This window comes from Panicum virgatum, chromosome 6K (assembly GCF_016808335.1).
Source record: "Panicum virgatum strain AP13 chromosome 6K, P.virgatum_v5, whole genome shotgun sequence".
NCBI classification, from domain to species: Eukaryota; Viridiplantae; Streptophyta; class Magnoliopsida; order Poales; family Poaceae; genus Panicum; species Panicum virgatum.
The window spans coordinates 3,678,356-3,733,162 of NC_053141.1; the positions used below are offsets into that span (position 1 = coordinate 3,678,356).

The 54,807-nt window shown below is 44.5% G+C and overlaps 5 protein-coding genes and 1 long non-coding RNA gene across 7 annotated transcripts; 4 read left to right on the plus strand and 2 right to left on the minus strand.

Annotated features, from left to right (window-relative positions):
• Positions 1–1,493: 1,493 nt before the first annotated feature.
• LOC120711294 lies at positions 1,494–3,031 on the minus strand. Its single transcript, XM_039996759.1, has one exon. The coding sequence runs from the start codon at positions 2,515–2,517 to the stop codon at positions 1,831–1,833; it is 687 nt and encodes a 228-aa protein (XP_039852693.1). The 5' UTR covers positions 2,518–3,031; the 3' UTR covers positions 1,494–1,830.
• Positions 3,032–10,667: 7,636 nt separating this feature from the next.
• On the plus strand, positions 10,668–13,857 carry LOC120711295 (kelch repeat-containing protein At3g27220-like). Its single transcript, XM_039996761.1, has 7 exons — positions 10,668–10,996; positions 11,105–11,293; positions 11,757–11,986; positions 12,457–12,627; positions 12,853–12,958; positions 13,228–13,434; positions 13,529–13,857. Exons 1-7 carry the CDS (start codon positions 10,844–10,846, stop codon positions 13,691–13,693), a joined length of 1,221 nt encoding a protein of 406 aa, XP_039852695.1. The 5' UTR covers positions 10,668–10,843; the 3' UTR covers positions 13,694–13,857.
• Positions 13,858–18,162: 4,305 nt separating this feature from the next.
• LOC120713863 lies at positions 18,163–19,075 on the plus strand. The gene is made up of 2 exons (XR_005691300.1): positions 18,163–18,367; positions 18,649–19,075. It is a non-coding gene; the product is annotated as an uncharacterized LOC120713863 (long non-coding RNA).
• Positions 19,076–22,637: 3,562 nt separating this feature from the next.
• Positions 22,638–25,896, plus strand: LOC120711296. Its single transcript, XM_039996762.1, has 4 exons — positions 22,638–23,168; positions 24,325–24,756; positions 24,857–25,169; positions 25,372–25,896. The coding sequence occupies exons 1-4, from the start codon at positions 22,638–22,640 to the stop codon at positions 25,542–25,544; spliced, it is 1,449 nt and encodes a 482-aa protein (XP_039852696.1). The 3' UTR covers positions 25,545–25,896.
• A 420-nt stretch (positions 25,897–26,316) lies between these two features.
• LOC120711297 (actin-related protein 3-like) lies at positions 26,317–38,922 on the minus strand. 2 transcript variants are annotated; one of them, XM_039996764.1, is made up of 10 exons: positions 38,488–38,922; positions 30,845–31,079; positions 30,504–30,758; positions 29,998–30,144; positions 29,031–29,123; positions 28,548–28,667; positions 27,380–27,490; positions 27,165–27,290; positions 26,930–27,022; positions 26,317–26,756 (listed from the first exon to the last, which is right to left on the minus strand). In XM_039996764.1, the coding sequence occupies exons 1-10, from the start codon at positions 38,526–38,528 to the stop codon at positions 26,676–26,678; spliced, it is 1,302 nt and encodes a 433-aa protein (XP_039852698.1). In that variant the 5' UTR covers positions 38,529–38,922; the 3' UTR covers positions 26,317–26,675. The 2 variants fall into 2 exon arrangements, with proteins under 2 accessions (XP_039852698.1, XP_039852697.1); XM_039996763.1 differs by lacking the exon at positions 38,488–38,922 and adding an exon at positions 31,942–32,381.
• Positions 38,923–40,160: 1,238 nt separating this feature from the next.
• Positions 40,161–45,377, plus strand: LOC120713864 (calcium-transporting ATPase 2, plasma membrane-type-like). The gene is made up of 6 exons (XM_039999840.1): positions 40,161–40,270; positions 42,761–42,815; positions 42,940–43,068; positions 44,157–44,325; positions 44,644–44,942; positions 45,058–45,377. Exons 2-6 carry the CDS (start codon positions 42,774–42,776, stop codon positions 45,304–45,306), a joined length of 888 nt encoding a protein of 295 aa, XP_039855774.1. The 5' UTR covers positions 40,161–40,270; positions 42,761–42,773; the 3' UTR covers positions 45,307–45,377.
• Positions 45,378–54,807: the final 9,430 nt, after the last annotated feature.

Sequence of the window (54,807 nt, forward strand, 5' to 3'; positions counted from 1 at the left end):
TAATTCTACGCAACAAGAACTAGCATAAGGTTGAAACACGACTGCACGAAAACAACATGATATTCGTAGATGATAAGCGATAAAGCACAATAGATCTACTAAAAGCCATGCTACGAACATCAGGATAACTAGCATTACTCGCCATCAAAAATACTTCAGTACGAGTAATGCCAAGGTAAAAGCAAGAACAATGCTGCCCTGATCGCAAGAAGCGATCAGGGCAGCATGGCGCTTATTTGGATGAAACCCTAGAATTAGGGGCGGCGATGTGCCGAGAATTGTTGATTGCGAGACGTGATGACGTTCTTCTTTCATGAATAACATAGGGTACATATTTATAGTTCGGAGACTTGGGAAACAATATAACCCTATCTTGTCCCGATCGGACTCTATCTCTAACCTTGAACAAAATCTAAAGATTCATGGCCCATGTGGCCCAAATGCTCACGCAGGAGCCGATTTACAAGCCTTCTTAATCTTCTGCTTTAAATCCATCTTGCTTTCGGCCTATAAATTAACTCTGTTAATTTATGGCGATAACAGTACTCTAAAGGCTCGTAGTTAGGAAAGTATGCTGACTTCATCGTTCGTACCTGCCGAGCTTGTCTTCTCCCGAAGTTCGAGCCCTTCTCCCTCACCATTGGCGACAGCCTCTACTTCATGGCTGCGGTGATGAGCTCCTTGTGGTCAAGCACACGTCTGAACGTTGTGAGCTCGCCGTCAATGTCGACTATGCTATGTTAAGTTGTCTGCTCTATATAAGCCCTATTTGGTTTAGTAGCGATAGGTACTGTAGCTAACTTTGATCATTAATTGTGTGTATTAAATAAAGGCAGTTTACAAAACTAACTCCACAATCCCTGCGCTATTTCGCGAGACGAATATAATGAGACATTTAACCACACGATTAAAGGATGGTTACTATTGCCAATCATAAATTAATTAGGCTCATTAGATTTGTCGCGCAAAATTGTACCCATCTCTAAAAAAGTTTTACAAATAAACTTCGTTTAGTACTCCATGCACGCAAGATTCCTTTCCTAGCGCAAATTGCGCTAGGAAACCAGGCCAATATAGTAGAGCAATGCGATGCGATGCAGAGTTATCTCATTAGCTACAGGATTGGATTGGTTAATTTGATTTTGTTTATGTCTGGATTGTGTTCGTATCATCATAACACATGGAACCTGGCTCTATGCTGTGCCATATTATTATTATCATCAGTGTCGTCTATTCTGCTTTGTTTCATGTCTAGGCGTTGTGCTGCAAAATCTCATCAGACCGGTGTTTGATTTTGCATTGTGATTCTAGTCATCTTTCTCAAGTTAGGCAAGCATCAAGTTGAGTTTCCAGAATTGTTTCACAGGGTATTAAAGTTTCGAGATGATGCACGGCAATACCATGACAAGTTCTTAAAGTGTGTGACCATGAAGCTGGAGCAGAGCATGAGAGACTGTTGGCCTCCTTGGTTGCAGAGGCTAAAGAAGCGTATGAAGAAGCTCATAGGACCAGCTGAAATAATTGCATCTGGATATACATATACATATATTTACATCTTTTCTTTTCTTCTTCTGTGTTTCCTGGTGATGAACATCCAACCAAATGAATGCAACAAACCACTTATCTACAACGTGAAGAAAACCAACCTATAGCTCCCAACCAAAGACACACCATGATCATCTATCTAGCCTCCAAATACTCCTTTTTTTTTTCAAACCACAAATTTATCCAAACTGCTAGCCATTAACACCATTTGATCAATAATCCCCTACGCTAATGCTAATTTGCTAAGTAATAGTAATGATGGCGCGCAAAGCAAATAATGAGATGTCATAGGCCCCTGGCGAGCATGGCCTGGAACTCCTCGGCCGACCGCTGGCTCTGCAGCCGCATGTCCTCCTTGAACTTCCTGATGAAGAGCTCCGCCCTGAGGTCCACCTCCCCCATCCCCTTCACCACCCCGAGCACGCCGCCTCCCCGCCCGGGGCTCCTCAGCAGCACGTTCCTCATCGCGCCGCCAACAGCACCCGCAGCGGCGGCGGCGGCCGCCCGTGCCTGCTGCTTGCCGCTGCTGGCGTCGGCGGCGCCCACGCGCGCGGTGGGCTTGCCGCCTGCGGCACGAGCGGCGGCGGCGTGCGCGACGGGTGGTGCGGCGGTCAGCTTGGCGTCGTCGCTGGTGCTGGGCTCCACCGCCCGCACGGCGCGGAGGGCGGCCTTGGCTGGCTGCTGCTGGTGGCTGTAGAGCTCGTCGACGTAGACCGGCGCGAAGCTCCGGCGATGCTGGCGGTGGTGGCACCACCGGCCGCTCTGCGCGTGCACGGACGACGACGTCGCGCGCCGACGGCCGTCGATCCCCCTGATGGACCTCCGGATCCTCGACCCAACGGCCGCGGCGATGCCGGCGCACTTGGCGCGCCACCACCGCCACGGCCTCCTGCGGCCGCCGCCCGGCCGCCCCGAGGCCGAGCGGTAGTAGGCGCCCTTCGTCGTCGCCGGCACGCCGCCGAAGCAGGACATGGTCTCGTCCCTGGCTGTGTGAACTGAAGCTACCTGGTCTGCAGCGGCGAGATCGCGTGCGCCTTTATGCAGGAGACGATCGAGCGATCACTGGCAGCTGATGAGGCGGAGGGAGCTGAGGTGAGGTGGTTTGCTATTATAGCGGGTCGCCGGGTCGCCGGCGCTGGCGTGCGGATTACGGCCGCGTCTGGTTGGAGGCAGCTGGGGCCTGGGAGGGAGAGGGAAGTGGCTAGCTTTCGGCGGTTGGGGCCGGTAGGACTCACGCAACCTGGTTGACCGCGCCGCGCTTTCTCGTTGGCGGTTGGATCGCCACTCCACTCGCATCTCCTTCCGCTTCGCTTTGCTTTGGTTGCGTGCGTTGCAGCTGGCCAGCTGCTGCTTTTCTTGTTGTGAGGATGACGATGAAGCTGGGTTGGGGGGCTTGGGGCTAGCTTGTTTCCTTGGGAGGAGCGGCGGCCCCAGGAATCCCGGGCAGGGCCGCAGGGGAACGCGTTTCTGGCTGCGTAGTCCTGAATCTGAATCAGCTGCCTGCCTGTAAACGTGAGCCTGAATTGCTTCAGATTCAACTTTTCAAAAAAAAGAAAAGAAAAGAAATTACTTCGGGTTTGGAGTTTATACAAGTCTTTGGTCGATCGTATATATGACATGGGCGACAATGAGAGATGAAATGCCTAAAGTTGCCTCTAAAAAGCGAGATCGGAACGTAGTTGCATGCGACCGGCCTTGATCACCTGGAATGGGTTACCCGTACTAATAACTTGTTGATTCTAGTCATCTAGTGTTCGCTCTTTGGATCGCTCCCATATGCCGGTGTGCTACGGCTCCATGGTATCCCGTGCACATCTGTGCTAGATGTCTCTAGTCCAGTGGACAAAGTACCAAAAAGTCGGGCCATTTAGATGGAGCACGCTCAAAGAAATTAGACCACCGCCAGATTCCTTCATCCTTAGAGCAAGTATTATAAGCGGTGAAAAGCTAACTAAGTCGTCCAATATAAAAGAGAGAGAAAGTAGAAGAGCCAAGGAAGCGAGCGAGTTGCAAGACGCTGGTTCAAGCGGATGGCGTGCACTGAGCTGCAGCTGCCCCAGCATTCGCTAGACTCTTATTGGCTGCCGCTCACGGAGAGCATTAAAGGATGGCGGGATCCATCACCACCGCTCCTCCGTTTGTGTGAGCTGGTGTTTTCTTATCGCCGGCAGCCAGCAAAATCATAAACCTTGCTCTTGGAACAAGCACCCGAGCACCGACCTCCCGAGGGAAGAGGGCACCACCGTACCCGCCTGTCCTCCAAAGCAAAGGATATATACTTGCAGGGTCGTCCAGACTCTAGTGTAATCACTAAAAACTTTGCTTGGCACGCTCTCAGGTAACTCAGGCGGCCGGCCGGCCGGCCGGCGGGGCCGAGCGTTTCTTCGGCTTATGAACAAGCGCCTAGCGCAGCTTGCAGCCGGAAAGGTGTGGATTCGATTCTGTTGGTTGCTTAAAGACTAAGAGAATGAAAATGAGGAATATCTCAATCTCTTAGGAAAAGACACTATGGTTAATAAAGAAGACATCACCTTGGTTGGTGTATTCAGATCAATGTTCTTCTCATGGCTTTGAGAATGATAGTTCGAGTCAAGACAATGGTCAGTAAAAGATTTCTATATTCTGGTGAGCTGCCTACTGTTAGCAGAGCGACATAGAGGTAATGGACGAGTATTCACAGTGGATTTAAATCTGTTGAAGGCTATTAAGGGGGGAAAATGACAAATAAAGCTGTGATCTAACCCCAACCTCTTACCTCTCTAGGCATCACAACAATCCCATAGCTGAATTTCGCAGAAACTATGGCTGGAGCATTGGCATGAAATCACTCGCTCTTTAGAGACCCGTCCGCTGATGCCCCGTGTTAAAATAGAATCAGACATGATCTCAAAGAAAATATAAAAAGCACACTGCACAAAATAAATCCTACAGGCCTAAACCATAGGCATGCAACAAAACTACAACAGTATCATGCTGTCTGAAACAGCAAACCACCTCCTTAATACCACAAAGCAGTGAGCAAGCAATACATATAGAAACTAAATATAATACATAATAAACAAAAAAATTGTGCAAGATATCAACATAAAAAATGAAGTACCTACACTGTAAGAAAATGACTAAGCATAGTACAAAATACCAAAGTTCTAAATAGCCGGTTATAATCACCGCCATAGTCTATTATAGTTTTTGGGAGAGCAGGAAGTTAAGATATCTATATTTTAGCTGCAATAGGCTAAATTTCGCTATAGCCGCTAAATTAAGGGTTATTTTAGCTAGCTAAACCATATAATTAATATTTATTTATTGTTAGTTTAGTATTAAACTTCATCATTTACAAAACTTAATATTTCGCCAACGAAAGAATGAAGCATATGATGTACTTCAGAACATGAAATTTTCTTGATTTCATATTTATATGTAAAATAACTCATAGATTTATGCATGGTGTTGAAGTAGAAATGCATACTTGTGACTTGTGAAAAACTTCTAAAAGATTAGAAGATTAAACGCATGAACCATGTTTACCATGCTTCATGATTAAATTAGATATTTGTATGGTTAAATAAGCATGAGGAAATTTTTAGAGTTAGATATTTTGTAAAGAAGTATGTAGAAGATGAACATATGTCAAAACCATATAAACCTTGGAGTCCAATAAATAGGGTATTCTCCTTCCCTCTTGCCATACCATGACACAAGAGAATAAAGAATTGAGTTCTCATAGAGTATTACTGTCTAGGTGAAGGTCTTCTTGGTGTAATATGGGTAGAGTCGTCCACGGAAGAAGTGGTATTATACTACTTTGGTACCGCTTTCTCGAAAGTCGGTGTAAAAGTTAGAAGCACTGATTTCTCAATATATGTTATTTATAGAACCGCTAAATGGGTTAGCTAGGCTATAGATCGCTATATCCATTCTTAGCCTCTACAAACACAACCGCTAAATGTCTTAGCCCACTATTTTAAATATTAAAAAATACACTCATGGTTCCACAGGCCATTCACCTACAGTAATTTCAACTAAGAACAATACCAGAATTATTTGTTGACATCCTTGTTACCCGCTACCTATCAGGGCAGTTCATGTAACCCAAAGTCCCAAACATATCTGACAGAGAAAATTTGTAACTCAATGGACTAATATGCAGCTACTGCATAGTGCAAAACACAATGAAAACAACATCATAGAGGACATGTAGATGTCATATCACATATACTAAATACTATATGAGTTCCTTTATACTCACTGCCACCCACTAAATCTTCTGTTATATGGAGTATCAGATATACTACCACGACCAAAAACAAAATTGCTAGATTATATGTAGTCCGACGCTGTTGGCGCACGCCTAGTCTTGCCGAGGGAGACGATAATCGCGGCTCCTGAAAGCGTTGATGCGCTGGCATAACTCGAGGTCTTATCGATCGACAAGCCTGATGCGCCTGCGCGATCTGGACGATGGAACGGAGGCGGGGGTGGCGGAGGCCATCCTTTGCGAGTTCGAGGAGCTCATCGTAGATGACGCGCGCGCCCCCGTTTGAAGTCGTATCCCACAAAGAGCGCGTAGCTCAGGATACGGCGATCGTACCGGCGGAGGAGCTTGGGCGCGGGCCCATGGGTAGGCCACGTGTAAAGGCCGGCGAGCACGGCGATGTCGACGACTGTGAGGAGGCTGTCGCGACCACTACCTTCTTCAGGCACCGGCTGTTCTCCACCCTCCAACCACATCCCTCTGGCTGGAAGCGGAGTAGCTCCCCCGGGAGGAGGTGTGGCGAACCCATATCTTGCCGTTAACCACGCTGTGCCCCTCGCCGCGGGGGACAGCATGGACGGACTCCATTGCCTGCCGCAGCGAAGTCACCTCTATCGTCGGCACCGCCATCTACACCGCTCTCCGGATTCTCCCCGGACTAGCTTCGCAGTGGGTGGTGGCTGGTGGGTATGGCTGGGTGGGATTCAAAATTCGAACGCTAGTGGTTAGGGACTTGAGGTCCCTACCTTGAGGGTGGACAACGGCTATCCACACTGGTTCTCTTGTATTTACATCTTCTAAATAAAATTAATATTCTATCATAATCATCGAGATTCTCTTCTCTATATCAATTCCTTCGGCACCCATCATCTCCTATATCTCGTCATCTATACTAACTACCTTATATTTTATTCAACCATCCTAACTACCATCTCCTCTCTCCTCACTTTTTCCTTTTCTTTTATTTTTTCTATCTCCTCCATTATTTTCCCTTCTTTTTTTTCTTTTTTCTTTCTCTTTTTTCCATCTTTTTTTTTACGGAATTGCTAGCACCCAGATGTTTGATTCGGGCGCTAGCATTCGGATGGTGGGCAACAGTGGAAGAAGTAAAAAAATCCCGCCACAACATTGCAACATCAAGTCAAAATTTGCAACATCCAACTGAAACATTGCAACATTGCAACATATGTCCATTAACATAAAAACTTTGCAACTTGAGGTGAAACATTGCAACATTCTTTGAAAACATCGCAAAAATCACACAAAATCGTTGTTGAAACATCGTGAATCACTGCTGCAACATCAAAAGAAAATCACTGCAACATGCAAACAACTCGATCTCCTCCTCCCTGGGGCTCCTCGCAGGGAATCCATGGCCACGGGAGGTGCAGGTCATCGATTCGGCCGTCGGGGAGCTCGAGAGGAACAGCGGCCAGCGCGCCTTATCTCTAGTCCTGGGAGAGAGGTTGCTAGCTATAGGTCTCGCCCTGATTCAGACCCAACGGCCGCGCAACTCGCCCCGCCCCCGCCCTCGCTGCGGCGAAGCGGAGGAGATCGTCCCGGCGGCCGCTCCCGCGGCCCGGAGCTGACCTCCTGCAGCCGCCTGCGCCCGGCGTGGCGCAGGCAGGAGGGGTAGTGGGCACGCCATTCGCCATCGGCACAGGCGCAAGCAGCAGGGGATAGGGCACGCGGAGGAGCAAGAGGGGGCACATGCCAGCGGGTGAGCTTGCCCCGTGGAGGCGCCGCCCGAGAAGGTCGTCCGCAGCAGCCAGATGAGCAGCGGGGGTCAGCGCGAGAGTGGCGCGGCTCCAGGGGAGCGGCAGGAGGGAGGAGGGTGGGCTGCACGGCGAGGAACCGCAGTCGCCGACAAGGACGAGGAGCTCGCGCCAGGGGAGTGAGGGAGAGCGAGGTGGGGGGAAAATGAGTTGGGCAGCAGCCAGATGAGCAGTGGGGGCCAGCGCGAGAGTGGTGCGGCTCCAGGGGAGCGGCAGGAGGGAGGAGGGTGGGCCGCATAGTGAGGAGCCGCAGTCGCCGACAAGGACGAGGAGCTCGCGCCAGGGGAGTGAGGGAGAGCAAGGTGGGGAGAAAATGAGTGGGAGGGAGGTGCGTGGTTGAAACAGGGAATGAAAGAAGGGATAAGATTGGAGTGGCCGAGAGGATGAGAACTTCCGATTTTTTCACCTGTCGTCTCCCACCAAAATCTGCTTTAGGGAAAAAAAGAGGCTTAAAAAAGCACATCATGTAGTGTGCTTGAAATCCCAATGATCTGTTTGAGTTTGAATTTTAAAGATTGCTAGCCCCATGTGCCACGCGGCCTAATGATGTAGTTAGTCATGGATATTTAAAGGTTGCCAATCCTACTTCCACAGCCAATATGGTATTAACCAAAAAGAGAAACAAAAAGTTCAAGGGCAGTAACAAATATCCAGGCTTAAAATAGGTAGGGTGCCAATTGAGCGAGGAAGGACTCAAGGCCCAAGACCTCAGGCGGCCCACTCCAGCCCATTGAATCTGCAGTTTGGATACAGTCCTCACGCGAACTGTATGCACGTCTCTGCAGCACGCGAACAAATAGTTGTCGTTATGAATACAGGATTCCTAACGAACAGTCGAGCAATTTCCTGATTGCTTTGTCAATCGATTTTCTCTGTACGTCGCCGACTGACGCATGTTGGCCGCTGACGCTCACTACCACTAATTGGGCACGAGCGCCTGTAGCTATATGAATGTTGTTGTAGATCGGACACGGATTTCCTGTCCATCTTCCGGTAGAATTGAGGTTCCCCACCTTCGAAAATTTAAGATTCGTGCAAAACAATTGGGGCCATTGGATCTCTCCGAAACCTTACCCAGCTACTGAGCTGCCTCCTCCCTCCTCCTGCTTCCCGCCGTCACCCTCCTCCCGCTGCACGCCGTCGCCCACCTGTTGCACCGCCGCTGGTGCTCTGCCGCCGGTGCTGCTACATTGCGCTGTGCCGCCGGTGCTGCTACATTGCGCTGTGCCGCCCACCGCTGCTGCTGTCGCGTTGCGCCGCCCGTGGCCCCCACAGCCGTCGTGCCGCCTCCCTGCAGCCCCGCGCGTCGCCGTGGCCCCCACGCGCTGCCTCCCTGCGACCCCACGCTCTGGCCATCGTCGCACCTCCCCTCACGCGTTGGATGTCGCCGCTTCTCCCTGGCCTCTGCGCCGCCATTCCCCGCGGCCGTGAGCTCGCCAGAGAAGAACAAGCTGGTCAGACAAGGAACTCACATGAGAAGAAGCTTCAACATTTTGAATTTTATATTTCAACAATTCATGTTATCAATTTCAACATTTAATTTTTATAATTTCAACATTTCAAATGTCAAATGTTGAACATATTTTAAAAAATATTGAATGTATTCAATAATAATGTTTAATCTCTCGTATAAAGTTAATTGGGCCAAGTGACCTTTAAAGATGGATAGGAAGCCCTAGTAGGACGGCCCATTAGCATGTGGAGATAAGTCGGAATTCCTATCCATATTTTGGTAGACTTTAGCTTCCACTTCTTTCAATATTAGAGATTCGTGCAAACAACCACAACTCTTGGATCACGTCCAAACCCTAGGTTCCTCTTTCTCTTTCTCCTCCTCCCTCTCCCACCCGACTGTGCGCTGCCGCCACCGCTGGCCCACCGGTGAGCCACTGCTGCTGCCCTCGTCCCGCGTTGCGCCGCCACCGCCTCTGCCCGTTTGCTTTGTTGGTGAGATTCGAGTGATTTTTGTTTAGTTGTCAACCATGAAAGAAATAAAATGAACGTGGTTGCCTATCTTGACTCATCACGATTACAATTGGTTTAAACCATCGGTAATGCTATGCAACTAACGTCCGACAGCAGCGAAAAAAATCAGACGCTCTCATCTTCTCGGCCACTCCAACCTTATCCCTTCTCCCATCCTATGTTTCAACCACGTACCTCCCTCCGACTCATTTTCTCCCCACCTCGCTCTCCCTTGCTCCCCTGGCGTGAGCTCCTCGTCCTCGCCGGCGACCGCGGCTCCTCCTGCCACTCCTTCGGAGCCGCGCCACGCTCGCGTTGGTCCCTGTTGCTCATCTGGCTGCTGCGGACGACCTCCTCGGGCGGCGCCTCCACGGGGGGAGCTCATCCCGTCGGCATGAGCCCTCTCTTGCTCCTCTGCGTGCACAATCCCCTGCTGCTTGTGCCTGTGCCGGTGGCGAGCGGCGTGCCCACTGCTCCTCCTCCTCCTCCCCAGTGCCACACCATGCGCAGGAGGCTCTGGGGAGGTCAGCTCCGGGCCACGGGAGGGGCCGCCGAGAGGAGATCCTCCGCTTTGCCGCGGTGAGGGCGAGGGTGAGCTGCGCGGCCGGTGGGTATGCTTTGCCAGGGCGTGACCTGTAGCTAGCAGCCGCTCTCCCACGACTAGAGATGAGGCGAGCGCGCCGCTGCCCTTTCGAGCTCCCCGACGCCGAATCGACAATCCGCACCTTCCGCGGCCATGGATTCCCGACGAGGAGCCCAGGTGGAGGTCGAGTTGTTTGCATGTTGCAGTGATTTTCTTTTGATGTTGCAGTAGTGATTTGCGATGTTTCGTCGACGATTTTGTGTGAGTTTCGCAATGTTTTCGAAGAATGTTGTAATGTTTCACCTCAATGTTGCCAAGTTTTTATGTGAATGGTCGCATGTTGCAATGTTGGAATGTTTTAATGTTTCAGTTCAATGTTGTAAATTTTGACTTAATAATGTTGCAATGTTTGAACGTTGTAATGTTGCGGCGGAATTTTTTACTGCTTCAGTGTTAGCCTCACGGTGTGCTACCGTCCGAATCGGACGTCCGGACGCTAACAGTTCTCAATATAAAAATCCAGTGCTTGGCCCCCACTTGCCTGGTCCCCACGTGCGCCACCAAAACCGCGGACGCCGGAGCGGAGGCGGAGCTCAAACCGCGGCGGTTCCGCGCGGCCGCCCACCATCTCCGCCGCCCTTCGTCCATGCCGCCGCCGCCGACGCGTCGCCCTCTTTTCCTCGCCCCCGACGCCTCCCCCGCTCCTCGTCCGAACCTGCCATGGCCGCCTCCAGGCCCCTGCCGCTCCGCCTCGCCGTGCCGCTGGCCCTCGCCCTCCTGCTCGCGCTCGCCCTCGTCGCCGACTTCCTCCGGGCCTCCTCCCCCTCCTCCTCCTCTCGCCGCGTCTCCGCCCTCTCATCCTCCGCCAGAACGGTACCCGCGCCGCGCCGCCCGCATTGCCCTGACTGCCTGACACGAAGGCCATTTTCTGAAGAAATTTCGTGGTTCTAACCACCATTGTTGCTTCCCTCGCGAGTGCAGGCGAAGGGGAAGCGCGCCAAGGGCGTCGAGCGTGTGGCGAGGCACCTGAACGCGACGTACGCCGACCTTCCGGCGCCGCGCTGGGACTGGGAGGAGATGCCTGCGGCGCCCGTGCCACGCCTCGACGGGGCGGCCGTGCAGATTGGGGATCTCCTCTACGTCTTCGCTGGGTACGGGAGCCTCGATCACGTGAGCAACTCACCTTACAGCTTAGTTAATCTCGCATTGCTCCTAATTATGAAACCTTTCCTTTTTGGTATCTCTTGACCAACTCTTTCAGGCGGCACAGCGCAATGCTTGTTAAACTGAAAGGGCTGGCTGAGCTGTTAGCTTGTTGGTTGTGCTGGTAAAGGCTTATAATCGAAGTATAGGGGTAAATAATAACTCTATATAGCTGAACAAACTTGTGTCACATGAGCTTCATTGCTCAGCTGTTTTGTTTCAATTTTTCATATGTAGCATAGAGTTGGAGCATATGTCATTGCAAATTGATGAATGATGCATGTATCAACTGCTTTTAGCGTTCAGGATTTCAACAAGTGGGATCTGTATCGTTGTGTTGATGTGAGCAAGGGCAAGCATCTATTACTCAGCAAACATGATTATTATAGTGACAGTACCTGATATGTTGTCCTGCTCTTTGTGTTTTCAGGTTCATTCTCATGTGGATGTGTACAATTTCACTTCAAACACATGGACTGAAAGGTTTGACATGCCCAAGGAGATGGCACATTCGCATTTAGGAATGGTGTCAGATGGTAGATATGTTTACGCAGTTTCTGGACAATATGGGCCACAATGCCGTGCCTCAATAAACCGCAACTTTGTTCTAGACACACAGACAAAAAAGTGGAGTGAATTGCCTCCTTTACCATTGCCCAGGTACATATGGTTAAATTTACTAACCATAACCTGTTCAGAGTTATTGCATTGATGCTTATGTGCTTCCTATTTTATTGTTCTTTGCTTCTATCAGTAATTATGATCATAGACACCTTAGTTCAGAATTTTGGTTAACTCCATCAGCATTGCAAATCATGTCACGAATTTGAAGTCATTTGTTTTAATTTCGTTTCTAGTTTTACGTTGTGCTAATGTCTGAGCACTTTTAGATGCCTAAGAATCAAACTGTTGTATTGTGCCTGGAAATTAATATGCTAGCATGTCATGTGATGAGCCTAAACCTACAAAATGAGTGATACGGGATGCACATTGGATTCATGTATTTGTCAAAGGCCCTCTATCTACTACCAATCCATATTTTAAAACTCTACTGAGATGGTTCATTGCTTACATTCTGTATTGACCTAGCTGTTATTGGCACATAGGACTAAAAATGCAAAATCTTTCAGGTATGCACCGGCTACTCAGCTTTGGCGTGAGCGGCTCCATGTGATGGGTGGAGGCAAAGAAGACCGTCATGAACCTGGGTTGGAGCACTGGAGCCTTGCTGTCAAGGATGGCAAAGCACTGGAGAATGAGTGGCGAGCTGAAGTACCCATACCACGCGGTGGACCTCATAGGTATGTCGGAGTGTACTTGTGCCATTTGTATGCAATAGCCATATGGTAGGTGCCTCTTTTGATGTATGATTGTTGGTATTTAGTGCTTAGACGTTCATACTGTTCATCCTATGTAGTGGTTCCGGAATTGGCCCTTTTGAGGGATGATTGTTGGTGTCTCAGTAGCAATAATTTGGCATTTAGATGAACTATACTTTTTTATTTCTTAATTCAAGCTTTTTGCAGGGCATGTGTTGTAGCTAACGATAAACTATTCGTAATTGGTGGACAAGAAGGAGACTTCATGGCTAAACCAGGATCACCTATTTTTAAATGTGTACGGAGGCATGAGGTACGTACATGGTCCCTAATGAAGATTGTTCCTTCACCTCCGTTTTATTTTCTCATCATCAAGACCTGCACTGGACTATGTTGACTTGTTGAGAGAAACCTACTTTACGATGGTATCTTAATTATTTTTTCTTCATGATTTTCTTTAAACAAATAAGTTCCTGCAAACCTATACTTCCAATTTTTTAGTCCTGGTGTCCGAATTCTTCTATATTTGTGGCCATTTTGCTGCAGCTTCGTTCTTACAGATTCAAAATGGCACTCTTGCAGGTTGTGTATGGTGATGTGTATATGCTAGATGGTGGATCCAAGTGGAAGCAAGTGTCTCCAATGCCAAAGCCAGATTCCCACATTGAATTTGCATGGGTTGTTGTTAATAACTCCATAGTAGTTGTTGGTGGAACAACAGAGAAGCATCCTATCACCAAAAAGATGATTCTCGTTGGTGAAGTCTTCCGGTTTGATTTGGAAACAATGGTACGCTATGTCCAAATCATTTTCCTTGTGGATGTCATTTTATGAGTTCAATAGTGTTCTAAATGTATTAAAATTTGCTCTGCCATTCTTTCAGACATGGTCAGTCATTGGGCGCATGCCTTTCCGTATCAAGACAGCCTTAGCTGGTTATTGGCAGGGTTGGCTCTATTTTACTTCAGGGCAGCGAGATCGGGGGCCTGATAACCCGGGTCCAAAAAAAGTTGTTGGTAGTATGTGGAGAACAAGGCTACACCTTTGATGCTAGTAGTTATGACTTATGACAGGGATTTTCTGTACATTATAGATCTAAGTCTGTTTTTGTACTAACAACTAGAGGTCTCAAAGGCTCAGACAATTGCTCTTGTCCTGAATTTTGTGGTCTTCTAATTCATATTATCCATTTTGACTATATGTTTTAACTTACAGCAGTTGTAGGATATTTGCTTTCAAATCAGGCAATCAGCAGAGTACTGATAGCATAACTTTTTAAGTGTCTTTTCTAACAAAGGTTCTTGACTTCTGTAAGGATCACCGGGGTGTCCGACCCTAGAGGGGGAGGGGGTGAATAGGGTCGCTAATCGCTTTCTATCTTAGGGCTCAATCTATTTGCATAAGATAAATCTAACACGTCCTACACATGCTAGTTATGACTAAGATTTATCTATGCTACTCTCTACTTACCCCTAAAAAACTTGCAACCTATAGCCAATTCTAATCAAACTAACTAGGAAAGTAAAGGCACGCAAGATAAAGTAAATGCGAAAACGTAACAAGGTAAGTAAAGAGGTAAGTGCAAGAGGGATGCAAACTCCCGAGTAGACACGGTCATGTAACGTGGTTCGGCACAAACGCCTACCTTCTCTTTGTCATCACTTGAACCTAAAAGGCTGAGAATGGTCATCTTAACAATCATATTAGTCCAAGTGTTGTGTGTGTCATCAATCGCCAAAACATTATATTGAAATATGGCATGAGAAGCCATTTTCGCTACAATCTCCCCCTTTTTGGTGATTGATGACAACACAACCAAAGCAAGTAAGATGAATTGCAAGAATATGAAATTGATAACAATTTGAAAAGTTAGAAACTACTTAGCTTGCTTGGATGACATTTCAATGCTCATTTTAAAAGCCCTTGATACCAATTGTAGAAAAAAAATTGTAGAACAATGACTTGTGTGTGGTTTGAACCATATGAGCAATGAAAAAAAATTTGTACCTTAGTCCATGGGGATCATCAAATTGCACTTCTCCCCCACATTGACTAAGTACCTCCCCCTATCACCATGCATCCTTTTGCATTGCATTTTCCATTCCTCCCCTTGCTAATGGCATCATTTGCTTGCTTTTAGGGTACATTTCTCCCCCTTTGTCATCAAACACCTAAAAGCTTCATAACCACTAGCAACAAAGAGCATTAGTAGCAAAAGAAATTCACTAGTGATAGATAGTTATACCTAGCCATGCCTCCCTATATCATTTAACTCTTTAACATTTGAGAGTTATGGCTTGGTCTTCTTCCCTTGTCCAATCTTTCTTTATCAATTGATATCAATTGTAAGGTTCATTGCAATGTGCATCATCTTGATATCGAAAGATTGAGTGCATTACCATATGGACTAAGGGAGTGTGAATACAACAAATATCACTTTGAAAGCATGTTAGTCACAAAAACACAAGCTATAGAGTTAGCTCCCCCTAAATGTGTGCATTAGTGTTTGAATCACTTTAAACAAATGTATGCACTTGTAATTCACATAATGGGGATCAAACTCTACAACTTGAAAACATAACACCAAATGGATACTAAAAAAAGGATTTGATACCAATTGTAGACTTTGGTATTTTCTTTCGAAAATATGTGTCATGGAGAAGCAACGGTTTTCGCCCATGTAGGTTGCACTAGATAAGAAGTTAGTACTAAAACAACCTACCATATGAAATTTCTAGGAAAGCATGTCAAATGAAAGATACCAATTGTAAAGATAAGATCATGCAATCCTAGAGAGGCATTGAGCTACAATGATGCATGAAGGATTTCAAATGAAATTGAGATCATCCTTTTACCTTGCTCATTACCTCATATGTAGGGGAGGGAAATTTGGGTCACTAATCTTTAATCCACAACTTGGCTTTACTTCATTTTTGCATGATGCATTCCTACTCATGCATCCCAAACCTTGTCAAGCCTCCAAATTCCCCGTTACCGCTCTTGTCTTCTAAGTCTTTGGAACCCAAACCCTTTGGGAGCCATCCATGGTATGAATAATATCCTTGGGCACCCAAATAGGCCGGTTCCATCCATATGTTCTCCACCCCATGACATGAGCTACCACCTTGCCATTTTTCTTCTTTTCAAGTATGTAGTGATTGCTCTTTTGCTTGTTCTTGTGGGTGGGCTTGGTGTACATGTAGGACGCCTTCAAGTATGGAGATGAGTTTTTCTTGATCTTCTTAGCCTTCTTGTTCTTGTTCAAGTTCTTGGGCTTACCATTTTCTTTGCCCTTTGCTTGACCCTCTTTTTCCTTGCATTGGTAAGACTTGTGGCCTTCTTTGTGACACTTGAAGCAAGTCACGGTTTCTCCCTTCTCAAACTTCTTCATGCCCGCGGAGGTGTTATCTTGAGAAGGTTGGACTTGCTCTTGAGTATACTTTCCTTTGAGCCGCCTCAAGTCCTCCATTAGCCTTTCTACCTCTTGTTTAAGCTCATCATTTTCCTTAGCAATGAGATCATCACATGTTTCTACAATCACATTTTCATTACAAGGGGTTAGATCACAAGAGGTAAACACATCTACCTTGTCAATGGGAATAGCACAAGGAATATGGCAAGTAAAAGATTTATCCGATGATGATTCACTTTTAGATTCAAGACTCTCATATTTCATTTTAAGTTCTTTATGCTCATTGTCTAACAAATTGAATTTGTTTAGCAAGTTCTCATATCTTGAGACAAATGAAGCATGAAGTTTTTCTTTAGCCTTGAGAGTTTTCATTTCTTCATTTTGTTTAGTGAGATATTCTTGTTGATTATGGAGGAGTGTCATCATCTCACTAATTTCATCGGTTTCAACATCGGATTCATCATTGGAGGAGGAGTCATCACTTACATCGTTATTACCTAGTGCCATAAGACACATGGGTGGTGGTGATAATCTCCGAGGGCGATGGGTGGTGGAGCTCTTGGAATTTTTCTTGTGACTTGAGCTTTCACCACTTTTCTTGGGCTTGTAGATGGCGGAAAGAGCTTGAGGTTTTGATTTATTCTTTCTCTTTGTCATCTTCTCCATCCCAACCGCACTCCCTCTAATGAGTGTTTTGTACCCAAGCTCATAGAGCTCATGTACATGCTCGACAATCTTGCGGTGATGGTATAGCACGGCCCTTGGATATTCTTCATCACTTGAACTTGATTCATCATCACTATCTTCCTCATCTTCTTCTTGTTCACTTGAGCTTGATGAGTCTTGTCGCCTTGGTTGGTGCTTGCATGAGTGCTTGGCGGCGAGACTCTTTTTGCTTGAAGAAGAGGTGGACTCTTACTCTTTCTTCTTTGTCATTCACATACTATATTCATGGGCAATGATTTGATTGATGACTTGGTTGGGTGTAAGCTTGACCAAGTCTTCCTTTTGCAAGAGTGTGTTGATGATGTCATAATCGGGCTTGCGAAGGCTTCGGAGGATCTTGCGGTTAATTTCCTCATCTTTGACTTGATTAAGACCTAAGGCATTACTTTCATTGACAAGAGTATTTAATCGTGAGTACATGTCATGAGCATTTTCATTTTGAAGTTGCTTAAAGCTACTAAGCTCCTCGCCGAGAATATGATATTTTTGATTGGCAACATCCTTTTGTGCCCTCATGATTCTCGACAATTTGCTTTCATAGCTTATGAGCATTTTCATTAGCAAAAACACGATTAAACACACTATCACATAGAGAAGACAATAGAATTGATTTTGCAATGGCATCATATTGTCTCTCGGCCTTATTCTCATTTTTCATGCCTACTTCGGTGACACGCCAAACATCAAGCCCACGGGCTTGGAGATGTGCTTGCATAAGCACTTTCCACCGAGGAAAACCCGTGCCATCGAAAAACGGAGCTCTATCGGTACTCATCCCTTCCCCGGACATAATACTCGCTCGACGGTTAAGTCGACGGGTCTCCTACGAGCTTTCTCACAAATTTACCAATAGAATTGGCTAATCCTCGTAAGAGGTGTGAGACCAAGCTCTGATACCAATTGTAAGGATCACCGGGGTGTCCGACCCTAGAGGGGGAGGGGGTGAATAGAGTCGCTAATCGCTTTCTATCCTAGGGCTCAATCTATTTGCATAAGATAAACCTAACACGTCATACACATGCTAGTTATGACTAAGGTTTATCTATGCTACTCTCTACTTACCCCTAAAAGACTTGCAACCTATAGCCAATTCTAATCAAACTAACTAGGAAAGTAAAGGCACGCAAGATAAAATAAATACGGAAACGTAATAAGGTAAGTAAAGAGGTAAGTGCAAGAGGGATGCAAACTCCCGAGTAGGCACGGTCATGTAACGTGGTTCGGCACAAACGCCTACCTTTTCTTTGTCATCACTTGAACCTAAAAGCCTGAGAATGGTCATTTTAACAATCATATTAGTCCAAGTGTTGTGTGTGTCATCAATCGCCAAAACATTATATTGAAATATGACATGAGAGGTCATTTTCGCTACAACTTCCTGTAGGCTGTAGATATGCATCCGTTTCCATTTTCTGACAGCCAGGGGGCCCAGTTGCTCATCCCACTTTTTTATGCTAGCATGTCTCCTAATTTCTTGTTAATGTTGTCTACTTGTTTTGGTTCTCACGTCTGGAACTTGGAAGTTCAGAGATGCCTCCAAACAACCAGAAGAACTTTCTAAAGCAACCTTGCCCTCCAATGGATGTAAGCGACTATCAGACTTTGTGAAAAGATTATTCTTATTGGAAATTTTCAATGAAAAGTAATGGAATAAAGGAGAAACGCTGTATGCTGATGTATTCTTTTCCTAGCTGTGGCAGAGAGGATGGAAATATTTGATGCTTTGTATTTTTCCCCTTTGCCTTCTTCTATTTTGCTCCAGATGTATTCTCACAAATTGAGAACATGCCTCTGGCAAAATTGACCAGAATAATTGTTACCAATAATGATGATAATTTTTCTAACATTTTCTTCTCATGATGCAGATCCAGCCCAGCTTCAGCTGTTGGATGAGGACACGCCGGATGATGGCGACTCAGGTGACGTTTTCCCTTACCACAAATAAACTTTGCCGGCGTTTACAGGGGGCTGTCACGCTTAACAGTGACCAATCACGTCCATTTGGCCTCATCATCTTCTTTCGCACTAGTAAACCTTAAAGCTCTCGGCACCACCGTTAATGCCGACTAGGTAGCGGTGGATGCTGGGTGGATGACCGGCCGGCGATGAGGCATCGCTTTCGCCACCAGGCAAGATGCACGGTCACCAACTCAAATCCCACCGTAAATTCACGGGTATGTTTTCTTTTTTCCTCTTCTATTGAAAATTCAAATGAGCACGCCTAGTCTGAGAAAATGTTATGTGTGGCAGCGATAAGTTCTTTTTCTTTTTGGAATTTTATTTTGTTGAACATCTGTCTATTGTTAATTGTTTTTGTCGTACCATGGGATAATTCAACATGGCTCCAAGTACAGCTGAAATTGCCGACCAAATAATGTAGGTAAAGATTAGCCAGCTCTCCAACACAGAAAAACAAACTTGAGAGAGAGAAAATGTCTTCTATGCTGAAAAAGATCTTTTCCTTGGGAGGCTTAGCACCTCTAGTAAGCAACACCCTAATCATATAGTATGAATGTATGATGCTCACCAGCATGCCTAATGAATGTTTCCCTGAACTGCAGGCTGCTGCCAATTTTGGTCGGCGTCCAGCCGGCTGCCGAGCCACACCGGCTGCCGTGTGCGGTGAGCCGTTTGTGGCCATGGCTCCGGGATCGGTGGGCTATGAATGAGACGCCAAATGTATAGTTGCTCAAATGGGCCAGGCCCTACGGGCCAGCACTAGCACGGGCCGAAAAAGCGGCCTGAGAACGATTCGGCCCGTGACTGAGTGGGCTAGTGCCGGGCCCGTGCCAGGCGCCGTGCCATGCCTGGGCCGCATTCGCGGCACACGGCCCGAGCACAGGCACGGCCCGCTTAATGGGCCGGCACGGGAAGGCAAAAAATAGTCTGGTAAGACAGCCCATACAGCCCATGTAAACACACAAAAGTCAACATCTACTCCCACCTCCCTCCTCTATCCACTAGCAGCGCCTCCTCCCGTCCCCGCCTCCCTTACCGCCGCCACCGTCCCTGCCTCCGATCCCCGGTTGCCGCTGTTACCTTCGTCCCTGTGACGGAATTGCCAAATTAAACCTCTAATTAAGCGTAATGGCCGTCATTTGAACACATCGGGCGTATTAGCTTAACGGCTTAATTTGGCGATCCTTTCTCAACCCACGGCGGCTGAACTGGCCCAGGGCTGACAGAAACAAGTTTGGTGCTTCGTCGCATGGTTTGAAACAAATGACCGGAGATTAATTTAACTAGTGGATTAACACCTGAGTGTTAACTGCCTCCCCGGCCGCCGCTGTCGTCCCCGCCTTCCCGATCGCCGCCGCCGCCTCTCTGCCCACTGCTGCCGTGCTCTCGTGCCTAGGGGCACTGCACGCCAGGCCGGCGCCCTCCCAAATGTGCTCTGGATGTTCGTGCTGATTGTCTCCCGTTGTTTCTGTGTATGATCGCCATATATTGGCTTTGACCGGAGACTCTCCCTGCACGCAAGAGAATGAGCAGTGACCAGGATTGCCTGCTAAACATATGTTGTTTGGCGCTCTAGTTTTATTCTATCCTGAGGTTGCTTGTGGCTCCTTGGTATGTATTCTAGGGCCTATCCAAGCGATGAGAGAGAATGATATCTACCTGAGTACCTGACAAATTTGGTCTTACCTACGCTCTGTTCTGCTCGCTGGCAACCATCAGCCATTAGCCATCCAACAGTATTTTTCTCTCACATCAAATCACAGTACCAGCCACAGATAGCAGAACAGAGTGTTATTTGTAGGTTGACTGGCAATATTGCCCTTTTCATTTTTTAAAGTTAGAAAAATAATAATAGCGCCATGTCTCCATTGCCAATTAAATTAAAATCGACGTAGAAGTACCATGTACCTGCAGTGTTTTCTTATAAATCTACTAAAGCATTTGACAGCTCACAGCCGAGTGTTAAACAATATAGCTCCGTACTATACGGTATCCATCACGCGCATGTATAGTAACCGGCAGTACTGAGAATGACCACGTCTCATCTCACGTATGCTGCCCGTATCGACGTACTTGTCCCAAAATACTGCAAATTTCGTTTTTTTCTGAAAAAAGAAACAAAATTACCGCAACACTGCACCCATGAGTAGTAGTACTCATTCAGGATAATCATTTTTTTCTCCCCGCGGGAAATTAAATTGAATCGTAAGCATGGTTTCCTTTTCTTCACGGATATTCATAACTCCAAGTTACTTTCGGATGATCTCTGACTCTGATCTGCTTTCACAATCAGCTTTGCACCTGCCCGCGGCAGCTCCTCACACCCAGGGTTAAGTAAACCGACCGGTCCGGTCAAACCGGTGCGGTCCGGTAGCGGTTTACCGGACCGGTTTGATCGGAAACCGGTGGAACCGGTCAAATTCAAAATCAAATTCAAAATCGCATGTTCAATCGGTTCCGAACGGCTTACCAGTCGGTTTGATCGGTTTACCGGTCGGTTTGAGTGGTAACCGGTCAAATTCAAAAAAAAATTTCTTTTTTGGTTTAAATTCAAATGCCCGCAAAGTATACTAAATAAATGTTTATATAACATATTTTAGTCTAAATGAACCCTCCAATTCTCTTTTGTACTACTTTTACATTGTATTTGTATATTTTTGTATGCACGTTTTTTTTGTTTAACTTCAAATCCCCGCAAACTATACTAAATGAACGAATTTTTGAGAAAATTTGATACCATTAGATTCGTCGCACCTTGAAGTATTTTTAAGAATTTTTTGAGAATTTTTCATTTTTTTGAATTTAAATTTTAATTTTGAATTTGGGCCGATTTGGTACCGGCCCAAACCGGAACCAGACCGAACCGGTTTGACCGGACCGGTTCCCACCGGCTTGTTGAACCCTGCTCACACCTCAGCCAGCCATGTGGATCCTTCTCGCCTTCTCGGCTTCTCCCCCTCCCACGCGCGCTCTCCAGTGGAGCCGAGCCGCCTTATCCCCCGCCCGCGATCTCGCCATGTGTTCACCTGCTTCTCTGCCCCCACCGTCGCTAGGGATGAAAACGGTCGGGAAAACCCCTCAACCGTTCCCGCAACGGTATTTTTTGGTCGGGAACAGAAACGGGAACGGAAAAATCGGACGGGAAAACGAAATCGGTATTACGGGATATCGGGAACGGAATCAATCGGTCGGGAGCATGCCGATTACGATCGGGAATCGATAACTCAAAACGGAAAAATACATACAACCACTTCAAACATTTAACTCGATAAAATAATTACAACTATGCATAAATAACATGGAAACAAGACTCGTATAACTAAGAAACACAGGTAAAGTGAATCACGAATTCACAATTCACGTTGGAACACATGCAAACAACAATTCACGTTTCCAACACAGGTAATACAGCCGACTACGACAAATACGGGAATTCCCGCGGGAATTTTCCCGGCTGAAAACGGGAACCGTGAAAACGGTCGGGAAAACATCCCACCATTCCCGTTCCCGCCCATTTTCCCGTTTTGTTTTTCTATTTTCTCATTTTTTCAAAAAACAGTTTACGGTCGGTTTAAACAGTAAACGGAGCCGGTCGGGACAGGATTTTCCGTACCATTTTCAACCCTAACCGTCGCCCAAGCCCACGAGTCTCGGACAGAGCGGGCCCCGCCCATTCCCCAAGCACGCAAGCACAGATCCCTCGACCCACCTGGCACTCCACCCCACCCCACGGGAAGGCCCACTGATTCGTGGGACCCGGACGCCGTGGGTCCCAGGGATCGCGGGTATTAAAGGGCCCACTCCCTCTTGCCGACCCGTCGACCCTCCAACAGCCGGTGGTTTACCACTTCTGCCCCTCCGGCGAGCCCCGACCAGCTCCTTCCCGCCCGCTCCCATGGCCTCTCCCGGTGACGGCCTCGCCGGGACGCCTCCGCCGTCGACGTCGCCTCCTCCGCCCCCTCCGCCTGGCCCGCCTCCCCCGCCGCCGCCGTCCCCGTTCCCGGCGGGGAGCCCGAACCACCCGTCGGCGGCGATCTCGTCGCCGCTGCTGCAGCCCGACACGGGCGCGCCGCCGCTCTCGCGGTGGCTGCGCCGCCTGGAGGCGTTCCTCTCGGCGGCGGGGCTGGCGGCGTCGACCCGCCTCGGCGTGGCCGCCGCGGCCTCCGCGCTCGCCGTGCTGGGCCTCGCGCTGCCCGCCGCGGCCCTCGCGCTGTCCCCGTGCCGCGGCCGCCGCCTCGCCTGCGACGAGTTCGAGGTCGAGGCGTTCGAGGTCTGCGTGCTGCTCTCGCAGGCGGCCGCCGGGGCCGTCGCGCTCGCCTGCGTGTCGCGGAAGGTGGCCATGTACGGCATCCGCAAGTTCCTCTTCGTCGACCCGGACGTCGGGATGAAGATCCGGTTCCAGAAGGAGTACGTCGCCAAAATCCAGGTGATGTGCATGCCCCCTCACCCGCGTAGTCTCGCTCTTGTCTCGATTCCTCGGCGATCCTGCACTGAATTTCAATTTGGTATCATGGGAGTTTCTATTTGCAATTCGAATAATTGCACGCTAGCATTCGGTAGCAGTTGCTATTAATGGTTACTCCTGGTACTTCCGCTACTTCTACTTACTGCTGCTCTACTAGTGGATGATCAGCTGCCACCTTATCGAAATTTAATGCAATTTTGTGCCATTTTGAGTGCAAACTGTGCAATTCGAGGTGGAATCAGTGAATTCAGGTGGCATTTGATTCTGTCTCATCGGGCACACAAGTACTTTGGGGCTAGGTGTCGGTTTCAGCTTATGTTTTATATTTAGGAAGTTTGCGTGTTGCAGTCTCTAGCTGTTTCGACGGAGACCTCATATATGGATTGTTGATTGCCCCTTCAGAATTTGCGCTTCCATGTTTCGTTGACTTGTGGAGCCAGGGGCTGCCTATCCTTGAGGTTGAGGAGATAGATGTCAATTCATGATGCCATTGCCACGACCATTAGTCTGTGGTGCCTTGGATTCTTGGCGCCCTTCCTTACTGAAGGATGGATTCTTGGCTTTGTGCCTTTGTCCTTACTGAAGGACTAACCGAAGTGCTTTATTATTATTTCAGTTATTACACAACAGCATGTGTGCTTTGCATGTGCCTCCTCAACGTTGCCATGTGAATCATCGTTCAAAAAAATGTTGCCCTGTGAGTGGAGCTCATGTGCCCTGTGATACCTAGTCTCAGTCCACGTTTGTGCTGACATGTCGATTTGTCTTTGTTTACATGGAGATGCACGATTAGGGGTTAAGCAATGATTTGTGCTCTGGAAGACAGAACCTGTATTTCTTTGGCTTGTTTTCACCGTTTCCATTATAGGCAATTGATCAAAGTGCATAGACATGTTTCATGTGTTGTTAATGCTATGATTTTTTTTTGTCAAGTAAAGTACAAATTCCCATTTCCTGTCTACCAAGTGGTCTGACCAAGCTGCTCTTGCTCTTCCTAGATTACCTTGCAATTTCTAGTGAAAATTTAAATTGGAACGTTTCATATTTAATATGGTATCATCCTTCCTAAGAGCTTTGGTATATTTTCTGCTGACAAGTGTTGCAATATCTACCACAGGACTTCTTCCGCATACTTACATGGTGGATATTGCCGTGCTTTGTTGTGAAGGTCACTCGAGAACTCTTCCGCTTTCCCCACATCTACCAGGAGTCGGTCTGGAGAGCATGTGTTGTATTTTTTGCTTCCATCATGTCATGGATGTATTTGACAACAATAATACTGTCATCCTGTATGCTCTTCAACCTGGTTTGCAATCTGCAAGTTATCCACTTTGACGACTATGGAAAACTTCTAGAGCAAGATGCAGATCCTTTGGTCTATTTGAAAGAGCACCTGCAGCTCCGCCATAACCTCTCCAAGATCAGTCACAGGTTCCGCATGTTCCTCTTACTGCTCTTCCTTTCTGTTACAGCAAGCCAGTTTGCCATTCTTTTCAAGACAACAGCCTATAATGGTCCGATCAATTTCACCAATGGAGGTGACATAGCTGTAAGTATCACATGCTTCTGTTTTGACATTCAGTTGTATCCTCCATTTGTGTAATTTCTTGAAAAATTGGATCATGAATGGATTTCCTTTTACACTACAGGTTTCTTCAGTTGTTCAAGTTGTCGGTCTTGTCCTCTGTTTACACGCTGCTGCTAAGATCTCCCACAGAGCTCAGAACATCTCTTCAATAGCTAGTCGATGGCACGCATTAGCAACATGCTCTACTGATTCTAATTATGTGACCACCCCAAACAGTTCTGGGAACCTTGTGCCCTTTCCTGCACATCTGTTTCTGAGGGATTATTCAGAAAGTGATCTGGAGTCCCTGGAGACTGCCTCGCTACATGGCAATTCTGCTGGCACAGCGCAGTTGGCTTCGTACATGTCTTCATACCACAAGAGAGAATCACTTGGTAAGTAATCCAAAGCTTCCTCTGAGTCCGCATCGCATAGTATTTCTTCAAATGTTCAACATTATTGTTTGATGAGCACACTGCATATCCTACTCAATATGGCTTTGTTTATATATAGCCTATCTCAATACTACAATCTACAGATGCAGTTATTTTCTTCTCAGCAATTGTGCTTATGCTTTGTTTCTCTGCATAATTTCAGTGCTGTACCTGCTAGCGAATCCAGGCGGCATCACAATATTTGGCTGGATAGTCGACCGGGCATTCCTAAACACCATCCTGATGCTTGAGTTAACTCTTGTGCTCTTCGTGCTTAGCAAGACCGTTGTGATCCCGGGCAAAACACTCATGCACAGTTACATCGGGTTCCCATGATTACAAGGCCATCGCAATGCACGGATTCAAACATTCAGGGTCAGTTAAGAGGTCATGATTTTTTATGATGACACGTTGCCAGGGCTGCATGCCAGAGTGGGAGAAAATGGTAGCAATGGTGGCAAATTTGGTTTTTCTCAAGGCCCAGATCATATGCACATCACGCCACTCCAGGCATTTGGGGTCGGTGTGCTCGAGGGCCGACTGATGCAAAGGATATGCCGTTTACAATTTTGAGCGGGTGAAGTGGTTTGAGGCTTCTATTCTTTTTTTTTTTGCTGTGTATATACGAAATGTATATGCTAATATAAACCACTATGGTAAATATATTTTCTCAGCCTTTCTTTGTCAATCATGCTCTAGTGGCCTCTTCACAGCCCATTAAGGGACTTAAATTTTTTAGCTCAAAATTATATAAGATTAAATTCCAGCTCTTTTAGAGCCCGGCTCTTAGATTTTTTAGTTCAAAATTTTAGGTCCTTTACCACCCCTAGCCATAAAGCCATTTTGGCTCTCTTTACGACACCTTTTTTTCTCTGCACTAATTTAGTTTGTGTAAAACTGTTTGAAGAAGCGACGCTCTGCCTTACGAACTTCAAATGTTACCAAACATCAAAAATCACCTGGTGTGCCTTTCATCATAGCCATGGATTTTTTTTATAAAATGTCTCAGCATATCATTTAATTGAAAATAAGATGCTTTGCCACAAAAAATGTCTCACCATATCAGTTAATTGGAAAGTAAGATGCTTTGCCAATGTCAACTGTTAAGGATCTTCATCCATCAATGGATTCCAGCCCACACGCGGTGGTCATCAACAGTTTCCAAAATTTAACCTGATTCCTTATTAACAAAAATTCATAAATTTGCCTGGACAAACTAATAGAAAAGGAAACCAATATTTCCTCCCAACTGTCCAAGGTTCTGGCTACAATCATGCACCTCGAACAGGAACCAAGCTGTTGGCTATACACAACAGGCAATACAGAACAGACAACTACAAACAACGCTACAATTCTATCAGGATGGCCCGATAATGGTTGGGATGGGTCAAAAAGAATCAAAATTGGCTATATTCTATTCGAAGAAACCTAAATGAGCTCCTACTGGAAGATGTGATGTGTAGAAATTCAGTACATTCCTTTGAAAACTGGGCTTGTTCTGCATATGCTCGCTCCATGTTCCTCGTACTCTTCCTTTGTGTGGCAATACTGCACGCGAAAAGGGAAATCACTTAGATTCCACTTATTGATTCGTGAAGAATGGTTGAATCCGGAACCCAGTTATAAGTTCTAACTATATCAGCACAGATAGCAGAAATTGATGCACTGTAATTGAACAATGCATGTTTCTTGAGGTCGCAAGAAAGTCAAGTTGCAGATACCTCATAGAATTCTGGGGTAGATGCAGCTACTGAACCCCCAAACCAAACTGCATAGCTCTGTATAGGATGGGCAACCACGTTGACTTCAATAGGCTGACAACAGAAAAGAAAAAAGGTCAAATAAAAAGAGTTTGAAGCACTTAAAACTATAAACATGCAGACAACATTGATTACAACAGTGAATACAATGGAACAGCTAAACTTGAGAATCAAGTATCTGCAGTTCTGCACTTACTTTCACTTCCACACGATGGCGGGCATTAGTTGCAGCAACACGATCATCTACTATCTTCTTTATATCATTCTGGAGTCTTTTGTGGAAGTCTTTAAACATGGTAGATCCACCAGATAATACTATATTCTGCAAAAAGAACAATTCTGATAAATATCACAGCATATACATGTATCACTCCCTAGCTTATGTGTCCCTGCAGAGCTCAAAGAATGTACCTTGTACAGAGCTCTCCTCGTGTCAATTGGTGCAGATTGAACACAGCTATCAATCAATTCAGGTAAAGGAGTGGAGAAATCAGCAGAGTAAATCTCAGGATTGAAGAAGATCTGCATTTGTTGTAGATATTAGAGAATCGCACCTGATCCTGACTTGTCTGTTGAACTATACAAAAAGCTATGGATATCACTTAACAATGTAAAAATGATTTACAGTGTTCTATAGAAGGTACCGACCAAAGATCCATATAGTATACTACTAGACGTAAATGAACCAAGATATTGATAAGTGTTTAGGCAGGTCCAGAGAATAATAGCAACCTGCAGTCTTTCAATTTTGCAGATGAACAAGGAAACTGTAACCTAAGTTCCCAGATAGTAGCAAGGATGCTTCTATACTAGTGATCTTCAATTTTAATGTACAAGGCCAGTTATTGATATAACTTCCAGTGATAACAGTTTAGCAATTCAACATACTTTCATTGTTGTGAGCCATCAAACTTACTAATTTCTTCTGTTTGAACCTAAAATTTCCTTCTCACAACAAAATTTAAAGAACTAATTATTTCTTCAATTCCTCATAAATGTTTCACTTTAATATGTAACTATAGTTCATAATGACAATGCGAAAAACTCTGGTTCATAGAACCAACATATTTCACAAACAAATAGTACTGCAATCATATGGGTGGCAGTCCTGGATCCGTGTTCCTATGAACTTCATTGACAAAGCCACAGCTGAAGATTTAGTACAGTGCAAAATGGCCATCCAGTGAAGTCTGTATATTTTCTTGGATCTAGGCTTCCGTGACCATTCACACTGTCAAACACCAGGTCACCAGCTCCTTTACTAAACAATTAACTGAAAGAAGGGCTCACAAGTATTTGAACTCTTTTGTATAAAGATTATCTTGTTCTTATTTTACAGCAACCAAAAGTCAAAATTTTCTGCCTAGCTCTCACTGTATTTACATTACAGGCATTATCTTTAAGACTTTACGAGCAGTGTAAAACCAAAAGCTATGAGAAATTAAACATTGCAACACCAGGTGCAATGTACTTATCACTAAAAGGACCATATTAGGCCATAACATCATACCAGTTCGAAGAGGTATTTTGGGAAGGAAAAAGAACTTTATGAAATTTGACGATAGAAATAGGAATAAACCTCTGGGCCAAGAAAGCGCTCATATCCGATGTCAATTGTATATGGTACCCCAGTCTTTGGTTTAATAGCTGACCAATGTTTGATGTACTTATCAGGCTTCTTGTCGTGCTTCTTAAATTCCTGAAATTGTATGGAGATGCATATAAATTTCTGTTTGTTTTAAAAAGATTCCTATGTATGGCCTCTTGGTTGCTGAATTCAAAGAACAACCTCATATCACACTTACCACATGCATATTCATATTCATTAGGGTGAAAAAAAAATGCATAAATTAGTCTACACAGTGAGAAGCGGAAGACCGAAAGGTATGTAACATTGTTAAGCAAAACACACAAACACAGAATAACAATCCAGGTTGAGAGTAGTTTTTACACAGGGAACATATTTTACATGTAGGTTTAAGTTCATTAGGGAGACTTCAACTTCCATTAAACAAATTAGTTTGTGAAGACCAATGGATAATAATAGGGCAAAAGGATTTACCTTGACAATGTCTGAACAAGTATAGCAATACATTTCTTTCACCTTGCGAGATATATCTAAAGAATCCTCAGCTGGCAGAAGCTCACCTCTTTCCTGCAAAACCACCAGATGACACTAACCATTAATAACAGCATTTATAATCTAATACACAACACCGTCATCAGAACAACATCCATGCGCCTGAGAAATCCATCAAGTTTTTACAGAATTTACCACAACTATTGAGAGTATAAAGGACTAACAACAGATAACCCAAACAGTACAACTCCTAACTGTGAATATGGTTTATGTTCTCAATGGTTGTGCAGTCACATGTAGCTTCTCACCAGATGACTAGCTATGGCACAAGCGAATTACCCATTTTAAAATATATTTTTTCCACAATCACATAATAACAGTCAGGATAGGACACCATTCAAATACCATGGAGGCATCAGTGAATAGCACACCATTCAATTGTTTTAGTGAATTCAACCAAATAACATGTAGCCAAATTTTATTAGATCAAATGCTCACGAATTGAATTTCTAATCATAATGTATGGTCTTCATCTGCAAGCTAACACTGGGGAGGCTTGAAACTCAATTTCTGACACAAGGAATGGTAACAGTTTCTAGATATTATCATTAACAGTGTCAACGGATTAACGTAACATAACCAATAATACAACCTAGTAGAACAATTGAATGGTAACATGGAATTAAGAATAACAAGCAATTCAGCAAAAAGTACCTAGAGCTCATGTGTTAAACATTGGTAACATGGAACAACCCTATAAAAATATGTGCATATATCTTCCATGAACACCTTCAATAGTACTGAAAGTACCACAATCTGTTATAATGCTAAATAAACCTTTTGATTTAACAGCATGAAGTCAGGGATAGATACATCCCTATTTACGAACAGTATGTAGAACTTCTGCATCTTAATTTAATCACAACAAAATATGGAGAACATGAAATACCTGTAACAGCTGCAAAACAAACTGAGTTACGTCACTCCCGGAAAAAGGAAAAGACTTTATGCTACTCCCAATTACATAGCCATTTACAACTGGCACAATGTGTGGAGCACCATCCCCAATATCAACAACTACACCTGTCATATCAGACTGGCAAAATATATTGGTCAACGGTAATGAGAAGTAACAACAGATTGGTACCATACATTAATTGCTAATAACTACAAACATGTACCCTGAATCAAAGTTCCAAAGTGGGAATTGAAGTTTCCAGAGTTTGATAGGAACACGTGCATATGAAATTATGAAACTGGTCTTCTTTTTAAGACATTGCACGATTCAATGGAACAAATATAACATAAAAAGAGAGAATATCTTTTAGCCTGGAATCGCTACAGCAAGTTTACTTTAGCCATTCGAAATGAAAGCAGCAAAGTAATGCCTGCCAATCAATGAAGTAATATCATATTTGATCAACAAAAGCAAGAGGAGCTATTTTCAGAACCTACCAAAGGATCTGAATTTTCATCAGAAATACTTTTCAGATAGGCATATCCAGCAGAAAGGCTGAGGACAGATTGAACAGATATATATAGACCAGGGACATTGAAGGTCTCGAACATTATTTCTCCTGTACATTCACGACTTTCAGGTGAACCAACAGGACTGTCCGTAAGGAGGAAATAATGTTCCTCAGGATTGCAACGCAGATAATTGAAAATGCATTGCTGCCAAAATCTCTCCATTGTATCCCAGTCATCAACCTGAAAAACAAGAACAGGTGATAAGACATACAGGCTTAGAACACGAACAAAGGACAATATCGCCGACAGGAATTTTATATACATACCTGACCATGACGAATTGGACTTCTTGAAGTGTACAGCCCACTAGATCTTAAACGCGATAGAGCCTCGTCTCCAATAAAATAATCGAGATCAGCCATGACGCCTGCATTATACTGTGCTATCCAGTTTGCACTACTCAACAGCTCTTTCTGGTCTAGAAAAGATTCATTCACTGCTACGACAGTAGGGAGAGTGAAAGACGGCTCAGAGTTACCAGAAAATCCAAGCTTGCTATACCTAGACATAAGAATATACAAATCTTGTAAGAAACAAAATGGTGATAGTCTTAGACAGTGAAGCAAGGGTGCATGTGGTACTACTACTACTATCAGAAAAATTTAGGAGCCGAAGTGATCCATATACAAGCAGTTACAGAAAAATCAAAGCAATCGAGATTGAATGGAAATTACTTATATCCTAGGAATATTCATTTCGTATTGGTCATCACTTTAGGAATTGTTCTCATGACTCACATTGTTAGTTTCTCATAACACAGACGTGGAATTTTGATTAGACAATGATAGCTAAGAAGTTCATAAACTCAGCATTCAAGATGTATATTCCTTACAACAAAACTTGCCGGAACATAGTAACTGCTCCCTTTCAACATACTACCATAAGAGGAAAAATCACTGCAGAATCTGCTTTACAAATAAGACATGTACCGTACAAGTACAACACAAGCAGACGAAAATATAATTTCAGAATTTCCTTCGGAGGAAAAGGAGAAGTCCCGATTTAGGCCTATCACTCTGAATCTCCTTTCCCAATCAGTACAAAGTAATTCTCAACTATTCCCCACAACAACCTAACAAAACGAGCAGCACAAACAACTGCAATCAGCCGGTGATCTCGGTAGAGTTTCCCCGAACCTAATCAGCGCCTCCAAACTACGAAGAAAATGTCGCGAAGCCAGCAGTCTCATTCCCCAGCCAAGGGCACCCATTTTAGCAATCAATCGCGCGCAGCCGGCGACGAGAACCCCCGAGCACGCACGAGAATCGCGCACCGATACAGCAAGCAGTACTGGCACCCAGCGACCACGAGGTCGGAGACAGCAAGCGAGCGGGCGAAAGGGAGGGGGGGATCGGTCGGTTACCCCGTGCCGTTGTCGATGACGATGGCAGGGCGCGCGGTGGCGTCCATGGCGGCTGGCGGCTCCGGGCGGGTCCCCGCCGGCTCATGCCTCCTCCGAACCCGCCGGAGGGGCCCGGGGGCGGGGCATCGGGTCCCCCGCCGCGATCGAGGCCTCGCTTCCCCGCGGGTCCCCCGATCGAATCGAGGCGGCGGCCGGTGGTGTGAGGGCTAGGTCCAGGTCCGGGGCGATCGATTCGGGATCGGAGTGACGCCCCGGCGCGCGCGCGAGCGAGGGCCGGCCGGCGAGAGAGATTTCGGGGAGCGAGGCGGGCGGGCGGGCGGTGCGCGCGGCGTGGCGTGGCGATGGGGAGCGCTGGCGGAAGGAGACGAGACGAGGCGAGTTGATTTGGTTGACGAGGGAAGCGGGAAGGAGGAGGCAGCCCAGGCAGTGGGTGGCGTGGCTCGCCAGCACTAGTGCCTGCCCCCGCCTGCCTGGGTCTCTGCGCCCCCGCCGCGTGGGTGGGTGGCCTCTGACTCTCTCAGGAAGTGTTGGTTTGGGTGGGGGCGCACCCACTCCTGCCCTGCCCGGGCCCACTTGGCAGCCTAACGCGTCCTCTCCAGCTTCGTCCTCCGCAACGGCGCCGCCGCCGGGCTCCGGAGTCTGCCACCGCCCGGGCCACTGCAATAGCCATCCTGTTAGAGCAAGCCCAATAAAGGGCGTATCGCCCGACAGCTCAGCACATCACGTTGACATGGAAGAGAGAAGGGAAGAGAGAGAAAACAGCTTGTCGCCGCTTCCGTCTCCGAGCTGCTGCACTGTTTTGTCAGTTTGCCACTGCTCCCACCGCTCCCACGCTTCCACGTTTGCGGCTGTTCCGCGCAGAGCACTGTTTATTTACTGTTCACCCGCGCATAAACAGTGGAAGAGCCAAGCCGCTTGTCGCTCTTATTGGATTTTTTTAATTTTTATATTATTTTATTTCCGATTTGTCAAAAATATATGACGAATTTTTTTTAAAAAAATGTCATCCTGCCGCCAGTTCAACCGGTTATTTAGCTGGTACACAACATTTATATAAATTGGCGGCAGGATGATATTTTTGTAAAAAAAAATCGACATATATTTTTGATAAATCGGAAATAAAATAATATAAAAATTAAAAAAAATCCTCTTATTGGCCATGCTCTTAAGGCCTAACCTGTACATCAACGGAGTGCTCGATGGGCCGCAGGGTGGTAATAGGCCGACTCTAGTGACTTTTTCACAACTCAATAAAATTTTAAATTATTTAGCTCAAAATTATATAAAATTAGAGTTCAAATTTTTTAAAACACAGCTTTTATGTTTTTTAAGTTCATTCTTTACCACCTCTAGCTGAAGTGTACCAGCTAAGACAGGCCCAAGCAATGCAAGCTGTCCAGAAGTTCATGAAATTCCAGAAATATTTATCATCTTCTTCCTCTATCCGGTTTGGGTCCAAACCGGATTGAGTGGTTTGGTTTTGTCTCTGGGTTCTGATTGGATGGGGCCAAGTGGGTTTTACGCACGTATGGTTTGGTCTGGATTGGTTTTTGGGTGCAAACGGTTTGGATTAATTTAGATTGGTGTGGTTCGCTCCTTTACACAGTTCTCACATAAAGAGTCGGACCCTAGAAATAAAATCTCACGTTCACACTATAAAATTTTATCGAAATTAACCGAAACTTGTTGGAAATGACTCAGTACAACTCACAGCTACTCTGTGTAAAACAGTATTGCTATAACTACACGTGGGTCCCACGTCAAGAGCCGGACTCTAGAAATAAAACCTCACGTTCACACTATAAAATTTTATCGAAATTAACCGAAACTTGTTGGAAATGATTCAGTATGACTGGCAGCTACTCTGTGAAAAGCAGTGTGCCTAGAACTACACATGGACCCCACGTCAAGAGTCGGACCCTATAAATAAAATCTCACATTCACACTATAAATTTTTATCGAAATTGACTGAATTTTTTTAGATGACTCAGTATGACTAACAGCTACTCTGTGCAAAGCAGTGTAGCTTGAATTGTATGTGGACCCCACGTCAAGAGCGAAGCCACTAAACTAGTTGGAGAAAATTTGACGTAGTAGTTTGAAACTGTTTTGTTTGGATTGAAACTATTAGTTTGGTTTGTTTTGGAGGAAGAGAACAAGTAGTTTGGATCGATTTGGATGGAATAACAAGTGGATGGTGTTGGTTTGATTTCTAAAATATATTAATAATGAAATAGTTTGGTGTGGTTTTGATTTGGTTTCCAAATCATTAGCAGGGTGATCTGTAGCTACCAGGGGCGGAGGGAGGGGGGGGGGGGCGGGCAGGGGCCTGGCCCCCTATGATCTAAAAATTTACACTAGAAATTTAAATTTTGGTTAAATTTTTATATAAATTTGTATGATTGGCCCCCCTAACAATGGAAAAAATGACTTTCTGGCTCCGCCCCTGGTAGCTACCCTCACTTCCTCCTCAAAGAAGCATGAGTACCGGTCTTCTTGCTACCGGTACTTTTGGAATGGTAGGATAGGATATTTCCTAGTGGTGATCGTAGCCATTAGGGACTTAGGAGAGGCTTCGACACTATCATCGGATATCATAGCGCTACCAAGTTCCGTACTTCTTTCATATAGGAAATAGATGGTATTTGGGACAAGATTTGAGTCAAATATTAGAAATATAAATCATGAATAACTTTTAAGTTATTGAGTTTGAAAAAGTAAAAATTATATGAATACATTTATTTTAAAAAACACTTTCATAATAATATACATATATCACTTTTCAACAAAAAATTTATAAATATAAGCCGTCAAAATTATGCTTCAAAGACTATGTCGCTGTCCTAAACGTCATCTATTTTCTATATGGAGAGAGCATATAGATAAAAACTTAGTTGGCGCATGTTTGGTTGATGGTTATATTGGTTGTCAAACTACCATGCCAAAGTTAGGCGTGCCACTATTTTCATGCATGCGACCTCTTTTTGCATTTTTTTTTTTGCTTTGGCCGTATGTAGACATAATAACTAGGTGAAACCTAGCTTACAAGATGGATTGACCAGCAGATCGCCAACGTTTTTCTCTTCTTTGAGAGCAAAAATCCAATTTAGTTAATATCTTTAGTTTTTTTAAATGGAACCGGCATGAGAGCTCTGTTGTATTAATAAGAAAAAAAGCCAAGAGACTTCAGCACTATACAAGGATTAGCACAAAGTAAGAAAAAATGCGTAGTGCTAAAAACACATAAGTGGACTCACACTTAGTGTCGGATCCAGGATAATTCTTAGGAGGTACTTATTTCCACTTGTAGACAACTTCAATCTCTTCTCGCGGTGCATTCATGACAAAAAAAATATAGGAGGGGCTTCATGGGTCCAATAGTGTAGGAGAGGCTTCACAGTCTCATCTCTAATTTTTGTGGGCACCACGAAATAGGGCGCTTTTGTACGGTTGAAAATATGAGTGTTGCGTTCCATCCAAACTTCCTAGCAAATAAGGCCAGTCTCAGTGGAAGTTTTATTAGCACAATTATTTAAACTGAGAACTAGATAACTGTGCCAGATGAGTTTTATGGTGATGAAACTCTCCACATATTTCATGAAATTTCGTCCTTTTTTTTCTTGCCATGTCAGCAAAATTGATGATATTTAATGTCATTAAAATATCCATGAAATTTCCATTGAGACTGATTAGGATGACTAAGGATTTATAGCCTCTGCACGGAACTCCATGTGACCCGGCCAATGTCGACCATCACTCGTGAACTGAAGCTGTTTGTTTCAAGTTCAGCGACGGTTCCCAGCCAAATAGAAATATCCGTCCAAATACGCCTATGGCTATGGCTGGCAGCTCCAGGCGTGTCCCCGCGACCCCGCCGACTCATGCCTCCTCCGCCGCAGCTTGACGGGCTCCGGGCGGGGCATCGGGTTCCATGCCGCGATCGCCCCCGCGAGGGCCGACCGGCGAGAGAGATTTTGTGGAGTCGGGCGGGCGGTGTGCACGTGGCGTGGCGATGGGGAGCGCTTGGCTTGCGGAAGGAGACGAGGCGAGGCGAGGCGAGTTTTTTGTTTTTTGAAAATTAAGGCGAGGCAAGTTTTTTTTGAACACCATAAGGCAAGCTTTTATTGATCATATAGGACGGTTACATCACATGCAACAGCACTCAAAATAAAATCTGGAGTTTCATCTAACCAGGTACAAGAAGTTTTAGAAATAAAAGCTTGCCTAGCCAAACCATGAGCGACCATATTCGCTTCACGGTCACCATGTTTGATGGAAGTTTCAGTGAAGTCTCGCCACATTCTCACGGATTGATTTGGTTGACGAGGGAAGCGGGAAGGGAGGCAGCCTAGTGCCTGCCCGCCTGCCTGGGTCTCTGCGCCCACCGCGTGGGTGGGTGGCATCTCTGACTCTTTCGGGAGGGTTTGGGAGGGGGGCGCACCCAACTGCTCCTACCCTTCCGGGCATCCTCTTGGCTTCTTCCTCCACCACGGCGCCGCCGCTGGGCTTCAGAATTTGCCATCGCAACCACGCCATCGGTCCGCCCACCCGCGCCATGGGGATAGCTAGCCAGCCGCAGCTCGTGGCGCTGGCGGTCAACACGATGGGTACCGCTGACCCGTCGCCGCCGTACGTCTAGCTGCTTCGCACACCCGCCATGGCCGGATGCGGAACTGATCGGCGTCCCATCTTCTCGCACCACTCGTGTTGAGTTTCTTGCGGCGCCGCTTCCCCGTGATCTACGCCCTCTTCACTTGCCGCCCGCATCGCCGAGTTCGCCGCCACTGGGAGCGAACGCGTCCTCGTCGTCGTTCGTCCACCGGATCCCGCCGCTGCCCACTGCCCGGCGACTTTGCTTGTCAGGAAGCCGGGGGCAAACGAGGGGCCATTTTGCATAGCTAGGGGCCTTCATGCAAATATTATGAGGTTTTATGAAAATAAATGGATCGTCGTTAATAGTCGCAATCCGAATTATTCGGATCCAAGGAGTCTGTTTAAGAAATATAGGGTCTATCATGGAAAATTTTGGATCGCTATTATTATCCGCAATCCGAAGTAGGGTATAATGTAAAGTTTGTTGACTGTGGTTTACTCTGGCCCCGACCTTGTTGTGGGGGGCAACGACTCCGAGCACGCTCGCGTGGTGGTATTTCCATCGTCCCACCTCTCCTGCACGAGCCTCGTCGCCACACCGCCACCACCGCGCACCGATAGTGAGGACGACGTCGGAGGAGGCTGTCTACGAGGTTGTGTTGTGGAGGGTGGCGTCGTGAAGAAGGGAGAAGCGGCTCGGCAGCAGCAGCGGGAGGGCGGAAGAGATGGAGTGGATCCGTGTGTGGGGCCTCCTCGGCGATGCCTATGACAATAACGGAGATGGATCGGGCCGACACCTAGAGCTATTAATAGGCTAATTAGAGGTAGACCTGGATCTTTAAGCTACAATACAATAGCAATGGTGTGGAAAACAGCAGCCCACGCCTTGGACCATGGTCCCTAGTGGCTCTAGGCTTATATCCGCCACTTAGGGCTTGTTGGTTTTCATAGAGCTAAAGTTTAGCCATCACCTTTTAGTTTTATTTAGCCCCTGATGATACAAACAGGTGGGCTAAAAGGAAAGAACTAAAATTTAGCACTCATTAGCCCTTTAGCCCCTCCAAGTAGGCTAAAGAGGACTAAAAGTGGTCCTACCCTTTCAGAAGATAGTTGCAACCTCTCTCTCTTATCCCCCGCCAGTTAACGAGGGAAAGCTATCATTAATGACAGGTAAAGATGTCCTCTATACATCCTGAACTAAACTTTAGGGCATGTACAAAGGTACAGACAGCTGCTGTCTATTTGTCACACACAGACAGTTAAACATATAACTTGTACAAAGGGTTGTCTGTTTAACTGTCTGCTAGGTATTTAATTCACTGTTTGTTACATGAATCATGGTGATCTAGTGCATAATTTGATCTTTGTAGCCATTGTGTTGCATATATGGAAGAATACACAATATATAAAAAGTTTACAGTATATTGTTCCAAAGAGAAGTTATGACATGAGCAACATTTATCAAGACTTGATCAGGAATAATTCATAGGTGTAGTTAGTCACCAAATGCTATTTGCTGCTAGCCTGCTACCTGCTAGACAAGTTCTGATACACATGGACATGGTTGAAGCGATTTAAGTTATCCCCCTTTTAATTTGCTTTAAACATGGTGCTGTGCACTGCACTACGAGGGATTACTGTGGAATCCTTCCTCAAATTAACTGAACTTCCATCTTTTTATTTTCTAGATAGCATCTGGAACCAATATCCAACTGCCAAGCTGCAAGGCATGCAAGTAACGAAGCTATGTTGAATCTTTTTTCTTTTCAGTGCTCAAAACGTTCAGACTGTTAGCATGTGCTAGTTTGGCTAATACCATAGATGCATCGTTTACTTCAGGATGTTGCTACTCCCTAAATTAACACTAAAGACATACTGAAGTCCAGTAAATTGAGCAATAGCGATAAAAATTGAGAGCAAGATTGAGGAAAATTGAGGATGAATCATCAGTACCATGTTGTAGGATCTGAATTCAGCATCCATGGTTGAAACATCGAGCTGCTGTCGAAGAAGACGCCGGGCCGGCACCGTCGAAGAAGCAGCTTCCGTCGGAGAAGGAAATCGGAGGAGTAGCTGCGCCATAGCCTCTTGCTCCGTTCAGCTCCGGTACCTGGGCGGCGCGGCCGGAAGTCTCCTGCTCCGGCGTTGCCGCAGCTCCTCCCATGGCTTTCCCCTTCCGCGCCACCACCGTTTTCGTCGTCGACGCCGCCGAGGAGCCCTTCCTCGACTGCGCCGCAGCAGCTTTCCGCTCCCGCAACGCCCCACCCGCGCGCGCAGCGGATCTTGGTCGCCGCCGTCTCTCCGCAGCAACCCGTACAATGAGGGCCTTCGTCGGCGCTTCGCCTGGGAGCACGGGCACCGAGCCGTAGACGAACGGAGAGACGGCTCGATAGTAACTGCTCCTCTTGAGGGGGTATTTTGCAAAAAAACGTTGCATGTCGACGGCAATCGACGGGGCGTTGTACTTGCCCTTAGTTTATGAAAACAAACAACTGTCGTTAGTCCTTGGGCTAAAGTTTAGCTCTCTTTTGAGGGGGCTAATCGTGAGCTCTTGGGGTAAAGTGTAGCTCAAGGGAACCAACACCCTTAGCTAGGACCGCTAGTGCGGCGAGGTACGCCAAGACCTTCTACTTCGGTCACTGCTCTCCTCCTCAAGTTATTAATTGTTGGATCCACTAACTAGATCCAAAATTACCTATATCTTTTACAAAAATTTACATGATCATTAAGCAATGCACCAGTGTCATTTTACAGCTAACTAATAGTTTCTATTTTGTTTTTAGGAATCTTCGGGGAATGCTGAAGCCATGGGTACTCCATCTGATTTAGCAATCGATTGAAATCTGAACTTCAGTCTGCCATAATTCTTCTCTGTTTCCTTCCTAGGCGTCAAAGCACAAGGATAATCTTGCTGTCATCCGCGTCAAATCTTATGGTTAGTTCATCACACATCAACTGAGAAAGCAGTCCCTGCTCTGGATTGCATTTCTTGTGATCCGTTGCTGCAAAACATTTGTCCTATTGCATTGTAACGGGCAGGGGCAGACGGGGCTGGTCCCTGCAAGGCTGCAACTCATAAGAAAAGCTCACGCAACGCCACCGTGCAACTCTGCGCGGAGTGCTGCTCCCTCATCCCCTCGTTATCTGCGTGGACGCGGGCTTCTATAGATGAAGAGCTCTCTCTTTATAATAAAAAAAATAAAACACGAACTGCACGGAGCCCATCCCTTTTATTTTTCTGCCACCACTGGATAGCCGTTGGGGAAGCACAGCCCGGCCGCCTCCCGGCCGTTGGGGAGTCCTTCCCCGCGCGCGAGGCAACTTACACGGCAATGACCGGAGTCGCCGCCGCGTCAACGACCGGGCCCCACACGGCTGAGCGCGCTCCCAAGCCCCGCTTGTGACCAGGGTTCACAATTTCGTTTTCACTGTAGTGAATTTTGTTTTTTGACCAAAATTTGACTTTCATACTTTTGAATTTGAAACCGAAATCACAAACTTTCCGGACCGAAATTCGTATCCTGGTGTTCACCGAAAACGAAAAAAATCACCGAAATTTCGGTCTTTCCGACCGAAAAGGTGAACCCGATATATACGGCGGGACCGGCAGAGCTGGTGATGGGAGAGGAATTGAGCTAGAGTCGAGATGGAGAGCTACCTCGAGGAGAACTTTGGGACGCGCAAGGCCAACCTCAGCAAGCGCTCCGAGCCGGCCGCCATGAAGCGGACCAACCAGGTACACGGAGGCACCCTCGCTCGGCCTCCACCCCGACCACCGCCCCCTCCCCTGACCTCTGCTCTCATCCCTGCGTTTCCCCTACGAGTTTCACGTTCATTATCCTGGTGGCCTGGCCTGTGATTTGAATGTTGATTCATGTCAGCGGTTTGGTTAATGCATCTCCAGCAATGGCTTTCAAGGCATAGCCCTCGTATAATCTTTGGGGGCTAGCCCCCATCTCACATCCTCAAAATAATGTATCCAAGTCTAAAGCAAGAGCCTCTATATTTCACCCCCCCCCCATCCAGACGACTCCTAGGCTTGGAGAGTAGAAGAGGAGATTTGGAGGTCTCTCCAGTTTAGGGTGTTAAGTAGAAGTTCTGCTAGAATTGTATACATTGTCTATTTGTATCTCTCAAGGCGGTCTACAACTTTGTAGTGGGAACTTTTTTATTTGAGATTTTCTAGAGGTCCAAATATTATTCATTTTAAGTTCTCATATTTTGAAATTCAAATTTGATTTTTTTAAAAAACCTCGGATGGAGTCATACTTTATACTAAATCTGTAGCACTTGACGTGATATAAAAATTTCTAGTTAAATTATTTTCACTTGAGATCATTTAGCAGCTTAAATATTCACTAAAAAATATGGCTGTAAAAATGGTCACGGGGGTATTTTGTCCAATTTTAAAAGTTGGAGAGCCTATGATTTGTGGTATATGAGTTGAGTTGAGGGAAGTTTTTCAAACTGCTCGACAACAAGTTCGGGTAAAATGGACTTGTTCCAAAATTAAAATCATCATGTTTTCCTCATACCATGAAGGGTTAACTGGATCCATGCTATTATAATTATCCGAGTTTATTATCTGCCATTACAATTCATCATATTGGATCCGGGCCATTACAATTTTATCGTTTTTCAACACACATTACTTACACCTTTGATGGGTTTTTTAAAATTTATAAACTAGAATACCCCCGGTCTTCTTCTTCCTCTCATCCCCTCTCCCCCCGCTTTGTCCGCATGGCGTCCAGCCTCGCTCCTCCCTTCCTCTCGTCCTCGCCCTGATGACGCTTCGAGGCGCACAATGAGGTACAGATGGGTCGCGGAGGCGCACGACGAGGTGCGGCAGGGTCTCCCTCCTCGGCACGTAGCGACGACAGATGATGGCCGAGATGGTGTTGGCGACGGCCGCCCCTGCGATGGACTCCTTGCTTGGTGGTGACCTCACCGGTGCGCGGCAAGCATGGGAGCCTCACAACTAGCCTCCCGAGCACATCGAGGTGCGCCTGCCGGTGCGCGTACTTGGACACATCATCCATGGCGGGCCAGAACGAGACCGGTGTGGCAAGCTCCCTTGGCCGTGGCTGCAGCATACTCCTGGCTAAGGCAGGCGGATCTGGGACAGGGGCCACGAGGTGCGGGGGTTCCCCTAGATCTGGCGCGGCGGAGAATGGTGGCCGGAACCGCCACGCTCCGATGGCGCCACCGAGGCGAGGGAGGTCGGGCGCGGACGAGCAGTGCGGAGGAGCGAGGCCGGACGCCAGAGAGAGAGAGAGAGAGGAATAAGAAGATTGGAGGTATTTTGGTCCATCAATTTTAAAAAAAACATATCAAAGAGGTAAGTAGCGGTGTGTTTTGAATAGGTGTAGAATTGTAATTACATGGTTCCAATATGACAAATTGTAATGACAGATCCATCAATGAACTTTGACAATTGTAATGGCATGGATTCAATTAACCCTAACTTCCGAGATGCAACTGAATTGAATATAAAAAGCGTGGATCTGGTTTTTGACCATTTTATTTGTCAGTGGACCTGACACCGTTTGTCTAATTACTGGAATATATTATATCCAATGCAAAGTGCTTATCACGAACAAAAAAAGAAATGTATTAGTAGTTCTTCTTTTACTCTACTCTTGGACAGCTATGTGAAACTAAACTTGCTGTGTAAAACTTTTCGTATTTCTTCAGCTTATGGTATTTGCTAGAGGGACACAATTGGAACATGGGAATGCCATTACACAATTTGAACTTGGTCTTTTAAAATTCATGTGTTTTACGAGCACTCAAATTTTTAGTACTAATGTAGGCGAAACAATGATGCTTAATCACACAAAACAGGATGGACTGTTCGTAAAAACTGCTTTAATTTGGCAATGATACAATTATATTTTTTTTGGCAAAATGCCAAGCTGGCACATATGCAAACTAAAGTTTCAGTAGAGCAGCTGTAGAATTTCTGCAGTCTGCTGGTCTTAGTATGTCTCGTTAAACAATCTGTAGAGCAAGTACAATTACAAGTTTAGTATGAACTGGCAGTGCAACACTTCATACCAGCGTGATTAGCTTCAGAGATGCCATTCTACGTTTGTAACATATTTTCTCCAAATCCACCTTTTGTTATCTTTAGCCCTTTTCCACAATTTTGTATCTGTAAGCGATGGAGCTGAAGTGCTTGCTTTTGATGCTAACAATTAGTGCATGCTTTTACCTATTTCAGGAGAAGCTGCCTGATGCTGTGCTTGATTCAAAGGCTGAACCTCTGCTCATCCATGGTATGGTACCCACAGGCCACAGCGCAGCATCCTAGTTTGCACTTTGCAGCGTCAACAATCCTGTCTTGTTTTATCCATTCCAAACTGACCAAGGTCTCCACACTTGTGCACCTGCTCGATGAAGTGCACCCTTGTCAGGCGTCTTCGAACTATACTCGATGAAGTTGTTGCGGTGACTGGAGACGGGACAAACGATGCATCTGCTCTTTATGAGGCTGATATTGGGCTGGCAATGGGAATCGCCGGAACTGAGGTAACTTCATAATTTTCCTTAAACTAGCCTATCAACCCGTGCTCCTCACAAACTAATTAAAATTAATATAAAGTTAAGGCTTATAGTTAACAATTATAATTATAATTATCTATCTAACACCCTCTTGCATCTATTAAATATTCTAATACATACTCTAAAACACATATGTACTATTATCTAGTTGCAATATATTTCATTTTATATCACACCTACATGTGTGTTTGATATATATTTAATTGAACTATTTATTTGTGAATTGATATTCTTATTATCTCTTCTATCACACATGAATACATGGGAACACATATTGTGGGTAGTATTTTATATAAACAATACATAAATAATATATTGATAATGATAGAAATAGTAATTTAGAATTTTATAATAGTGCATTTTAATACTTTGTTATAATTATATAATTTAGATTCAGATTTTGGGGTTTCTTTAACTTTTAATAATGATATAATTGGATAATTTATCTGCAAATTTAGGGGGTTATTTGCATTATATTTATGATGGCATAGATGTGTAATTTACACGAAGATGAGGGGTTTACTTTAGATTTTTATAATGACAAAGGTGGGTAATTTAGATACATGTTTAGGGGTTACTTTAGTCTATTTTTATAATAGTAGAGTTGGGTAGTTTATTACGAATGATAATGATCCAATGACTATTATTATTAGAGTTGTCAGATTGATAGCCTGATGTTTCTATTTTTTGTGACAATTTCTAGGATTTCTCTATATTTTAGAGTGTCCACCTAGGAAGGTGGCTTCACGTGAAAGCTTCAAAGGAGCCTCAATAGTAAGATTGAGAAATATAGCTAGGGTATGTCGGTGCAATAATCCGCACAATTACTGATACCTTTTAGTTAACTATTGTCACCGATGCGATGGATCTAGGAATGAAACTGCCAACATATTTGTCAGTGTAATTTTGCTTTCATTCTTCTATCCCAGTGCTACATGACTACATCTATGAGCTCTTGATATCCATGAGTAGCGCAATTCATTATATGATAATACTATCTCAAGTTAATTCATTATTTACTCTCATCTTGACCCATGTTAAATATCTTCATGAAGGTTGCAAAAGTGAGTGCTGATGCCATTATTCTCGACGACGACTTCACTATTGACACCTTTGCAAAATGGGGTCGATCAGTGTATATCAACATCCAGAAGTTTGTGCAGTTTCGGTTGACAGTCAATGTCGTTGCTCTCGTTGTTAACTTCTCATCAGCATGCTTGACAGGTATGTCGGAAATACTATATATATATTGACTTGTGGTGAGACTAACTGCCTTTCTGCTTGTATATATTTGTTTGCCGCTCTAGCTTGCTGCACTGCTGCTAGATGCTTATCGTTTTGTAACTTCCTTGTATAACTCTTCCTATAGATTACTTCAACTCATGTAAATTGTTACATAATCCTTCCCACTATTACGTTCAAAAAACATAATCCTTCCCACTAAGGTTTGTTGAAGTCCTTATTTTGGATAAGCTTAATTTTTAACTTCCTGGTTTTCAACTTCATAACTGTTGCTCAGTGTTAGTATGCATGTTTATTCAGGGAGTGCTCCTCTTACTGCTGTGCAATTGCTCTGGGGCAACATGATCATGGACAGACTAGGAGCACTGGCATTAGTAACAGAATCCCCAAACAATGAATTGATGAAGAGAGCTCCTGTTGGAAGGTTTGGAAACTTCATCAGTAACATTATGTGGAGGAACATCCTGGGACAGGCCTTCTACCAGTTCTTTGTAATTTGGTATCTTCAGACCCAAGGGAAGTGGCTGTTCGGAATCGAAGGAGAGAGCTCCGATCTAGTCTTGAACACACTCATCTTCAATTGCTTTGTATTCTGCCAGGTAATTTTCACGTGCTGATGAATTCCCTATGCTACATTTATGTGGTGTACTATATCTCTCGCACTAACAATGCCATTATTTGTTAGCTGAACGTTTTTTGTACATGGCCGAGCAGGTATTCAATGCGGTTAGCTCAAGAGAGATGGAGAGGATAAACATATCTGATGGAATTCTGAACAACAACGTGTTCATTGCCGTCCTCGGTAGCACCGTCATCTTCCAGTTCACCATCATACAGTTTCTTGGCGATTTTGCAAACACTACCCCTCTCTCATTCAAGCAATGGATCGCCTGCATTTTCATCGGTTTCATAGGCATGCCTATCGCTGCTATTGTGAAGCTGATTCCAGTTGATTCTACGTAGGAAACTAGAACTAATTTCAGTCAGAAATTGAATTTGGGCAGGGCTATAGCCTGATCATGGCAATGCAATTTTGGGCATTTCCATTTGCATATAAGATAGTTATCTTTATGTAATAATGCTTTTATTAGCTCAATCTCTGCCCTTTTCTGTCTGCATTTAGTTTTCGATAATGGTAGGGATAGAGCGTCCGACCGATCTTTCCACTCATCATCTGCGCAGCTCCTTCTCCACACCTGCGCGGCTCGCTCGCCTTTCAGCCAGGCGTGGGGCTCTATGGCTCTGTCAAGCCTCAACCTCCAAGTCTCCTGCCACCTCGTCAGTGAAGTGAGCCGTGGACAGCAGCAGCAGCAGTAGGCTCCCTGCACTCAACAGAGTGCTCCATCGTTGGCCATGGGCACACCAGCTCAGTCACCAATCGAAGAAGAGATAACTGTCGCCTGCCATGAACTTCAACTAAGTGTGATCAAAATCGGAAAGATTACCTACAAGATTGGAGACGTATAGTTTAATTTTGCTTATGCGTGCCAAGTGTTTTCGTTAATGTCTTGCTCACAAAGTATACTAAACATTTGATTTCTGGTTCACAGTTGACTCGGCTGCACTTCCTGTGACACTGATATAGCTCAATTTTATATAAAGATATTGAAGCAAAACTTTAGTTTGTTCATTTACACGGATGCGTGCTGTTGGTACTCCTACTGATAAGATTTTTGTTCCATTGTTTTCAGTTGACCAAGTGTGCCAAAGCCATGTCAATGGAGGGGCACTAGGCTAGGAGCCACTGAATTGGATGCCCCGCAATGGGGGTAGAAGAGGGTAGGAAGCATTTAATGTACTCTTATTACCGGGTGGATACATTGTGGGAATGAAGAGTAACAAATGCCAGGAAGTAGTACTACTCTCGGTAGTAAGAAAATAAAATATGATATTTATACAGTGCTTGCATTTAATGCACCATTTGTCTCCCAGTCGTGGCCTCGTGGGAAGGGTCAGGAGGTTGGGGAATCAGATTTTTTTTTCTATGCCGGCCTCACCTTATGCAGGGTCGACATTGTGAGCCGGATGGATCACTGCTACCGTCTGTCCCTTGGACCCACGCTACTCCCGATTGTGGTAGTATGCATTGTGGCTGCTCTTATCCATGAGCTCTAGGCGTTGTGCAGAGAGCATGCATGGCAGAGGCCCTCCTCTCTCTCTCTCAACAAAGGGCATAGGACGATAGGACCGCACCTATGACGTAGAGGTTGTCGCCGACGGTGAGGAAGAAGGGCGAGAACTTGGAAGAAACAAACTCGTCAGTGTTCATTCATAGGCATGCTCAGGTGTGGCTGTCGCTGGACTCCCACGAGCTCAAGCTTCTACCGCTATTTGGACAGTGTCAGTGATATGTACCAATCATGAGTGTACAGATTTGGACAGTGTCAGTGACATACAACAAATGATATAGCTCAAGCTCATGTACCAATCATGAGTGTCAGTGATATTTACTATTTGGATAGATGTTCAGATATGATAATTTTTCTCCCACTATATTTGCAATTGAATTCTTATATTATATATTTTTAGGGTCTTCGCTATTTTATGAGTTACATAGATGAGGCCCGAGCACTCTCAATGTGTTAATGGAGATCGTGACAAAACATTGAAGATAATGTAAGGATAAGCATACTAAAACCAGTCTTGACATTTAAATATAATGTTGTGCCTATATATGCTTCATGACTAATCAGAAACTAACATTCATTGTTACATGCTGGATGGGTCAAGGAAACTGCATTTAGATAATGCAGTGATGGCATTAGAAAAGATATGGTGAATTTTGATAGATGGACCATAGAGCCTATTCATTGCAAAATACTACTCCCTCCATCCCAGAATACTAGTCATCCTGGCATTCAAATTTTGTCCCATAAAACATGTCATCTCACCTTTTGGACAATACTATAGGCCCACAATCATTAGAGAATCCATCTACTCAGTCCCATGATTTACGTCGCACCCTTTTCCCTTCCAACTATGGGTGAAACTTTGGCTAAAAAATAAAATTTTTGGCGCTTGTAACAATTAAGCCGGCTCGTTTTTCAATTCGGGCTGCAACAAATCCACATGCACACGCATGGTGCCAATTAAAAGTGTGCAGTTGATGGCGCCAAAATAAAATACCGCTGCCGGCAGCTGCATGCAGCCATACAGTATCTCAGCTGGTTGATTGCAGGGCGCGCGGGATTCCCTCAACGGGTAGGGGTTGCATGGTCATTTTACTCCCTCACTAATTTGTCTGAATTTTTTCAGGGTGACTAGTATTCTGGGACGGAGGGAGTAAGTTGGTTCTAGTTTTCTTAATTATCACTCGTTTGATTTTGTAGTGGATCCAATTACTGAAAAGGTATTCCACCCATTCAAGTTTGTGGAACAATACTTCGCATCCGGAGGAAAACCTGTGGGTGCTCATGTACCAATCATGAGTGTCACATGTACTATTTGCACATGTGTGCGGATATGGTAATTCTTCTCCCACTATATTTGCCATTGAATTTTTGCATTATATATACCTTTGGGGCTTCGCTGTTTTATGAGTCCTAAAATTCTACTTCTGTGTTGACCACACACACACACACACACACACACACACACACACACACAAAGTGCGCGCGGGGGGACATTATATTACTTATAATTTCAACATGTCATTTCTCTTTTACAGTTTTATGCTCACTTGTGTCTGTTGGAGTGTGGCTTGCATCAAAAAATGAAGTACTACGCTACATAGATGAGGCCGAGCTCCCTAAATGTGTTAATAAAGATTGTGACACAAGCACCGAAGATAATGTAAGGATCAGAATCCTTAAACTAGTCTTCACATTTAAACATAATGGTGTGTCTATATATTCTATGAAATGCTTCAAGATTAATAAAGAACTAACATTCATTATTACGTGCATACATTTAGATCATTGCGCAACTTGAGACATTTAGATCATTGCGCAACTTGAGTTCAGCATGAATTCTCTTCCACCCGGATAGCTAGGTCAAGGAAACTGCATTTAGGAAATACAGTTATGGCATCAGAAAAGATATGATGAATTTTGATAGATGGATCATACAACCTATTCATTGGAAAATACTAAGTTGGTTCTAGTTTTCTTATCATATCGTTTAATTTTTTAGTTTTGATGGATCTAATTATTGAAAAGATATTTCACCCATTGAAGTTTGTGGAATAATACTGACATTTGGAGGGAAACCCGTAGGCGCGCATGTACCAAGCATGAAGGTCACTCACATGTACTATTTGGGTAGGTGTACAGATACGGTAATTCTTCTCCCACTATATTTGGAATTGAATTTCTTGCATTACATATCTTTGGGGATTTCACTGTTTTATGAGTCCTAGAATTCTACATCTGTGTTGACCTTCATAGGTAAAAATCTTATTGCCCACCACAGCTCACACACACACACACACACACACACACACACACACACACACACACACACACACACACACACACACACAAAGTGCGCGCGGGGGACATTATATTACTTATAATTTCAACATGTCATTTCTCTTTTACAGTTTTATGCTCACTTGTGTCTGCTGGAGTGTGGCTTGCATCAAAAAATGAAGTACTACGCTACATAGATGAGGCCGAGCTCCCTAAATGTGTTAATAAAGATTGTGACACAAGCACCGAAGATAATGTAAGGATCAGAATCCTAAAACTAGTCTTCACATTTAAACATAATGGTGTGTCTATATATTCTATGAAATGCTTCAAGATTAATAAAGAACTAACATTCATTATTATATGCATATAGTTTGATCATTGCGCAACTTGAGTTCAGCATGAATTCTCTTCCACCCGGATAGCTAGGTCAAGGAAGCTGCATTTAGGAAATACAGTTATGGCATCAGAAAAGATATGATGAATTTTAATAGATGGATCATACAACCTATTCATTGGAAAATACCAAGTTGGTTCTAGTTTTCTTATCACATCGTTTAATTTTTTAGTTTTGATGGATCTAATTATTGAAAAGATATTTCACCCATTGAAGTTTGTGGAATAATACTGACATTTGGAGGGAAACCCGTAGGCACGCATGTACCAAGCATGAGGGTCACTCACATGTACAATTTGGATAGGTGCACAGATACGGTAATTCTTCTCCCAATATATTTGGAATTGAATTTCTTGCATTACATATCTTTGGGGTCTTCACTGTTTTATGAGTCCTAGAATTCTACATCTGTGTTGATCTTCATAGGTAAAAATCTTAATGCCCGCCACAGCTCTCTCTCTCTCTCTCTCTCTCACACACACACACACACACACACACACACACACACACACACACACACACACACACAAAGTGAACGTGGGTGGGCATTATATTACTTATAATTTCAACATGTCATTTATCTTTCATAGTTTTATGCTCACTTGTGTCTGCTGGAGTGTGGCTTGCATCCAAAAATGAATTACTACGCTACATAGATGAGGCCGAGCTCCCTGAATGTGTTAATTAAGATTGTGACACAAGCACCAAAGATAATGTAAGGATCAGAATCCTAAAACTAGTCTTCACATTTAAACATAATGGTGTGTCTATATATTCTATGAAATGCTTCAAGATTAATAAAGAACTAACTTTCATTATTACATGCATACATTTAGATCATTGCGCCACTTGAGTTCAGCATGAATTCTCTTCCACCCGGATAGCTAGGTCAAGGAAACTGCATTTAGGAAATATAGTTATGGCATCAGAAAAGATATGATGAATTTTGATAGATGGATCATACAACCTATTCATTGGAAAATACTAAGTTGGTTCTAGTTTTCTTATCACATCATTTAATTTTTTAGTTTTGATGGATCTAATTATTGAAAAGATATTTCACCCATTGAAGTTTGTGGAATAATATTGACATTTGGAGGGAAACCCGTAGGCGCGCATGTACCAAGCATGAGGGTCACTCACATGTACTATTTGGATAGGTGTACAGATACGGTAATTCTTCTCCCACTATATTTGGAATTGAATTTCTTGCATTACATATCTTTGGGGATTTCACTATTTTATGAGTCCTAGAATTCTACATCTGTGTTGACCTTCATAGGTAAAAATCTTATTGCCCGCCACAGCTCACACACACACACAAAGTGCGCGCGGGGGACATTATATTACTTATAATTTCAACATGTCATTTCTCTTTTACAGTTTTATGCTCACTTGTGTCTGCTGGAGTGTGGCTTGCATCAAAAAATGAAGTACTACGCTACATAGATGAGGCCGAGCTCCCTGAATGTGTTAATAAAGATTGTGACACAAGCACCAAAGATAATGTAAGGATCAGAATCCTAAAACTAGTCTTCACATTTAAACATAATGGTGTGTCTATATATTCTATGAAATGCTTCAAGATTAATGAAGAACTAACTTTCATTATTACATGCATACATTTAGATCATTGCGCAACTTGAGTTCAGCATGAATTCTCTTCCACCCGGATAGCTAGGTCAAGGAAACTGCATTTAGGAAATACAGTTATGGCATCAGAAAAGATATGATGAATTTTGATAGATGGATCATACAACCTATTCATTGGAAAATACCAAGTTGGTTCTAGTTTTCTTATCACATCGTTTAATTTTTTAGTTTTGATGGATCTAATTATTGAAAAGATATTTCACCCATTGAAGTTTGTGGAATAATACTGCCATTTGGAGGGAAACCCGTAGGCGCGCATGTACCAAGCATGAGGGTCACTCACATGTACTATTTGGATAGGTGTACAGATACGGTAATTCTTCTCCCACTATATTTGGAATTGAATTTCTTGCATTACATATATTTGGGGTCTTCACTGTTTTATGAGTCCTAGAATTCTACATCTGTGTTGACCTTCATAGGTAAAAATCTTATTGCCTGCCACAGCTCACACACACACACACACACACACACACACACACACACACACACACACACACACACACACACACACACACACACACACACACACACACACACACACACACACACACACACACACACACAAACAAACGTGCGAACGCGGGGACATCATATTACTTGTAATTTCAACATCTCATTTCTCTTTTGCAGTATTATGCCCACTTGTGTCCGCTGGAGTGTGGCTTCCATCAAAAAATGAAGTACTACGATACATAGATGAGGCCGAGGTCCCTAAATGTGCTAATAGAGATTGTGACATAAGCAGCGAAGATAATGTAAGGATCAGCATGCTAAAACTAGTCTTCACAATTAAATATAATGTTGTGTCTATATATTCTATGAAATGCTTCAAGATTTATAAAGAGCTAACATTCATTATTGCATGCATAAATATAGATTATTGTGCAACTTGAGTTCAGCATCAATTCTCTTCCACCCGGATAGGTCAAGGAAACTACATTTATGAAATGCGGTTATAGCATCAGAAAAGATATGTTGAATTTTGATTGATGGATCAAAGAACATATTCATTGGAAAATACTAAGTTGGTTCTAGTTTTCTTATCACATCAATTAATTTTGCAGTTTTGATGGATCCAATTACTAAAAATGTATTCCACCCATTGAAGTTTGTGGAACAATACTCGCATTTGGAGGAAAACCTGTAGGCACTCATGTACCAAGCATGAGGCTCACTAACATGTACTTTTTCTACACGTGTACAGATACGGTAATTCTTCTACCACTATATTTAGAAGTGAATCTTTGCATTATATATCTTTGGGGTCTTCGCTGTTTTATGAGTCTTAAAATCCTACTTCTGTGTCTACCTGTGTTGACTTGCATAGTGACAATCTTATTGCTCGCCTCAGCTTTCACACACACACACACACACACACACACACACACACACACACACACACACACACACACACACACACACACACACACACACACACACACACACGCACGTGCGGGGACATCATATTACTTGTAATTTCAACATCTCATTTCTCTTTTGCAGTATTATGCTCACTTGTGTCTGCTGGAGTGTGGTTTGCATCCAAAAATGAAGTACTACGATATATACATGAGGCCGAGCTCCCTAAATGTGCTAATGGAGATTGTGACATAAGCAGTGAAGATAATCAGAAACTTGCATTCATTGTTACATGCTGGATGGGTCAAGGAAACTGCATTTAGAAAATGCAGTGATGGCATTAGAAAAGATATGGTGAATTTTGATAGATGGACCAAAGAGCCTATTTATTGCAAAATACTAATAAGTTGGTTCTAGTTTTCTTAATTGTCACTCGTTTGACTTTGTAGAGGATCCAATTACTGAAAAGGTATTCTGCCCATTCAAGTTTGTGGAACAATACTTCACATCTGGAGGAAAACCTGTGGGTGCTCATGTACCAATCATGAGTGTCACTCACATGTACTATTTGCATAGGTGTGCAGATATGGTAATTCTTCTCCCACTATATTTGGCATTGAATTCTTGCATTATATATACCTGTGGGTGCATCCTAAAACTAGTCGGCAACTTGAGTACATTGCACAGCTTGAGTTCAGCATCAATTCTCTTCCACCCAGATGGGTCAAGGAAATTGCACTTAGGAAATGCAGTGATGGCATCACAAAAGATATGATGAATTTTGATAGATGGACCATAGAGCCTATTCATTGGAAAATACTTAGTTGGTTCTTCTAGTCTTCTTATTATATTGTTTGATTTTGTAGTTTTAATGGATCCAATTACTAAAAATGTATTCCGCTCATTGAAGTCTACGTTACAATACTTCACATCAGAGGAGAACCTGTGGGTGCTCATGTACCAATCATGATTGTAACTGACATGTACTATCTGGACAGGTTTACAGATATGGTAATTCTTCTCCCACTATATTTGCAATTGATTCTTGCATTATATATTTTTTGGTCTTTGCTACTTTATGAGTTTCTAAAATTCTACAAATATGTTGATGAGCATAGTAACAATCTTTTATCTGCCACAGCTTTCATGCTCTCTCTCTCTCTCTCTCTCTCTCTCTCTCTCTAATTTCAACATGTCACTTCTCTTTTGCAATTTTATGCTCACTTGTGTCTGCTGGAGTGTGGCTTGCGCGCGCGCGCACACACACACTCACTTGTGTTTGCCAGAGTGTGGCTTGCATATAAAGACGAAGTAATAATATTATGTTTAAATACGAAAACCTAATATATAAAGAGTAATTTGTAATCAAAATTTGAAATAGTTGGCTGTGCTTGCAACATAGAACTTCCAATCACTTATTTGTGACCCGAGGGATAGTTTGTAAATACCCTAGATATTATTAGTTTTTTATGATTTGTACTATCTAAGTTTAAATGGTGTGCATTTCCCACTTCAAATCACAAATCTCCTACTAAGTCCCTCATCTTGTTCTCTACTCCTGCTCCGGTGTGCCCCCTGTACCCTAGTAATCTCCCCCAAGTCACGATGCAAGTGCATTGCATTTGGGTTAATCAGTGCACTACCAATCCTACCCAGGAACTACAATTTTGAAAATAGGTTGACCCAAAAACAAATGATACATTACCCAAGAAACCACTTGGTTACCTGAAAGAATACTGAACTTGAGTTCAGTCTGCTACTGTCAGACCCAGGGTAGCGGGACTGCTCACAGGCGTAGAATGTTCTAGAATAGGGATGGCACATGGACTATACGTTATCCCCTTGTAACTACTCGATCGGCAGTAGAGCTAGTCAGAATAGAAAAAAACTACTTGACCGGGCTCGAGTAGGACTGCTAAGCTAGTATTCGGCTAGGATTTTTATGTAACCCTGTCCCCTCACACTATATAAGGGCGATAACACTACTACAGAAATATTCAAGGAGGCGGGCAAAAAAGCATTAACCGAGGCGGTTTTTACAACCACCTCGGAGTGAAGGTCATGGTTAATCGTGGCCTTAATCGAGGCGGTTTCCCTACCTGCCTTAGTTAATCATTTAATCGAGGCGGTTTTTTCTAAAGCAATCGCCTCGATTAATCGGATAAAAAAAAGCAAAAGTCCGTCGAGCCCATCACGAGCCCAACTCCATACCGGCCGCCGTCCTACCGGCCGCCGCCGCCCTGTGAGCCCGCTCGTCGCCGTATCTGGCCCCGTCGCGCCATTGATCGCGTCTGCACGAGGCTCGCCACGCTGGTGCGTACGCACGCCCGCCCTGCCGCCACGTGAGATGTCAGCCACCGGAGGGGCCGCCGCCCCATGCCGAAGGTGACAGAGGAGAGAGAGGGTGCGGCACCAGAATGAGAGAGGAGTGATGGAGTGAAGCGCCCCGACCCAAAGATTAAGGCTAAACCATGTATTAATTATCGAATAGGGTCTCCGGCATAATACATGTTACATCATGTGGAGTCCAGAGTCATACAGAGCTTTATTCAACATGTACACGAGGGATAAAGCGACAACACAGAGCTACACAGAACAACCATAGGATAACGACTAGCATGACGACATGGAGGACTAGCTCTT

What these genes read in the sequence shown, in the direction of transcription:
- LOC120713864 (XM_039999840.1), top strand. Translation starts at nt 42,774, where the DNA reads ATGCTGTGCTTGATTCAAAGGCTGAACCTCTGCTCATCCATG. An exon ending in TGAACCTCTGCTCATCCATG is followed by an intron (nt 42,816 to 42,939) that starts GTATGGTACCCA and finishes TGCTCGATGAAG; the next exon opens with TGCACCCTTGTCAGGCGTCT. An exon ending in TGGGAATCGCCGGAACTGAG is followed by an intron (nt 43,069 to 44,156) that starts GTAACTTCATAA and finishes ATCTTCATGAAG; the next exon opens with GTTGCAAAAGTGAGTGCTGA.
- LOC120711297 (XM_039996763.1), bottom strand. Translation starts at nt 31,988, where the DNA reads ATGGACGCCACCGCGCGCCCTGCCATCGTCATCGACAACGGCACGGG. An exon ending in GTCATCGACAACGGCACGGG is followed by an intron (nt 31,080 to 31,941) that starts GTAACCGACCGA and finishes TCTTATGTCTAG; the next exon opens with GTATAGCAAGCTTGGATTTT. An exon ending in ATGAAAATTCAGATCCTTTG is followed by an intron (nt 30,145 to 30,503) that starts GTAGGTTCTGAA and finishes ATATTTTGCCAG; the next exon opens with TCTGATATGACAGGTGTAGT.
- LOC120711295 (XM_039996761.1), top strand. Translation starts at nt 10,844, where the DNA reads ATGGCCGCCTCCAGGCCCCTGCCGCTCCGCCTCGCCGTGCCGCTGGCC. An exon ending in AATGTGTACGGAGGCATGAG is followed by an intron (nt 12,959 to 13,227) that starts GTACGTACATGG and finishes GCACTCTTGCAG; the next exon opens with GTTGTGTATGGTGATGTGTA. An exon ending in GGTTTGATTTGGAAACAATG is followed by an intron (nt 13,435 to 13,528) that starts GTACGCTATGTC and finishes CCATTCTTTCAG; the next exon opens with ACATGGTCAGTCATTGGGCG.
- LOC120711294 (XM_039996759.1), bottom strand. Translation starts at nt 2,517, where the DNA reads ATGTCCTGCTTCGGCGGCGTGCCGGCGACGACGAAGGGCGCCTACTAC.
- LOC120711296 (XM_039996762.1), top strand. Translation starts at nt 22,638, where the DNA reads ATGGCCTCTCCCGGTGACGGCCTCGCCGGGACGCCTCCGCCGTCGACG. An exon ending in CCAATGGAGGTGACATAGCT is followed by an intron (nt 24,757 to 24,856) that starts GTAAGTATCACA and finishes TTTACACTACAG; the next exon opens with GTTTCTTCAGTTGTTCAAGT. An exon ending in CCACAAGAGAGAATCACTTG is followed by an intron (nt 25,170 to 25,371) that starts GTAAGTAATCCA and finishes GCATAATTTCAG; the next exon opens with TGCTGTACCTGCTAGCGAAT.